This window comes from Ranitomeya imitator, chromosome 4 (assembly GCF_032444005.1).
Source record: "Ranitomeya imitator isolate aRanImi1 chromosome 4, aRanImi1.pri, whole genome shotgun sequence".
NCBI lineage: Eukaryota > Metazoa > Chordata > Amphibia > Anura > Dendrobatidae > Ranitomeya > Ranitomeya imitator.
In genome coordinates, this window is record NC_091285.1 from 354,741,643 (window position 1) to 354,812,412 (window position 70,770).

The following is a 70,770-nucleotide window of genomic DNA, read 5'->3' on the forward strand; positions in this document are numbered from 1 at the left end:
ATGTGAATCCTGCAGAGATGGAAGCAACCTGAGTAAGGCCTTCTTCACTGCCGTGAGCTCTTTCCAATTTGAGGACTCTTGAGCCTCTAAGAGAGACCACTGCCCTTGAGTCCAAACATCTCCTATATGAGCTCCCCAACCTATTGGACTGGCATCGGTTGTGACCGTGTTGTCTGGTACTACACTCCAGCGTACTCCTTTCCCTAAATGTCTTCTGTTTAACCACCATCTGAGACTGTGTAGAGTGGCGGTGGACAACCTGAGTCTTCCCCCTAATTGCCCTTGAAGACTTCTCTCTGTATCCAAGACTTGGGCCTGTAACACTCGAGTGTGGAATTGAGCCCACTGGACGGCTGGTATGCAGGACGTTAGAGATCCCAGAAGGGACATAGCGTCTCTTAAAGTCAGATCTGGCTTCCTTGTTACCGTACTGACTTTCTGCACAATCCTCTGCTTTTTCTCTTCCGGAAGGAAACATTGTTGCACTTCCGAATCCAGCAGGATACCTAGGAAAGTCTGAGTTGTTGATGGGTCGAGTCTTGACTTCTCCATATTGACTATCCAACCCAAGTCCTGTAAGGAAGATATTACATGATTTAGGCGAGTACTGCACTGGCAAAAGGAATTCCCCACTACCAGGAAGTCATCCAAGTAGGGTATAATTAACGTATCCTGTTCTCTGACATAGGCCATTACTTCTGCCATGACTTTAGTAAACACCCTCGGTGCCATAGATAGACCAAAGGGCATTGCAGCAAACTGAAAGTGTCTGACCTGGTCGTTTAAGCGCACCGCCATTCTGAGGAATTGTTGATGATCCTGGTGAATGGGCAGATGGTAATACGCATCTTTTAAATCCAGGACTGTCATATAACATCTGGGAAAGAGAAGTTTAGTTGCCGTTTTAATCGATTCCATCTTAAAGGCATGATACTCTAGATGTTTGATTAATCTCCGTAAGTTTATGATGGTTCTAAAGGATCCATCTGGCTTGGAGATTAAAAATAAAGGGGAATAGAACCCTTTCCCCTGTTGATGTTTTGGAACCTCCACTATGACTTTTTTCCGTCTTAACATTTGGACCTCTTTTTCAAGGGCCTTTTGTTGGTCTAAGGAATCAGGGGCAGTCAAGATATAAAATTCAGAAGGTCTTTCCCTGAACTCTAATTTTAACCCTGAATTGATTATACCCAGAACCCAATTGCTCGAAGTTATTTTGGCCCACTGAGCATAAAAGAATTTTAACCTGCCCCCTACTGGAAGATCTCTATTAACGATAGTTTCTTCTTCTTCTTGAGGAAGATGACGAAGCATTAAAGTCCGAACCTTTCTTTTTTGGGTCGGATGGTTCCCAGTCTCGGTTGTGGTAAGGTCTTCGGTAACTGCTGAAAGCAGTTTTAACCCTGTGGACGCCGGGGGACGTGACAGACATCGAAATGTGAGTATGTACTGTTTGTTTGTTTTTTTAACTTTTACAATGGTAACCAGGGTAAATATCGGGTTACTAAGCGCGGGCCTGCGCTTAGTAACCCGATGTTTACCCTGGTTACCCGGGGACTTCGGCATCGTTGGTTGCTGGAGAGAGCTGTCTGTGTGACCGCTCCCCAGCGACCACACAACGACTTACCAACGATCACGGACAGGTCGTATCGCTGGTCGTGATAGTTGGTAAATTGTTTAGTGTAACGGTACCTTTAGTGTGAATTGTCTTTACAAAGTAAATTACAGCTAGTGTGATAATCTGTATTGGTACCCATTCCCTTGTTAACCTTGGTCATCCTTCTCTGCACCCACTCTAGATTATATCTATTATAAGCACTTTATTCTATTCCGTTAAGTGTTTTTTTTTTTTTATTTAAAGAATAAAAGACACAGACGCTGTGTGAAGTATGAATACATCTCCGTTAGACAGATGAGACAACTAGTTCACAGATCTTTCGCATCAAACAATCATCTTAGACATGGCTTCCAGAATAATGTATTAGGTTCTCAGTATAAACCAACATTTATATTAAGTGCTTTGTACACAGGCCATAGTCATGTACATTTCTAATTCCAAACATTGTTAAATACTTGGATCTGACATGCGCCCATTGGACAGTATGAAACAATGACCGATATCTAATCGCCTTATAAGAAACCTATGTACACACAACCGCTTTCTTCAGCCACTTAAAAATTAATGGCTTTTCCAAACGACGCAGCTAGGTTCGCTTCTCTGAAGGCTTCGGATACCGTCTGCAAGGAAGAAACAACTTATGTATTATTTGGGTAGAGAATGAAAGTTTCAAAGAAAAAACACAGCAGCAAACACTTACTGGATGGGCATGGCATACTCTGGCTACATCTTCACAGGAGGCGCCATATTCCATGGCAAGCGTGGCTTCATTAATCATCTCACCGGCACCCTGTAATCAGCGAGAATTAAGTAGCCTAGCCACATTCACAACACAACTAATTTTTTTTTCCCCATTATAATACTTTTTTTGTTTTTAAAACAATTCCATCATTGAACAACAGTTGCCCTCGTGCTGTCCACATCATGTTGTTTCTCTCATGGACAGCACAAGGGCCAATTTCACACGACCATATTTCCAGCCCATGTTATATGATTCAAAGAAACTTACTGAGCCCAGAATATGTGCTCCCAGCATTCTGTCAGTTGTCTTGTTACTTAGGATTTTGACCAAGCCGTCTGTGTCTGCATTTGTTTTTGCCCGGCTGTTGGCAGCAAATGGAAACTTCCCAACTTTGTACTCCACACCCTGTGGAGAAACTCTTATTAGCCGTCAATGAAACATCCTGCCATTTCCACCAAAGTATGCAGGTTAAAAAAAAAAAAAAAAAAAAAAAAAAACAGACGGAAAAGGGCCACGAATCATAGTTGCATTTGTGCCTTGTCCATTTTAAAGAGCATGCAGACCAATTTTGGAGCAGAAGCTCTCCAAACCCTCCCAAGTCACTAAGCCCGAGTGTCTGTGCCGAAAACTCAGCAAAAGGACCTCATACAAACAAAGTAGCTTCTACACTTTGCAACTGTCTTTTCACTCAAAACTTGACAATTTAACATAAAAAAAAAAAAAAAAAAAAAGGCCATCCACTGAATTCCTTTATGCTAGAAGGCTCACCAGTGAAAAGCTCCTCACAGAAGTTGCACATACAATATGTGATCTGCGGAGGAAACCTTCTGAGGTTACCTCCCCTGCAGCTTTCATGGAGAGGAAATTAAAGACTGGCAGCCTGCTCTGCACTTATGTATGAAGACAGGCTGTAAATGCACCGGGGAGGGATTACAGCACTTGATGACTGGAAGCGAGCGGTGCAGGGAGTGCATAAGTTTGTCGTCTCGCTGTAGCCACTGCTCTAGTAAAGACTGCTAACATGATTTTGATGCCATTTACCTGCCGTTTAACCCTACATCTACAGGAATGTAGCCTTTGTGATTCCCTTTAACCTTTATATGCTTTTGCTGCCTCTGTAATGTGAAGTCTTTTTAAACCAGGCAACAAGTCAAACAACAGTGAAATCTTAAAGACTAGTCTTATACCACAATACCTCTTCTTTTAACTGCTCTTCTGATTTTCCAACCCAAGCCACCTCAGGGTGAGTATAGATCACTGATGGCACACAGTTATAGTCAATATGGACTGCTCCACCGGCCATGCCTTCGACACAGATTATACCTTCATCTTCAGCTTTATGGGCCAACATTGGTCCAGCTACTACATCACCAATTGCATATATACTGTGTAAAGAAGGAAGAACAGTTAGGCAATGAAATGAAAGATAGCTCAAAACAACCTAAGCTTGGAATTCCAATCAGTAGACACTAAGCTCACGACTGTTATTTTTCTTTGAAGAGGGATGGGGTGCGGGAGTATAGACTGGTAAGATTTAAAAAGAGCAGCCAAGACTAGGTCTTAAGAAGCGAGTTTTTGCCACTTTATTCTCACTGCCTCTGATTATTTTTGTAAGTTCATTGCATATTTCTACACTCTTTGATAAAGAGGCGTTGCTCACAGGGCAGTAAAACAAGAGCAAAAACTGGACACTTTTGACCCAGTGACACGTACTCTACAGTTACAGCTGAAACTGAGAAACAAGCAGAGGTGTGCCAATCAAAACTTCTAGTCTTATTCGTTATAATTCTGCACATAGGTGATGGTGTTCAAGTAATGTGCAGGAACCTGGCCGCATTCTCTACTAATGTTCAGTTCCATTATTTACCAGGATCATAAGTTTCAGATGTAAATCATATACAGTAAACTAGCAATTAAGTTTCTATATAGCTCCAAGGTACAGCTGGATAGAGCATAAGTCTAGGGTCTTGCATGCAATTCCTAGCAATATTTTTTATGCATTGTGTCCACTGCATGGAGGTAATTGAATAACAGAACTAAAAATAATGTTCCTTACTTTGGGATTTTTGTCTGGAATCTAGTGTTGATTGGGATCCTCCCCCTGTTATCTAGATCAATTCCAAGCTCTTGTAAGCCAAGGTTTTGCGTGAAGGGACGACGACCAATGCACACAAGCAAAACATCGCAGGTTATTACTTCTGCCTTCCCACCAGCCGCTGCTTCAATGCTGTGAACAGAAATGAGAACGTGGTTTTGTTATAGAGCAGGAATAAAGGACCAGCTTTCCCCCTGCACTTATTACATACGCCAATCACCTTCACGCTGAGCATCGTACCACATCCCTCAATGACATATATTAGACAGGAATGTTCATAAACATTATATAGTGCCAGGGATCACATGTTATAGGAAGCGTGCCACACTTACGAAACATCAATTTTCCCATCTGCTCTTCTAGTCGCACCAGTGACCTTTGTGTTCAGCTTAAACTTGAGACCCTGCTTTTGAAGAATCCTTTGGAAGTTTTTGGAGATTTCCATGTCAATTCCTATTCCACCAACATGTCCCAAAAATTCAACTGCTGTAACATCTGCTCCCAATCGCTGCCACACAGATCCCTGAAAAAGATGAGCAGCCAAACATCAGGTACAGGTAATTCTACATTAGATAGTTACATCATTCTGCAGGATAGGCAGACATGAACCGCTACAGCAGGAGTTTGGATTTTGCAAAGCGTCTTTGTAATCGTTGCAGTCTGTGCTAAACATTTAACCCCTTCCCGACATGCGCCGTACTAGTACTGCACATGTCGTGTCTCCCCTTTGATGTGAGCTCCGGTGGTGAGCCCACATCAAAGTCGCGACATGTCAGCTATTTTGTACAGCTGACATGTGCGCGCAATAGCGGCGGGTGAAATTGTGATTCACCCGCCACTATTAAGCTGTTAAATGCTGCTGTCAAATGCTGACAGCGGCATTTAACTACCGCTTCCGGCCGCGCGGCTGGAAATGAGCGCATCGCAGACCCCTGTCACATGATCGGGGGTCGGCGATGTGTCAGGACAGTAACCGTAGAGGTCCTTGAGACCTCTACGGTTACTGATGCCAGCCTGCTGTGAGCGCCACCCTGTGGCCGACGCTCACAGCACACCTGAATTTCAGCTACATAGCAGCGATCTGATGATCGCTGCTATGTAGCAGAGCCAATCCAGTGGTGCTAGCTTCTAGCCTCCCATGGAGGCTATTGAAGCATGGCAAAAGTAAAAAAAAAAAAAGTTTTAAAAAATATGAAAAAAAAATTATAAAAAAGTTTAAATCACCCCCTTTAGCCCCATCCTAAATAAAATGTAAAAAAAAACCAAAAAACTACACATATTTGGTATCGCCGCATTCAGAATCGCCTGATAAAAAAAAAAGGATTAACCTGATCGATAAACAGCGTAGCGAGAAAAAAAATTAGAAACGTCAGAATTACTTTTTTTGATCGCAGCGACATTGCATTAAAATGTAATAACGGGCGATCAAAAGAACATATCTGCACAAAAGTGGTATAATTAAAAAGGTCAGCTCAGCACGCAAATTAGCCCTCATCCGACCCCAGATCACGAAAAATGGAGACGCTACGGGTATCGGAAAATGGCGTTTTTTGTTTGTTTGTTTTTAGCAAAGTTTTGAATTTTTTTCACCACTTAGATAAAAAATAACCTAGTCATGTTAGGTGTCTATGAACTCGTACTGACCTGGAGAATCATAATGGCAGGTCAGTTTTAGCATTTAGTGAAGCTAGAAAAAAAAAGCCAAACAAAAAACAAGTGTGGGATTGAACTTTTTTTGCAATTTCACCGCACTTGGAATTTTTTTCCCGTTTTCTAGTACACGACATGCTAAAACCAATGATGTCGTTCAAAAGTACAACTCGTGCCGCAAAAGATAAGCCCTCACCTGGCCAAATTGACGGAAAAATAAAAAAAGTTATGGCTCTGGGAAGGAGGGGAGCAAAAAACGAAAATGCAAAAAAAAAAAAGGCAGGGGCGGGAAGGGGTTAAAGAGGTTGTCCGCTATTAGGTCAACCCCTTCTCACTCTGAATGTTTGCCTGTTAAAATACCACCTATACTTCCCCTCCCATGCTGACGCCGTTCCAGGAAGTGACACCACGTGACAAGAACAAGCTCGCGAGAGCCCCAAGAACGAAACCTGCTGATACAGCACAGGAGGAGAGTAGAAGTGTTCTTATTTTCAACAGGGGCAAATATTCACAATGAGAAGGGGGTTCTCTCAAGAGTGGAGCGCCTCTTTATTGATATTTATTACCAATTGTAAGTCAATATTTGTGCCTCATCTTACCAATTCAACACCAATGACTCCACCCCCAATGACCACCATCTTCTCTGGCACTTTCTGCAGGGATAATGCACCAGTGGAGGATACTACGGTCTCTTCATCAATCTGTAACATGACGGAACTAGATTACTAATGCAAAAAGAACTTTAAATACTTGCTTGTCAGAAACTGCATTATAGTGATACAATACCTCAATTCCTGGAAAAGGGGTAACCTCGGATCCCGTCGCAATAAGGATGTTCTTAGTGTTGATAACCTGCGTGCTGCCATCTGCTTTTGTTGCAGTCACTTGGTTTTTCCCTGTGATTTTTCCAAAACCTTGGACATGTGCAACCTGCACAAGACACACTGCAAGTGAGTACAGAAAAGTGCATGTATACATACCGGTAATTGGCATGCAAGCTTTGTTGTAGCAGTATAAAGCCACTGTATCAATAATTAAATGTAAAACAAGTAAATCAATGGCCCTCCTGGACCATCACAGCAGCCACTGCCTATCAAGAATTGTGTGGACTCCTCCAATAACATGGAGAATGCAGATGCTGCAACAAAAACTATGTGGGCTTTATCTCACACTGAAAAATGCAATACATTTCCATTTTTATTATTTTAAAATCTGCAGCATTTCAGAGTAGAAGTGCTGGTTGTCCTATTTTAAGAATTTTCATGCAAATTTTGCAGAAGTGCGACATGGGAACATACCCTTAGGGATATCCATTTTTTTCCCCATGCAAAGTATATATTGGGGTTTTTTGGCTGCTAGGAAACCAGTCAGTTATAAGGGGCTATCCACTACTCAGACAACCCCTTCCCAATGGTTATACTCCCCAGTCTAAAAATAGACTATATTCCCCTCCAGTGCCATTCCTGCAGCATTGGTGCCCGGTTTCCCGTGACATTATTCCACATGAGCCCTGCAGACAACTAGTGACGCTAAGGCTATGTGCACACGTTCCGGATTTTTCACGGTTTTTGCTTCAAAACCGCTTAAAAAATGCTTACATTAAGTATCCCATAATTTTTAATGCATTCCGCAATTTTTGTGCACATGTTGCATTTTTTTCCCCCGCGATAAAAACACATCGTGGAAAAAAAAAAAGCGCATCATGTTTATTAATTTTCCACATTTTTTGCAGATTTGCCGCTATATTATTGCATTGGGAAGCTCCGGAAAAAAAAAAAACGCGAAAAATCAGCAAAAAACCAAAAAAAACAAAACGAAAAACAGGATTTTTGGTTGCTTACCGTAAAATCTGTTTCTTGAAGCCTCCATTGGGGGACACAGGAACCATTGGTGTATGCTGCTGCCACTAGGAGGCTGACACTATGCAAATAAAAAAGTTAGCTCCTCCTCTGCAGTGTACACCCCACCGACTGGCATTATACTCTTCAGTTAGTGAGAAAGCAGTAGGAGAAAGGAAAAAGGTTGAAAAACCATAACCACAAACTTGAGAACTGTAAACGTGAGAACAGTCATAGAACAGATAACAACAGAAACATTGGGAGGGAGCTGTGTCCCCCAATGGAGGCTTCAAGAAACATTTTACGGTAAGCAACCAAAAATCCTGTTTTCTCTATCGCCTCTCATTGGGGGACACAGGAACCATGGGACGTCCCAAAGCAGTCCCTAGGGCGGGAAAAATAGACTTCCATCAGGCCAGAGGACTCACCACTGCCGCCTGCAAGATCCTTCTGCCTAGGCTGGCGTCCGCCAAAGCGTAGGTATGGACCTTGTCAAATTTGGCGAACGTGTGGATGGAAGACCAAGTTGCCGCTTGCAAAGCTGTAGGGCGGAAGCCCTGTGGTGCACCGCCCAGGAGGCGCCGACTGCCCGGGTAGAGTGAGCCTTAATCCCAGGAGGGGGCACTCTGTACTTAACCCAGTAAGCCTCCGGAATTGCAGTTCTGATCCAGCGAGCAATAGTCGCCTTGGAAGCCGGTTGGCCTCTGCGCGGGCCATCAGGAATGACGAAAAGAGAATCAGTCTCTCGGAAAGTGGACGCTCTATCCAGGTAGATCCCCACTGCCCTGACGAGGTCCAGCTTGTTCAACTATCGCTCCAAAGAATGAGTCGGAGCTGGACAAAAGGAAGGTAGAACGATGTCCTCGTTGAGGTGGAAGAGGCGGAGGCCTGAGGACCACCTTGTCCTGGTAGATGACTAAGAACGGAGGACGGCAAGAAAGAGCCGCCAACTCGGAAACGCAGTGGATAGAAGTGATGGCCACAAGAAAGGCCACCTTCCAAGATAGGACTAACAGGGGAATCTCCCTGAGGGGCTCACAGGGGGAAACCCTCAGAAAGTCCAGTACCAGGTTTAAATCCCATGAATCCACAGGGGCCCTGTACGGAGGAACAGCGTGGGCCACTCCTTGAGGAAAGGTCTTAACCTGTGGTCGGGAAGCTAAAGTCTTCTGAAAAACAAAAGGATGGAAAGCGCAGAGACCTGGCCCTTCAGGGAACTAAGGGCCAGGCCCGAATCCAGTCCTGCCTGAAGAAAACCAAAAAGGGAAGGAAGTGAAAAAAGGACATAGATGAAACACGGTTGGACTCGCACCAACGGAAGTAAGCCTTCCAGGTACAATAGTAGATCCTGGAAGACTAAGGCTTCCGAGCCTGAATCATGGTGTGAATCACCCATCCAAAAGGCCGGACGCTCCTAGAACTGCGGTCTCAAAAACCACGCCGTTAAAAGGAGCGACCGAGAGTTCGGGTGTCAGATCGGACCCTGAGACCGCAGATCGTGCCTGTCTGGAAGGCGCCAGGGAGCGTCCGCGAGAAGTTGACGAGCTCCGCGAACCAAGCTCTCCTGGGCCAATCCGGAGCGATCAGAATGACCGGCAACCCTTCCGCTTTGATCTTCTTCAACAGTCTGGGAAGGAATGGAAGGGGTGGGAACAGGTAGGGCAGCACGAACTGTGACCAAGGAATGGCCAGAGCGTCGACGCCCACGGCGAGAATCGCGAGACCTGGAGATGAACTGCGGAACCTTCCTGTTCATTCGAGACGCCGTGAGATCCACGTCCGGAGTCCCCCATCGAAGACAAATCTGATGGAAGACCTCCGGATGCAAGGACCATTCCCCTGCCGCGAGGCCCTCGCGGCTGAGGAAATCGGCGGCCCAATTGTCCACGCCGGGGATATGCACCGCGGATATCACCGGAACTGTTGCCACTGCCCAGAGGAGGATCTTTGATACCTCGGCCAAGGAGCTCCGAGGCCCCCCTTGATGGTTGACATAGCCACCGCCGTGGCATTGTCCGTCTGGATTCGAATTGGAATACCCCTGAGAATCCTTTTCCAGTGACGAAGGGACAGAAAAATGGCCCGGATCTCGAGGACAATGATCAGCAAGGTTGCCCCCTGCACCGACCAGCGGCCCTGTACAGTCAGGTGGCGAAACACCGCACCCCAGCCGAGCAGGCTGCCGTCCGTCATCAACACCTGCCAGGGACTGGAAGGATCTCTTGTCTTCGGGAAGAAAGACCTTCCTCTGATGAGTGTCGAAGAGCACGCCCAGAAAGATGATGTGTTGAGGAATAAGGCAGGGCTACTTCCGGTTGACCGGCCACCCGAAACGGGCTAGGGTGTCGACGATGGACAGGCTTTCCTGAGCCTGAGGAAAGGACAGAGCCTTGATGAGGATGTTGTCGAGGTATGGAAACAGAACCAGGCCTCTGACCCTCAAGATGGCCGTCAGCGCCGCCATGATCTTCATGAAAACTCTTGGGGCGGTTGCAAGACCGAACGGCAGGGCGACAAACTGAAAATGTTCCTGAAGCACTGCAAACCGCAGGTCTCGGTGATGTCCCGGAAATATCGGAACGTGGAGGTAGGCGTCCTGAATATCTATGGAACACAGAAATTCCTGAGCCTCCATGAAAGCAATTACTGAACGAAGGGATTCAATCCTGAAGTGCTTCAGACGAACTCTCCTGTTCAGTAATTTGAAGTCCCGAATGGGACGCACCCTGCCGTCTTTTCAGTACCACAAAAAGGTTGGAATAGAAACCTGTGAACCGCTCTTTTTCTGGGACGGGAACAATTACCCCGGCATTGAGGAGATAAGTGATGGCTGCGGAGAAACCTGGAACTAGAGCGGGATCTCTTGGAGTTCGGGATTCTAAGAATCGATCCCGGGGTCGAGAAACGAACTCTATCTTGTATCCGAGGATACAACTTCTCTGACCCATGCGTCCTCTACTGAGGAGATCCAGACGTCCCTGAAGAAGAGGAGACGGCTGCCCAGCCGGGGAGGTGGGATGTCGACTAGCCGAAAGTCAGGCCGAGGTGGTTCTTCCAGTCCTGGAGGGCCTACCCTGGGAGTAGCGAGGACGCCAGGAAGGAGTGGGCCTAAAGGATGCCGCCTTCTTCTCTTGGCGTGCCTGTGGCCTTTGATGCTGCTGGGAGAAGGAGTTTGATGCCGCGAAGCGACGAAAAGGCCGAAAAGACCGAAATGGACATCTAAAGGAGAGGCGACGAGGCTTGGCCTGGGGAAGAAGGGAGCCTGTGCCCCCAGTAGCGTCCTTAATGATTTGGTCTAGCTTAGAACCAAAAAGGACTAGACCCCTGAAAAGGCAGGCTGGTAAGGGACTTTTTAGAGGACAAATCCGCCTGCCAGGCCTTAAGCCAAATGGTCCGGTGGATGGCAACCGCATTGCTGGACGCCTGAGCCGCACAAGACGCGGCGTCCAGATAGGCTGAGACCAGATATTCACCCGCGTGAGAAATCTGGTTGGCAAGTCCGGCCAGCTGTCCGGAAGGAACACCGTTCAGAATGCCCTGACGGAGCTGTTTGGCCCATTTGGATATGGATTTAGAAACCCAAGTGGAAGCAAAGGCCGGGTAAAGACTGGCTGCGGCAGCTTCAAAGGCTGACTTCGCAAAAGATTCTAAGACTATCGTTAGAATCCTTCAGAGATGTTCCGCCGGACAGTGGGAGGACCGTGTTGGTGGATAGTCTAGAAACCGGAGGATCCACCAAGGGAGAAGCCGTCCAAATAGCAGTGAGCTCCGGAGAAAAGGGATATAAAACGCCAAGTCGCTTTCCTCTCTGAAAGCGTCTGGTCGGGTTCTCTCTTTCTCTGGTCATAATCTCCTCGAATTCCGGGTGAGGAGCGAAAAACTTGGAAGGTGGTTTAGCCCATCTAAACGAAACCGCCTGGTCTGCGGGTTCCGTAGAGGACTCCTTGATGCCACACAGGTTAGATTTATCGCTCCAATGAGATTCTGAACCATCCCTCATGGTAGCGATCTGGTTGGAATCCAACTCCGAAACATGCTCCGAAGGCGCATCAGAGAACGCCTCGCCTGACTCAGGGGAGGAGGATCGGGAGGACGCCGACCGCAGAGGAGGACCGAGTGGCAAGATGGAGCGAGAAGAGGACTCAGACCGGCATTCCTGTCTGGACCTTTTGCGGCTAGCAATGGAGGGCTCGGACGGAGCTTCCTGCGACCCGCTGGCTACTGCAAGGTCTGCAGGGGTAACCGATCCAGCACGGACACCAAAGTTTGAGACGCCAGAGTTAGATCGGCCACCGATTGGGACAGAGAGGTAGCCCAGCCTGGGATGGGGGTATCACTCTCGGGCGGATCGGCCGGGGGATCTTGGGAGCGGTGGGAACAATCGGGTTGCTGCAGAGCCTGACAGAGCGGAGGCAGAAGAGGAAGAAGTAGGAGGACCCCCTTAGAGTTAGACATTTGCAGAGGTCCCTGAAGAAAATGCCAGAGGGTTAGGGGACAGTGGGGCAGAGGGGGGTGTCAGTCTGCAGTGCAGAGCTACTTACGGCAGACGAAAAGCACAGATACCAGGATGCTGTAGGCCTGTAGGAAGATGCTGTGGATCTCCGGTGCAGATGGTGTGCTGTGCCCCCAGAAAGGATCGCTCTGCGGAGTTCTCCGGCGCAGGTGTGTGGCACGATAGAGAAAAACTCGTGCCCTGAGTGTCCGGCAGCCGGCGTGGAGGAAGGGGCGGAGCCAGTCAAGATGGTGCCGGTGGGTGGGGAAAAGCAGGGCACAGATTGTCGGGCGGGAGAAAGCCCGCCCGATGAAAAAGGAAGTGGGCGGAGAGCGGCACCGGAAGTAGGCCCCGGAAAAGCCGGGGCCTATATTAGAAGCCGGTGCCCGCTGAGAAGAACCCCCGCGGCTCAGATACTGCCCGGCAGAGCGGCGCGGAAGCCGCCGCATGAAAGAGAGCGCTGCCGCCGGTTAAGAGTCGCCGGAGTAGGCCCCGGAAAAGCCGGGGCCTAAATTAGGAGCCGGTGACCGGAGAGAAGATCCCTGCGGCGCAGACGCTGCCCGGCAGAGCGGCGTGGCATCCGCCGCATTTAAGAGAGGGAGCGCTGCCGCCGGTGAAGAGTCGCCGGAGTAGGCCCTGGAAAAGCCGGGGCCTAAATTAGGAGCCGGCGACCGCCGGAAGCAACGGTGCTGGCTGTGGAGGTGAGCGACGCCTGAGCGGCCGCCGCATAGAACGCTGAGGGGGGGGGAACGCTGAGGGCAGGTGGTACGCCGCAAGTAGGCCCCGGGAAAGGCCGGGGCCTAAATTAGGAGCCAGCGACCGCTGGGGGAAAAGCTGCAGGCAGGAGTGTGCCGCAAGCAGGCCCCGGGAGGCCGGGGCCTGAAGGAAGAACGGCGACCGCTGGAGGAACGCGGTGGGGCATGGAAAGGTAGCGCGGCTGGCAGAAAAAAACGCCACGTCAGAAAGAGCCACCGCACAGGGAACGGGGAAAGTGCTGCAAATGCAGCGATGACCCCGCGCTGAGTCCTGGGAACCCCTTTAGAAATACTCACCTAGTAAAATCCCACGTCGTCTGCTACTAACCTTGAGAAGGTATCAGACGTCCATAGGAGCTGTGATGGACGTCCTCGTCTCCTCCGACCGACAGGCTCTGGTAGGCGAGTGGGTGGGGGACGGGCCAGGACCGGACTTCTGAGCACGCTTGTGTGCCAGGCTCTTGGTCCTGCTGAGGGATCTATGAGGATACGGGGTGGCAGTACACGCCGTACTCATAGTCCGCTTGTGGGAATACAGGTGTGACTCTTCACCCTGTATCCCTTCCGGAAAACCTGAAAAGAAACGACGCACATTGAGGTAGATAAGGGTCTAATGAAAGACCCGTGTCCACCTCCTACTGACACTAAGCTAAACTGAAGAGTATAATGCCAGTCGGTGGGGTGTACACTGCAGAGGAGGAGCTAACTTTTTTATTTGCATAGTGTCAGCCTCCTAGTGGCAGCAGCATACACCCCATGGTTCCTGTGTCCCCCAATGAGAGGCGATAAAGAAAATACAAGTGCGGATTTCCTGTGAAAGTAGTCCGCATTTGCTCAGGAAAATTCTGCACACTTTCCTGAACGTGTGCACATAGCCTAAAGGGCATCTTTACTTTCACTTTCTTTGGATGAAAATGCCAGCCAAAAGTAGTGAAATCTGCTTCCACCCTCTAAGTCCAAAGAAGTGAGCGCAATGGCTGCTGATGTGCAATGTCAGCCCTACAGCGTCACATGATCCCCTGGAGACCAGACATTGAAGTCACAGGAATGGACTGGCAGACAGTATAGATCGTTTTTATTTTTGATTGAGGAATATAACAAATAAGATGGTGTTGCCCCAGTAGTGGACAACCCCTTTAACACCTTTACCCCCAAGGGTGGTTTGCACGTTAATGACCGGGCCAATTTTTACAATTCTGACCACTGTCCCTTTATGAGGCTATAACTCTGGAACGCTTCAACAGATCCCAGTGATTTTGACACTGTTTTCTCGTGACATATTGTACTTCATGTTCGTGGTAAAATTTATTTGATATTACCTGCGTTTGTGAAAAAACGGAAATTTGGCGAAAATTTTGCAATTTTCCAAATTTGAATTTTTATGCAATTAAATCACAGAGATATGTCACACAAAATACTTAATAAGTAACATTTCCCACATGTCTACTTTACATCACCACAATTGTGGAACCAATTTTTTTTTTGTTAGGGAGTTATAAGGGTTAAAAGTTGACCAGCAATTTCTCACTTTTACAACACCATTTTTTTTTTTTTAGGGACCACATCTCATTTGAAGTCATTTTGAGGGGTCTGTATGATAGAAAATACCCAAGTGTGACACCATTCTAAAAACTGCACCCCTCAAGGTGCTCAAAACCACATTCAAGAAGTTTATTAACCCTTCAGGTGTTTCACAGGAATTTTTGGAATGTTTAAATAAAATTTGGCTTTTATCCTAAGTCATATTGCACGACTCGTTAAAGAGTTGATTGTGACTTGTAGGATCGCTACTTCCAATAGTGGCGCTATAGAGTTTAAGTCCTCTTTTTCTCAGAAGAGGCAATTTGCATATTATATTTCCCAGAGGAGCATTGTACGGCAAATAAGCCTCCTTACCTTGACAAGCCAGAGATGGTATGTCACTCTCCATAAGGAGAAACAATACCCCTTAGACCCCAGTCCAGAGCCTCTCACCTAGCCAAATTAGTTCTCATACTTCGCACTGACGAGGGCCAACAGCCCGAAACACCGTGTCTGCGAATTGAGATACTAATTTGGCTTTTATCCTAAGTCATATTGCACGATTCGTTAAAGAGTTGATTGTGACTTGTAGGATCGCTACTTCCAATAGGTGGCGCTATAGAGTTTAAGTCCTCTTTTTCTCAGAAGAGGCAATTTGCATATTAAATAAAAATGAACATTTAACTTTTTTTTCCACAAAAAATTTACTTCAGCTCCAACTTGTTTTATTTTTACCAAGGGTAACAGGAGAAAATGGACCCCAAAAGTTGTTGCACAATTTGTCCCGAGTACGCAGATACCCAATATGTGGGGGTAAACCACTGTTTGGGCGCATGGCAGAGCTCGGAAGGGAAGGAGCGCCGTTTGACTTTTCAATGCAAAATTGACAGGAATTGAGATGGGACGCCATGTTGCTTTGGGAGAGCCCCTGATGTGCCTAAACATTGAAACCCCCACACGTGACACCATTTTGGAAAGTAGACCCCCTAAGGAACTTATCTAGGAGGTGTGGTGAGCACTTTGACCCACCAAGTGCTTCACAGAAGTTTATAATGTGGAGCCATAAAAATAAAAAAATCATTTTTTCACAAAAATGATCTTTTCACCCCCAATTTTTTATTTTCCCAAGGGTAAGAGAAGAAATTGGACCCCAAAACTTGTTGTACAATTTGTCCTGAGTACGCTGATACCCCATACCGTGTGGCGCATGGCAGAGCTCGGAAGGGAAGGAGCGTCATTTGGAACGCAGACTTAGATGGAATGGTCTGCAGGCGTCACATTGCATTTGCAGAGCCCCTGATGTACCCAAACAGTAGAAACCCCCCACAAGTGACCCCATATTGGAAACTAGACCCCCCCCAAGGAACTTCTCTAGATGCGTTGTGAGAACTTTGAACCCCCAAGTGTTTCACTACAGTTTATAACGCAGAGCCGTGAAAATAAAAAAACTCTTATTTTTTTTTTCCCACAAATTATTTTTTAGCCTCCAGTTTTGTATTTTCCCAAGGGTAACAGGAGAAATTGGACCCCAAAAGTTGTTGTCCAATGTGTCCCGAGTACGCCGATACCCCATATGTTGGGGTAAACCCCTATTTGGGCACACGGGAGAGCTCGGAAGGGAAGGAGCACTGTTTTACTTTTTCAAGGCAGAATTGGCTGGAATGGAGATCGGACGCCATGTCACGTTTGGAGAGCCCCTGATGTGCCTGAACAGTGGAAACCCCCCAATTATAACTGAAACCCTAATCCAAACACACCCCTAGCCCTAATGGGAAAATGGAAATAAATACATTTTTTAAATTTTTCCCTAACTAAGGGGGTGATGAAGGGGGTTTGATTTACTTTTATAGCGGGTTTTTTAGCGGATTTTTATGATTGGCAGCCGTCACACACTGAAAGACGCTTTTTATTGCAAAAAAATACTTTTTGCGTTACCACATTTTGAGAGCTATAATTTTTCCATATTTTGGTCCACAGTCATGTGAGGTCTTGTTTTTTGCGGGACGAGTTGACGTTTTTATTGGTAACATTTTCGGGCACGTGACATTTTTTGATCGCTTTTTATTCGAGATTTTTGTAAGGCAGAATGACCAAAAACCACCTATTCATGAATTTCTTTTGGGGGAGGCGTTTATACCGTTCCGCGTTTGGTAAAATGGATAAAGCAGTTTTATTCTTCGGGTCAGAACGATTACAGTGATACCTCATTTATATCATTTTTTATGTTTTGGCGCTTTTTATACGATAAACACTATTTTATAGAAAAAATTATTTTTGCATCGCTTTATTCTGAGGACTATAACTTTTTTTTTGCTGATGATGCTGTATGGCGGCTCGTTTTTTGCAGGACAAGATGACGTTTTCAGCGGTACCATGGTTATTTATATCCGTCTTTTTGATCATGTGCTATTCCACTATTTGTTTGGCAGTCTGGAAGCAGGCTATGTGCACACGTTGCGGATTTTGCTGCGTTTCCGCAGCTGCGAACCCGCAGCAGTTTCCCATGATTTTTCAGTACAATGTAAACTTATGGGAAACCAAAAACGCTGTGCCCATGCTGCGGAAAAAGCCGCGCTGAAACTCTGCGGATTATTTTCCGCAGCATGTCAATTCTTTGTGCTGAATCCGCAGCAGTTTTCCATCTGCTCCAATAGAAAACTGCAGATGGAAAACCGCAGCAGAATCTGCAGTAGAATCCGCAATAAATCCGCAGTAAAAACCGCAGCGGTTTTGCACTGCGGATTTTCAAAATTTTTCTACGTGTGCACATAGCCTAACATTGTCCCAGGGGGGCGGGGGGCATCATGTTATAGTGTAAGATCGCTGATCTGACACTTTGCTGTGCACTGTGTCAGATCACCGATCTGACGTGCACTCCTCGAGGCTTCCCGGCGCCTGCTGAGCAGGCGCTGTGAAGCCACCTCCCTGCAGGACCCAGATGCCGCAGCCATTTTGGATCCGGGCCTGCTGCGGGGAGGAAGGAGACCGGAGACCCTTGGAGCAACGCGATCACATCGCGTTGCTCCGGGGGTCTCAGGGAAGCCCACAGGGAGCCCCCTCCCTGCACGATGCTTCGCTACACCACCGGAACACTGCGATCATGTTTGATCGCAGTGTGCTGGGGGATAATGTGCCGGGGGCGGTCCGTGACCGCTCCTGGCACATAGTGCGAGATGTCAGCTGCGATAGTCAGCTGACACCCGGCCGTGCTCCCCCCGTGAGCGCGGCCGATCGCATATGACGTACTATCCCGTCGGTGGTCATACGGGCCCACCCCACCTCGACGGGATAGCACGTCTAATGTCAGAAAGGGGTTAAAGGGGGTCTGGATAATCTATCCTGAGGATGCGTCAGCAACATCAGATCTGTGTGGGTCCAACCCCTGGCCACCCCACTGATCAGCTGTCACTGTTCAGTCGTACAGCCAGCATCTGCTACACAGTGAAAGTAACTATAAGGCTAAGTTCACACATTCAGCATGTGTAAGCCAGGAGATGATCAGAGGAAAAGTATAATAGAAACACATCACCACCTCTGCATTTTTAACTCACTCATGGTTTTGGCTTACAAATATCAATTTAAAATACTGAACGTGTAAGGTAAACTTCGATCAATGCGATTACAGAGCAAATAGCTGAGCAGTGGGGTACCAGGTGTCCACAAATTATCTGATACTAATGATCCATCCTAACAAGAGGTTAAATATAAATTGCCAGGACAACTCCTTTAATGTGTGCTGACAATATTACAGTTATACTCCAAGAATAAATGCATATATATTATGGTGTTCTACAAGTGTAATAACCAGACCTTATTCTGCTTGAAGAGATGTGCAATGCCACCTGTAAGTGACTTCACGGCTCCACTTTTCTGTTCCATCATCTTCTCTAGATTTAAACTGATGCCAGTAACTAAAAGAAAAAAAAAAAAAAAAAAGAAGATTGGGGTCTTACTGGGAAATGACAACAAACAAGTCATAATGCCAATAAAAACACGTGACTGGAGAAAAACATGCAAAAAAAAAAAAAAAAAATTGACAAGTATTATTTAACCTACCTTCAATTCCTCTGCTCGCAAAATCTTTTCCGTGAGCTAAATGATACAGGTAGGAGTTATTCAGCAAGGCCTGGGACAAGACATGGGAGAAGACCAATGTATTGTTTATTATGCTTTGCTTATATAGTGCTATCATATTCCAGTGCTTTACATGCATCATCATCCCGGTCCATAATGTATATTTTAAATGCAATATTAAAACATTGCACAAGACTGTAAACAAGTAATGAATGCATATCACTTTCCCATTGTAACCGAGTGGTGAGCGACTATATAACCTCTTTCTCATTCCTCTACGATGTGGAATGGAGTGGCATTGGACAGATAATACTTTTAAAGCTGCAGCCAGATACAGGTAATTCTATACTGCAGAATCCGCGTATGTCATTTGTTAGTAGGAGCAACCAGCAGAGTCACTCAGATATACCTTAGAGGGAATGCACCCAACGTTCAGACAGGTTCCTCCAAGAGTTTCATTCTTCTCCACACAGACCGTCTAAAAGAAGTTGAATAAATGTTAGACATGCCAGGCTTATCAGCCAGCAAAGCCACCAGTGATCTCTATTAACTACAGCCACTGTACATCCCAAGCAGAGAACGGGCTCACTGGCTGAGCCTGCCCCATACCCAGCTGATCACTCACATAACCACATACATTGGATGAGTGCAATCGGATATACATTAAAAAAAAAAAAAATTGCACTTTGACTAATGTTATTCAATAAGGCAGTGCAGATCTGCACAATTTTTTGTAACTTAACCCAATTAGTAAATAATTATTCAAAGCTTTTATTTTTGGTCACCGCAACAAAATTCAGTAGGAAAAGATCAAAATCTATCTATCTAGCCATCGGAAGAAGGTGGGGAATAAAAAAAAAAAACTTGCATAAACTGAAATTGATGATGTTTGGCAGTGGTTAAGACTGAAGCTTACAAAAATTGGAGAAGCGGAGGGCTTCCGACAAGTGAGGAGCAAACACGCTCGGACAAGGTGTTATTCGAGCATGCTAGGGTGCTAAACGAGTGATTTTGGAATGTCTGAAAAATATGTTCAAGTTCCAGTGGCTGCATGTCTCGTGGCTGTTCGACAGCCTCAACACATGCAGGGATTGTCTGTCTGTTAGGCAATGCACGCGCTTCGGCTATCACGCAAGTGCGAGGACTCGAACATATTATTCAAGAACACCAAAGTCACTCAGTTAGCACACGAGTATGCTCAGATATCACCTTATCCGAGCACGCTTGCTCATCACTAGTTGCCACCGCTTTCCAAGAGTTGCCATAGGAAAGCAATGACTGATGAAGTAAGGTTTGTGCTGGCCATAAAGTCTATTGACCACTAAGGCCACCGAGCAGCACCCAGTAGGCCATCATCACTCCTGGCAGACACAAGAGCAATAATTGGTTTACTCTTCCCTTTGTCCAGTTAAAAAGGACAAAATACCCCATATAATAAATGCTCTGTGAAATAACCCTTATTCCATATAGTAAAGCCAGACCTGTAAAATACATTACATATACTGTATTTCTCAGGAAATATATGACAAGCAGTTTAACACCCCAAACTTTTTATTTTCTGCATTGATGCCTTTTGCTTTGCTGCAACCCCCACCGATCCGGAAAATGCCATAATAGAATACAGCAATGTCCGTGAATCAGCGCTATCGCTTCAGTCATTGCCTATGGAACTGCTGGAGACAGACGAGTGCAGTTATAATAAGTTATAATCAGTAGGTGTACACTGCTGAGGAGGAGACAATTCTTTTTGCCTAGTGGCAGCAGCATACACCCATGGTTCCTGTGTCCCCCAATGAAGCGATAAAGAAATGTGTGTCGGTGCACAACACTCACCTGGAAGCCCAGCTGGGCGGCTTTGATTGCAGCAACATAACCTCCGGGACCAGAGCCGATGACTGTGACATCAGCGTCCACTTCAAGACAAATTTAAACCAATTAATTTAAAAGCAAATGAGTCAATCCAAATGGTTTGACATGCTTTCAAGAAATTAATACGACTTACACTGAGCGTTCCCATTCTCCTTGATATAGGGGTGTGTCCCTACATAGTCACCGATTGGACAATATCGTGACACACCCAACTGTCCGCTTATTCAAAATGGTCTAACAAACAATACAGACAGCACTAAGAAAGAAATGTTCCAAACTTACGGAGCGGTCATTCTTAGGCGGGCTGTGCTGTGGAAATAAAGAGCCTTGGGATTCCAGAGTGGTTTTACAAGTTGGCATCAATAAAAGCAGATTTAGAATCCCAAGGCTCCTCATTCCTGCAGCACAGCCCCCCTAAACATGACAGTTTACATTATTGCCATCATATCTCAGTGCTTCTCAACTCCAGTCCTCAAGACCCACCAACAGGTTAAGATTTCAGGATTTCCTTAGTATTGCACAGGTGATAATGTCATCAACTGCTCAACCATTAATCCCATCACCTGTGCAATACTAAGGAAATCCTGAGAACATGACCTGTTGGTGGCTCTTGAGGACTTGAGTTGAGAAACACAGGTCAAGAAGAACCTTTCTTCCAGCCATGGGGCAGCAACTTTCCACACAACACCATCAGGTGAGAACCACCATCACTTATACTCATCCTCTGCCAGACAGTATTGTCCCATACTGTGTCTGTCCCCTCTCCAGAGCTGCTCAAAGTTAGGCCGGTGTCACACTCAGCGTATAAAAATATGGTCCGTAATTTACGGCCGTAATACGCTGAAAAGTCCCAAAAATAGTGGTCCGTATCTCCTCCGTAGGCAGGGTGTGTCAGCGTATTTTGCGCATGGCATCATCCTATGCTCCTGGCTGCAAAACCCCAGCGAATGAATGGAAACTAGGTCAATGACCTGTAGTTACCTTCATTCGCGGTGATGCGTCCTCTGCTGGTTGTCCTCATATGAACTCGAGCCTGGGAACTTTTCTGATTTTTTCCCACGCTCGAAGAACATCCAGCAGAGGGCGCCTCACCACGAATGAAGGTAACTACAGGTCATTGACCTAGTTTCCATTCATTCGCTGGGGTTTCACAGCCAGGAGCACAGCTGCATTATAGCAGAGCTCCTGGCTGTAAAAAAAATTAACCCCTTCAGATGGATTTACATCGTGGGACGTGACAGATCCTCGGAAGGTATGGATATTGTTGGTTTATTATTTTTTCTTTGTCACAGAGCGAAAGTCTTCAGGTGGATTACCAGAATAATAAAATATTCAAACAACCTGTGTTTTTATTTCATTAAAAGACTTTTTAATAATGTGTTTGTGTTTTTTTAACCATTTCAGACAATTGGATTACTAATGGATAGGTGTCATAATTGACGCCTCTCCATTATTAATCTGGCTTAATGTCACCTTACAATAGCAAGGTGACATTAAAGGGAACCTGTCACCCCGTTTTTTGAGATTGAGATATAAATACTGTTAAATAGGGCCTGCGCTGTGTGTTACTATAGTGTACCCCGATTCCCCACCTATGCTGAGAAATAACTTACCAAAGTCGCCGTTTTCGCCTGTCAATCAGGCTGGTCAGGTCGGGAGGGCGTGTTCACAGCGCTGGTTCTTCCTCAGCTTTACGTTGGTGGCGTAGTGGTGTCCGCATGTTGAGGTGACTAATCCACTGTGGGCACATGAACAAGCAGCGCGCGATCTGCGCTGTCATCCCTTTCGTCGGTGGGGGCGGCCATCTTCCTGGGGCCGCGCGTGCGCAGATCGAGTGCTCTGCTGCACGGGGCTTCAGGAAAATGGCCGCGGGATGCCGCGCGTGCGCATTAGAGATCGCGGCGGCCATTTTCCCAAAGCCGAGATGCGTGTAATATATATATTACACACACTAGACTGTGGCCCGATTCTAACGCATCGGGTATTCTAGAATATGCATGTCCCCGTAGTATATGGACAATGATGATTCCAGAATTCGCAGCAGACTGTGCCCGTCGCTGATTGGTTGATGCAACCTTTATGCCATCATCGTCGCCATGGCAACCATTATGACATCTACGTCAATACTGTGCCCTTCGCTGAATCAGAAACGTGAGATGTCTACGTCCTTTATGACTTCATCGTCGCTGTGCCCGTTGCTGATTGGTCGAGGCCGCCAGGCCTCGACCAATCAGAGAGCCGGGATTTCCAGGACAGACAGACAGACAGACAGACGGAAAAACCCTTAGACAATTATATATATATATATATATATATATATATATATATATATATATATATATATATATATATATATATATATATATATATATATATATATATATATATATATATATATATATATATATATATATATATATATATAGATATATACACACCCCTATACTATGTGTACACCTTTATTCTACCTATTCTACTGTAAGCTGTCAGTGTGATTTTACTGTACACCGCACTGAATTGCCGGCTTTTTTCTCTAACACCGCTGCATATTTCTCGCAAGTCACACTGCTGGTCCGTATGTAATCCGTATTTTTCTGGCTTCCATAGACTTTCATTGGCGATCTTTTTGCGCAATACGGGAACAAACGCAGCATGCTGCGATTTTCTACGGCCGTAGAAAGCCGTATAATACGGATCAGTAAAATACGGCAGATAGGAGCAGGGGCATAGAGAATAATTGGGCCGTGTGGAATGCGTGTTTTACGGACGTATTTTATGCGCTCATACGTCCGTAAAACTCGCTAGTGTGACGCCGGCCTTATATTGAGGGAATAAAATATATTTCAATATTTAGGCAAGACCACGAGAGTTGCCAATGGAAAGCACCAGCATATCACACTACATATGTGAATCACAACACCAGATGGAAAGAAGTCACAATGCTGTGCCGACCTGCAGAACGGATCAGGCAGCACCAGATACCACATTTTTTGGCAGATCAATTCAATTCGGGTTCTGTTATTTAGTTAGCAAGGCCATCACTCGCTACGCCTGCTGTCAAACATTATGGAACGGCAGAAGACCCCCATTAAAAGCCTCCACAGAAGATGGATTGAAATGGTCAAATATAACCTCTAACAGAAACCAGGTGACATTAAAGCGCTGTGTGAACCCAACCAGTGGTCTTGCTTTATGTATAACATGCTGACAAAGTAAAGTATTACTATATATTGAACATTTATTGAATTCTAGTTCTAAATATCACAACATTAAGTCAGATAAAACATTAAGAGAATCTGTCAGCAGGTTTTCTTTGCCCATCTGAGAGGAGCATCATGCATGGGGCAAAGACCCGGATTCCAGTGTTTTCTCTGCTGCAGATCTCGGAATGCTGAGCTCCGTATAACCCCGCCCCCAGCACTGATGGCGGTACACAGAAGGCTGCTGCCAATCACAGGTGGGGCGGGGTTATACGGAGCGTACTACTCCTAATATCTGCCTGACTGATAAGAAAAGTTAGTGAGGCGACAGCCATTATTGATGCTACTGCCCAATTATTCCCCACAGGCAGGTTCAGGAACATTAGTTATCTACTAGATTACTGATCAGGATGCCAGAACTCACATGGTTGGTCTGCGTAGGTTCGGAGCGGAGCAGCACATATTCTTTTCAACCCAGGGGTGATGTGACTTAGGTGGGTCTTCTAAATACAAAGATACAAGAACATCAATGTGCCATCTAACATCCATATTACATCGTGTGACTAATTAAACATGAGAATTTGGTGAAAGGTCCTCTCTAACACGTAACACATTAATTTAGACTGAAAGCCATTTACAGCTGACACATTCCCTGGTAAGAAAACCTGTCAGCCTGATATTGTAATGTAACGCCATGGCTGTAATACGGATTACATTGGTACCTTTAGTGAAGAAATCCGCTTTGTGTTTCTTTACAAGGGGTTGTCTGGACCAAACAGACAAGTCTGCAGTCCCTTTGTGCGCACTGTGGGAATTTGCCAGTATCTGACCCAGGACCGTTGTACAGACTCCCGGCCAGTGGGTGCAGCCTCGGTCCATACATTTGTAGGGAGACAGGTTGCACCCTCTCTAGTGATGCGGCCATCCAGTGAGTGTGGACACTAAAAGGCATGGCCTCGCTCCATACGAGGATGCGCCCGCTGGCCGGGAGTATGTATAGCGCATATCCCACAGTGCATGCGCTGGGAGGGTTTAGAAGTCTGAAGTCACACAGAGTGACCGCAGACTTATTGATTTGGACGAGACAATTCATTTAAAGAGAACCTGTCACCCCCAAAATCGAAGATGAGCTAAGCCCACCGGCATCAGGGGCTTATCTACAGCGTTCTGGAATGCTATAGATAAGCCCCCGATGTATCCTGAAAGATGAGACAAAGAGGTTAGATTATACTCACCCAGGGGCGGTCCTGCTGCGGTCCGGCGCCTCCTATCTTGCCTGCGCACTGCAGTTCTTTGCTCTGCCCTCAACAGGCCAGAGCCGCAAAAAGACAAAAAGAGGACGTCATCGTAAGAAGATGGGAGGCCCCGGACTGCGACACCCATCAAACCAGTATCGGACCGGGACTGCCCCTGGGCGAGTATTATTATTATTTATATAGCACCATTAATTCCATGGTGCTGTACATGAGAAAGGGTTACATACAGGGTTATAGATTTCATAATCTAATGTCTTTTTCTCATCTTTCAGGTTACAACGGGGGCTTATCTACAACATTACAGAATGCTGTAGATAAGCCCCTGATGCTGGTGGGCTTAGCTCACCTTACCTTCGATTTTGGGGGTGACAGGTTCCATTTAATCTATTACAGTTTTCTGCTGATTTGGGTGCACAGGGGCCGGAATGTACTCAGGGTCTTCTCCCCCCTGTCTGATTCCCGGCCCCTCCGCCTGTCCCCGATGTGTGAATGACAGGTCACTGCTGAGATTTCAATCATAGGAGTCAGGTCACCCACAGCCTGGAGGCAGGCGGAGGGGCTGGGAAGCTTCCTTAGGTATGACACAAAACACACAAGTGATGGAGATGTATCGGTGGATGTACGACATGTATTATTGCGCCTCCAGCAGTCATCTCCGAGAGCCGCAAAGTTAAAGGGGCAGTTGTGAGAACGCCTTTAAGCAGTTTCACTCCACAAATGGTAGTGTGATGGAAGGATGGAAAATCTAATGACTCTGCGGCACATTGGACTGCGTAGACAGAAGCTCAGCCACAGAAATGCTGTGACAGGATGCCAGATTACTCATAAGCTTTAGTGGGCACGTGGGGGGTACAGGGGTCTCCTCGCCAGCCTCCCCTGTATCCTGCACCAGTATCCAGCTATATACACCCAGATGTAGAGGCTGAAGAGCACATGAAGACCCCGTATTACATGAGGGTGGGCACCTGTTGCCAGTCTGTGCCCCACACTGCAGTAACTAATGGAGCAGATGGCCAATTATTCCCTTTAGGGCCCCAGTAATGAAGTAGTGCAGGGTTCCCCTTACTATAGGGGGTGCACGTCCAGCTCCTTACTGCTGGGTACCCCACTACACCAAACTGCTGTCACCCTGAGGGTCCCACACCAACAGCACCAGGACCATGTCACTGACTAGAACTGCACCAATGGCGGCCACTATAGGGGAACCCTGCACTGAAGGTCAGCGGAGAGCAAGGCTCCGGGGCAGGCAGTGCCAGTACTGTGGGCCCAGCTGTCACACGCCGGCCGGAGGAAGCACTGGCACCGCCCTAGGTCCCGACAAGGTGCCCGGCAGCGGCTCCCCCCGTTATGGCGTTACCTTGCTGACGGTGCAATAAACGCGGCTCCAACTGTGCATGTTGCTTTGGTAAATGTGACCCACTCCGCTCCCTGTCTGAGCTTCCTGCGATGATCAAGGACTCCACGAACCGCGCAGACGCAAGGGGGAGTGTCAGCCGCAGTGCAGCCTGGGAAATGTAGTCTTATGGTGTTCACATGTTTCGTCACGTGATAATTGGTTACTGTACGGAGACTGTACGGAGACATGCTGAACGCTGGGAGTTTACTGTGTGCACACCAGAGCAGAAGCTGCCATGGCAACAGGGGAGATACCTAACAGCAATGGCAGTGAGCTCCCAAGAGCAAACACAAGTTGTGTAAAGAAGCCCTCCCGTTAACTTTAGTTTTTTTTCCAAAACCTGTATATGTTTATTGTTTGTAGTGTGAGAGTGTAATTATATTCTCACCTTGGGCCACTCCGGGCTCCAGCACTGCTCTGCTCCTCTTCTCAGTGACGCCGCCGCTCTGCAGCCTCGCTGGGTCACACTACGCTCTGCATGACGGGAAGGCGCGTTTATAATATAACGCTATGGGCTTACATTGTAAAAGCAGCCACCAGCGGACGCATGGCGTGAGCTGGAGAGTGTGACATACGGTGAGGTCACTGAGAAGAGGAGCAGAATGGCGCTAGGGGAGTATGATTACTACACTCACACTACATTGTATCCATATATACACAGTTAGTACAAAATGATGGGAGGGCTGTAAAGTGCACTATGTCCCAAGTGCCCACGTCCTGATGTACTAGGTCACCCAGCACAGCATGGTTGGAGTATGGCCGGGGATCTCAACCACCCATACCTAAAATGGGGTGGGTCATCGGACAGTCCCTTCAAGCAGGGTTACAAGGACCCCAGGGGATACCTGCCACATCTCTAGGCAGTACAGTATATGGGGACTCTCCTTGGGGATTTTAATGTCACATCAGAACAGGATATACTTGGCTTAAAGGGAACCTGTCACCCCCAAAATCGAAGATGAGGTAAGCCCACCGGCATTCTGGAATGCTGTAGAGAAGCCCCCGACGTATCCTGAAAGATGAGAACAAGAGGTTAGATTATGCTCACCTGGGTGGGCGGTCCGATCAGATGGGCATCGCGGTCTGGGTACGGCGCCTCCTATCTCCATTCCATGCAGGGCTGGCCCGAACGTATAGGCGAACTAGGCGGCCGCCTAGGGCGCCGACCCAAAGGGGGCGCCAGAGAAAAAAATAGAAAAAATTATAAAAAAATCTTTTCAAAAGGCAAAAAGTTTTAGGGATGGAAAGAAAAGTGTTCATACATTTTTTTACCATAAATTTAAAAGAAAAACCGTTGAGCTTCAATTTACGCACGGAAAGGAGGCGCTAAACTACGGACGTGAGTCGTTTGCATCGTCTGCTGACAGGTGTTTGATCCCGCGCGTTTATTTTGCTCCTAAGTTTTTAAATGTTGGCAAAGCAAAGCAAACAACCAAAAATGCACACTTAGCACACACTACACTAAGGGGGCGCCCGAGAGAAAAAAATACGTATATTTAACCCTCCGTCAGGAACAATGGATCTGACAGGCGCAGCTCTTCTACTTTAATTTCTCCCTTCTCACCAGATTTTCAGGAAAGCCCCTCCCTCTAGATCGTCTCCTGGCTCTAGCTGCTGTGTGAAACCTGATACCACAGTTGGTCTGCAGAGCTTCAGGAAGGAAGATATAGCTGTGCTGGCTTCTTAGGCTCATTGGTCCCAAACACATCACACTTTATAAGGTTGGTATGTAATGTTTTTAGTCATTACTATTGTTTCTTTAGCTTGTTTTATGAATGGATAGAGGAAGGTTTGTGGATATATTTCATATAAATAAGGCAGATTTTCTTACAAATGAAATGACTCTGCCTGTGTCCGTGGCCTCAGGAGAGAGAAGCGTCTCAAAACTAAAGCTAATTAAAACATATTTAAGGGCAAATATGACGCAAGAGAGATTGGTTGGGTTGGCAACAATTTCGATAGAATCTGAAGTTGCTAAACAAATTAATCTCGGTGACTTAGTGTCATCCTTTAAAAAAAAAAAGGCTGGTGAGGAACGGACCTTGGACGCGCCTCAGACGCTGCAAGCAGCGTCCGAGGTCCGTCACAAAAGAACGGCACATCGCTAGCGCGTGCCGAAAATGGCACACGCTAGCGATGTGCTACAGGCAGAAATAACATTGCTGTCAATGGGTGTGCTAACGGACCCGTTGCACGGCGTTAATTGCGACATTTTCGCCGTGCAACGCTGTCCGTTAGCGTTAACCCATTAACGCAATGTGAACCTAGCCTTATTGATTACTTTGTATATATTTGTCCTATCAAACTTCTCAGAAGATTAAAGAGTTAGGAGAGAGTTAATTAATCATTGTTGTTGTGGTTTATTTTGCTCCTAAATTTATATCCCAAGTTTTCATCTACTGCCAAGAATAGTAGGGGAGCAACAAAATAGTTTCGCCTAGGGCGCCGTAATCTCTCGGGCCGGCCCTGATTCCATGGCGTCCTCTTCTTGTCTTCACGCTGCAGCTCGGGCGCAGGCGTACTTTGTCTGCCCTAAGGGCGTTAAGTGTTATGATCTGGTGGTTAGAACAAATAGTGGACCTGATAGAGCACAAGAAAAGACCTGATAGCACATTAATACAGGACAAGCTCTGGGAAGTGGAACCTCTGCTGACCGCAATCCCTAATCCTATCACGTACACTAGAAATAGCCGTGGAGCGCTCCTATCATGACCTAGGCGCCTCGTCACAGCCTCAGAACTAGCTAGCCCTAGAGATAGGAAAAATAAGCCTATCTTGCCTCAGAGAAAATTCCCCAAAGGAAAAGGCAGCCCCCCACATATATTGACTGTGAGTAAGATGAAATCACAAACACAGAGATGAAATAGATTTAGCAAAGAGAGGCCCGACTTACTAAACAGACAGAAGATAGGAAAGGTCACTTTGCAGTCAGCACAAAACCCTAAAAAGCCACACAGAGAGTGCAGGATAAAATACCTTCCGCACCGACTAACGGAGCGGAGGCGCCCCTCTGCGCTCCAGAGCTTCCAGCAAGCAAGGCAAAATTCACATAAGCATGCTGGACAGAAAAAATAGCAAACAAGAAAAAAGCAAAGCAAAACTTAGCTTAAGCTGGAGAAAACAGGTAACCAGGAAGATCCAGGAGCGAACTAGACCAATGCTACAACATTGACAGCTGGCATCGGACAAGGATCCAAGTGGAGTTAAATAGAGCATCCCACTAACGAATTAGCCTCGTCACCTGTGGAAGGAAACTCAGAAACACCCACAGGCATCAGAGAAAGTCCATGGACAGAACCAGCCGAAGTACCATTCATGACCACAGGAGGGAGCCCGAAAACAGAATTCACAACAGTTAAGGGCAGAGCAAAGTACTGCAGTGCGCAGGCGCTGGGCCTCTCTCACCTTTCCCGGCACCTTCACACTGCACTACTTTGTGCTGCCGTCAACAGGGCAGACAAAGTACGCCTGCGAAGGAGCCGCGGCCAGAAGACAAGAAGAGGACGTCATCCTATGAAGAATGAGGCGCTGGACCGCGACGCCCATCGGATTGGACCGCCCTCCCGCCCAGGTGAGTATAATCTAACCTCTTTTTCTCATCTTTCAGGTTACATCGGGGGCTTCTCTACAGCATTCCAGAATGCTGTAGATAAGCCCCTGATGTTGATGGGCTTAGCTCATCTTCAATTTTGGGGGTGACAGGTTCCCTTTAAAGGAATCCCGTCGTGCAAAAAATGCTATTAACCTGCACATAAATAGGGTTAATGCAAACGTAAGTAGCTTTCATACGATTCCTGGCCACCTTAATGAAGGAGGATCAAGAGCCAGATACAGATATCCTGCTTCAAGTTCACTCTCCATACACTTTTATGAGCAGCAGCTATTTTCACCAATGAGTTAAAAGGGTCTGTGGCGTACTGCCAACAGCAGCAGGCCACATGTCCATTATGAGGCATGCCACACTGCCTCCTCTTCCATCAGTCGTCTCAAAATCAATGTGCCAAATTTCAGCCTGTGCATCAGACTTTTAGAGCAGCAGGTTTGATGACGTCACAAAATCACTCCTGCTGCACAGATCCCGAGTCTGTGTATGGACTGGAAGCAAAATTTTTGGGCCCCATTGAGACTCCACCCAGGCTCCACCCCAGCTCCCCCACCATGCTTTGAACCTTCCACAGTCCCAGCACCCACTCTTTAAAAATCTCAACTTCTGCACCACGTCCTCACCAATCACACATTAATAGCTCCCCTCGAACACCATATCACATAACCATAAGCTTTTGTTTTGGCCAAAAGATTTTTTACGCTGCCACCATGACAAGGTAGACTCTTTTCGCAGGGCCCTACTCTACACTGAGCTATTAACATTAGTTAAAATGTCAAATACTCTTTTTTTAGGTATATTTTTATTTATAGGGAAAATGTCACATACATTTTTTAAAATGACCAATAATCCTATATTCAAGGGACAAATACCGTCACACATGGCCGGACCATATATTACCACCCCATAGTGACTGAATAATACCACATACAAGGGAAAAATACCATCACACCATGACCAGACCACATATTACCACCACATAGTGACCGAATAGTATCACATACAGGGAAAATAACACCACATTATGACCAGATCACATATTACCACCACATTATGACCGAATAATACCACATACAGGGGACAAATAAGTGCTACTCCATGACCGGAGCACATATTACCACCTCATAGTCACCAAATGCTACAATACTGATCATTGATAAGAAAATCACAATTCTAATATTACCATAAGTGCCATTATACACAAGAGCTCTGTACACAGTATAGTGTATATTGTAAGTCTATAGGTAATACAGGGATCACTAGTAACATTATACACAGGAGCTCTGTATATAGTATATAGCATACAGGTAATACAGGGATCACTGGTAGCATTATACACAGGAGCTCTGTATATGGTATACAATGTACAGGTGATACAGTGATCTGAACTGACATGATACACAGGAGCTCTGTATGTGGTATTTAGTGTACAGGTAATACAGTGATCCCATATGTTTACCAACATAAAAAGAAAGGTACAAATCAAGCTACGCGAGATGCAGGATATCTGGCTTAGCAACAAGGCCGACGAAATTCAGGGCTATGCAGATACCCAAGACCAGAAACGCTTCTACGATGCGCTCAAAGCTGTGTATGGACCCCAGTCATCAAGCTCTTCATCTCTGCTTAACGCAGATGGAACTAAGCTGCTGACAGTTAGGAAACAAATTCTGGAACGGTGGGCTGAGCACTTTAATAATATTCTTAATCGCCCTGCCAATATCAGTGATAAGGCTATTGCTCGCCTGCCCCAGGTAGAAATCAACAAGGAGCTTGATGTTCTTCCAAGTGGAGATGAAGTCAGGAAAGCAGTAAAACAACTTTCTTGTGGAAAAGCACCCGGAAATGATGCTATACCTGCTGAGGTATATAAAGCTGGCGGCCCTGTTCTGATGCAAACGGTGACCAAACTATTCCAATATATGTGGACAAAGGAACAGGTTCCACAACAGATGAAAGATGCCAGCATAATCCACATATACAAGAGGAAAGGTAATCGCCAATCTTGTGACAACCATCGAGGCATCTCCCTTCTGTTCCCTGCAGGCAAGATATTGGCTTGTGTCTTGCTCAACCGCCTTTTACATCACCTTGAGCAAGGACTATTACCCGAAAGCCAGTGTGGTTTCCGTGCTAAACGTGGAACAGTAGATATGGTCTTTTCAGCACGTCAACTTCAGGAAAAGTGCCAGGAGCAACACTGTGACCTTTATGTAACTTTTGTTGATTTGACCAAGGCTTTTGACACAGTCAGTAGAGACGGCCTGTGGAAGATCATGGCAAAATTCGGCTGCCCGAGCAAGTTCATCTCAGTCATCCGGCAGTTCCATGATGGCATGATGGTGAAGGTTCTGAACGATGGAGACGTATCTGAGGCTTTCCCAGTAACAAATGGCGTAAAACAAGGCTGTGTGCTTGCTCCAACCCTGTTCAGTATGCTGTTCTCTGCAATGCTAAGTGATGCCTTTAACAACTGTGAAGATGGAATCCAGGTTAGGTACAGGACTGATGGCAAGCTATTCAACCCAAAACGCCTGAAGGCGGTTACGAAAGTGCATGAGACTGTTATCTGTGAATTACTATTTGCTGATGACTGTGCACTTAACGCTAGCACGGAACAGCAGATGCAGCATGAAATGGACTGTTTTTTGCAAGCCTGCGACAGTTTTGGTCTCGAGATCAACATTAGAAAAACCGAAGTCATGTATCAACCAGTTCCAGGAAAACTACAAGGAGCCACGTATCACGGTGAAGGAGCAAAACCTCAAAGCAGTCGATAACTTCACCTACTTAAGCAGCACACTTTCTCGTGAAGTTACCATAGACGCTGAGGTTAATAACAGAATCGCCAAAGCCAGTTCTGCCTTCGGGAGACTGCGTAAGAACGTCTGGGAACGTAGGGGACTCAGCCTTAGCATCAAGCTGAAGGTCTACTGCGCGGTGGTCCTCACCACACTTCTCTATGCTAGCGAGACCTAGACAGTGTACAGCCGGCATGCTAAACAGCTTAATCATTTCCACATGAGTTGCCTCCGCAGACTCCTCCACATCAGGTGGCAAGACAATATCCCAAACACGGCAATTCTGGAACAAACTCGGCTCTGCAGCGTTTACACTCTCCTGCTGAAAGTCCAAGCCAGGTGGGCTGGACATGTGGTCCGAATGCCTGACAGCCGACTACTGAAACAACTGCTGTACGGAGAACTGTGCCAAGGAAAGCGAGCAGTTGGGGGGCAGAAGAAGCGCTATAAAGACTGCCTTAAGGTGTCTCTCAAAAACCTGAAAGTCAACACCAATGAATGGGAAGAGCTTGCCCTGGATCGTCCAGGTTGGCGGGGCAGGATCACCTCAGGAGCACGTGCAGCTGAAGATAGGAAAATCTGTCACGCAAAAAGAAAGCGTGCTGTACGCAAGGCACAAGTAGAATCTGGTGTACTGACCACATCTGCTTTCGTATGTCAAGTATGTGGGCGAACCTTCAGGGCCCGGATTGGACTCATCAGCCACCTCCGGACCCATAACTATTAATTCTCTTCTAACCCTGAAGTCATGGTCATCTTCGAAAACAAAGGACGAACATCAATACAGTGATCATCAGTGACATTTTACATAGGAGCTCTGTATCATTCCTGGCCCCCCTTGTGTCTCATTCATGGCTCTTGTGTCTCATTCCTTGTCCCTTGTGTCTGATTCCTGGCCCCATATCTCCTCCCATCCCGGCCCCATATATGTCCTCCAATCCTGGCCCCATATATGTCCTCCCATCCTTGCCCCATGTGTCTCCATCCTGCCCCCATATGTTCTACCATCATTGCCCCATGTGTCTCCATCTTGCCCCCATGCCCCATATTTTCTCCCATTCTGGTCCTGGCCCCATATGATCTCCCATCCTGCCCCCAATTGTCTCCAACCTGCCCCAAGGCTACATATGTCTTCCCATTCTACCAGCAAGTCCCATATGATCTCCCATCCTGTCCCCATACAAAAAAGGAAAAAAGTTTCTCCTTGCCTGAACGCAGTCCAGCGGTGTCCTCTTCCTCATCCATTTGAGGTGCGGATGTGCTGGTGCATGGCAGTGACGCCATACGCTCACAATGTGTGCTCCAACATCCGCTGCTGGCCTCTGATTGGCGGCTGTTAACTATTGCCGTACAGGGAGCCACCGGCAATAGATTTTAACTAAATATGCGTCCGAGGAAGCACCTTCAGTTCACTGACTTGGCCGAATCCTGCCCCTGTGGCCCAGTGAACAGAAGCAAAAGGACCGGGGTCCATTTACCATTTCTTTCTCCCCTGGCAGGTGACAGGAAAAGATGTCAGAGGGGCAGTGGCAGTGAGTGAAATTCAACATCCCCGGAGTGGCTTTTCATTAGCCAGGGATTGAGCGACACCATCTGTGTTCTTTAGTTGGTACCTGTGGATTATATTTTGTTCCTTCATTCACAGTCGGAGCAACCAAAACTTTCTCATCTTTGTGTAGCTTCACTATATGACATCTGTTTTTTCTGTGTCAGCAAGGCCATTTTCACACATTGCATAAATACTGTGGGTGGAGACACGAGGGTCAGTGGTTGCTCTTGTCTCCTGGCCTGGCTGTCTTTACAAAGACTGCAAGGACCAGGGCTCATCCCACTGAATGATCTTACTTATTTCCCATGGGTAGAATGCTACTCAGACAACACAGGGTGCGGGAAACACAATGTGGCAATATTTTATTAAGCCACCAATAGATAATAACATATACTACGGAACCAACAAGTGCGTAAGATGGTGCAAATTACAGAGTCTCACTCTTCTGCTGGCTCGCCGGGATTAGAGCAGCTACAACTTCGGGGCTTCCAGGGCCAACTGCCCCAACCATTGGCACCCCGCTTTTGGCATGCACCCACAGAGAGGAAGTAGCGGCAAGCTTAGGAAGCTGACAGTTCATTGATATATGTGGTCAGGTGACCTGATTGTCCCACCGTGGGTGCTTCAAACGTCTCCATGGGCTCAGTGATGGACGGTGGATCAAATCTATCTTCCTCCAGTTGGATCCATGGTGCCTGGTTGCTGTTTTGTAAAGTCTTTCTGCAGAAGGATAGAGGTCCCTTTTTATCCCCACAGATGTCCTCCATGCAATCATCCACAGGTAATGGGGAAGATGAAAGATTGAATATCATTGTTCAATCAATCTGCATAGTTTGTCTTTCACTGTTTGCAGGTCAACAAGCTGCATGGACTAATACAATGGGAATTACCATATTAGCAATCATTGATTGTTTAAGTACCCTGTTTCCCTGTTTTCCAAGGATAGCAGCACAATAAGTTTCAGCAAATATCAATTCAAGAGACAACATTCAGGCTCATATGAACAATGGCCTATGTATCTCGACCCACCTAAAAAAAAACATGTCTGGCCCAGTCAAGAACAAATGCTGTTTTATCACAATGTGCTTTTTGTTTTCTGCATGACTCGCACCAATTACTGCATGATCCGCACCAAATATGGGGGAACATGCATAAAAAAATGCGTTGTGCGGCCACCTGCAGAGAAAAAGGAGTAGAAAAAATAATTTACGCTACATGTAAACACAGCCTCAGCGTTACATTTTTATTACATTTTTTGAGCGTTTAATAGAGAAAAAAAATATCAGTCACACCAATTTTTACGTCATTTACTGATCCCCGTAAATAATCTGATTGCTGTGTTCTGCAGGTCATTACCATTACAGGGACACCAAATATGTCTATGTTATTTGCTGAGTTGTGATGATTAAAAAATTACAACATTTTAAGTGTTTCACATTATCTTTTAGTAATTTTACAGTAACAAATTAAAATCTCCTTTAATTGGTCCTCTAGAATTCAGGGACATGAAAATACACTATATAATGTATCAGGAGGAAATATATATATATATATATATATATATATATATATATATATATGTATATATATATATATATATATATATATGTATATATATATGTATATATATATATGTATGTGTGTGTGTGTGTAAATGAACCAAAATACGAATACAATAATTGAAAAATGTATATCTTTATTACATTATAAATAAGATACCAAATAGAAAAAATAGAAAGACATAGATGTCAAATACGAAAGTTAGCCATAAGATGGCGCCACAGGATATAGTAACAATAAGTAGGTAGGATAACACAATAAGTATTAGTTATAATAACCCACAAGCAAAGTTACAACAGTGATTAATGATAAAAAAAAAAGGTGTATTATTCAATGAACAACATTAAAATAAGGTGTAACCAAAAAATAGTGTGAAAACACAAGGCTTGTATGGGAATAAAATATTTACCGATAGTGTGTTGTGGCGCCAGGAGTCCCTACGTACGTTTCAGCAGTGTGAGCTTTCTTCTGGGGGAACCTTCCTACACTGTGATATAGAACCTTCCTTTTATCCTCCACTTTTCAGTGATTTTTTCCATATTTTACATTAAGCTTTATTTTGTCCTTATATAATGTATCAGTACAGTCTGTGGAGTCAGAGTCTGCAATACCGATCAAATACACAAAATTCTCATTATATCACCAGTGCTGTGGCTCAGTGTGTTTAGCTCCTGCCTGTGATGTTGACGGTTGTAAGTGGAGCGCCCGCTAGGACCATGGGGTACTCGGTACTGGGTCGGCACAGTTCTTAAAGGGGAAGTCATGGCTACAGTGACCCGGTCCGTGGCCCTGGGGGTCCAGTTAAAGGGGGTGTGAATGAAAGTGGAAAATAAAGTCTATAGAGTAATGTTCGTGATGCCACCTGTGGTAATTGGCAATAGAGCTGTTTGCCGACGCTGCTGTGCAGTCCTCTGGGGCAGATGATAGTGCAGCTGAGTTGTTGTAGCTCTCTACAGGTAGAGCTTAGTCCCCAGGGCAGTTAGTGGTGTGGGTGGCAGTGTTGCTGGTGACAGGTAGAGGTGCAGAGTCATTGATGCAGGAAAGAAAAGGAAGAACACAGCATGTTGCAGTTTTCACAGTTTTACTTACCGTTCGGGCCCCCAGCTGGGGTGCTGTATCCTCCAGGTATGAAGTCCAGGAAACTCTCTGGCAAGTTGGGTACCTGTCCAGAACTCTTTTGTATGCGTCTCCTGGCCGTCTTTCTACCCTGGCTACCTCCTCTCCTGCCCTACGCTTGCCACCCAATGACCCAAGCCAGTGAACCCGGGTCTTGACGGGCGATGTACTCTCTGTCCCCTGGGCCCTCTGTGTTCACCTTTTCGGCAAATAGATGCATGTTTGGCTGCTGCACCTACAGTCACAGCAGCCTCCAAATTGCTATCTGGAGCCTGAAGCTGTCCCACTAGTTCAGAGGCCTGTCCCCTACTGCGGCCTGGTTCCTCCACTTCTGGATATGGGCCCCACGGGTGGCCTCCGCACTTCCCGTGTTCCTGGAACCCCTTCTAGCTTCCTGGGAGCTTCTTGCTTTCCTTCTCCCTTCGGCCTGTGAGGAGCTGCAGACCCTCATGTATGCTCAGCTTCACTTCCTTTCTCCAACTCTCTCTGTCTAAGGCCTGTCCCACACGTCCAGATAATTCCGGTACCAGAAAAATCGGTACCGGAGTTATCCGTGTCCGTGTGCTCATGTGGCACATCAGTGTGGCACACGCGTGGCAGCCGTGTACCGTCCATGTGCCAACTGGATACCACACGCACCATGCAGGAGACAGCGCTAGAGTTAAGCGCTGTCCCCTGCTTTGGGTGCTGAATCAAGAATTCATTCCTTCTTCCCGGCAGCCTTTGCTGGAGAGAAGGAATGAAAAATCATTTTTTTTTTTAATTTTTGTTGTTAAAATAAAGTTACCGGTAATCTCCCCCCTCCCTCCCCCTGTGCGCCCGCCCGCTGGCATTAAAATACTTACCCAGCTCCCTCGATGCTTCCATCCTCTCAGCGTCGCAGCTCTTCCTGTATGAGCGGTCCTATGGGAGGTGGAGCCGCATATTCATCATTGTAATGTGCGGCACCACGTGACCGCTCATACAGGAAGAGAGCTGCGACGCTGAGAGGATGGAAGCATCGAGGGAGCTGGGTAAGTATTTTAATGCCAGCGGGCGGGCGCACAGGGGAAGGGAGGGGGGAGATTACCGGGAACTTTATTTTAACAACAAAAATTTTAAAAAATAAAGATTTTTCATTCCTTCGCTCCAGCGAACGCTGCTGGAGAGAAGAAATGAATGGGGCTTCAGCACCACAAGCTGGGGGGGGACAGCTGTCTCCTGCACAGCACACGGACTGCACACGGACAGCATCTGTTTTACACGGACCCATTGACTTTAACCCCTTAATCCCATATGACGTACTATCCCGTCAAGGTGACCTGGGACTTAATTCCCAGTGACGGGATAGTACGTCATATGCGATCGGCCGCGCTCACGGGGGGAGCGCGGCCGATCGCGGCCGGGTGTCAGCTGCCTATCGCAGCTGACATCCGGCACTATGTGCCAGGAGCGGTCACGGACCGCTCCCGACACATTAACCCCCGGCACACCGCGATCAAAGATGATCGCGATGTGCCGGCGGTGCAGGGAAGTATCGCGCAGGGAGGGGGCTCCCTGCGGGCTTCCCTGAGACGATCGGTACACGGTGATGTACTCACCGTGTACCGAGTGTCTTCTCCCTGCAGGCCCCGGATCCAAAATGGCCGCGGGGCTGCATCCGGGTCCTGCAGGGAGCACTTCCGGGTCAGGATCAGGCTGCAGCTGCAGCTCTAATCCTGCCCGGCTGTATGTCAGATCACCGATCTGACAGAGTGCTGTGCACACTGTCAGATCGGTGATCTGTGATGTCCCCCCCTGGGACAAAGTGAAAAAGTAAAAAAAAAAAATTCCACACGTGTAAAAAAAAAAAAAAAAAAAAAAATCCCTAAATAAAGAAGAAAAAAAATATATTAATCCCATAAATACATTTCTTTATCTAAAAAAATAAATAAATAAATAAAAGTACACATATTTAGTATCGCCGCGTCCGTAACGACCCAACCTATAAAACTGGCCCACTAGTTAACCCCTTCAGTGAACACCGTAAGAAAAAAAAAAAACGAGCCAAAAAACAACGCTTTATTATCATAACGCTGAACAAAAAGTGGAATAACACGCGATCAAAAAGACGAATATAAATAACCATGGTACCTCTGAAAACGTCATCTTGTCCCGCAAAAAACGAGCCACCATATAGCATCATAACCAAAAAAGTAAAAAAGTTATAGTCCTCAGAATAAAGCGATGCCAAAATAATTATTTTTTCTATAAAATAGCTTTTATCGTATAAAAGCGCCAAAACATAAAAAAATGATATAAATCAGGTATCGCTGTAATCGTACTGACCTGACGAATAAAACTGCTTTATCAATTTTACCAAACGCGGAACGGTATAAACGCCTCCCCCAAAAGAAATTCATGAATAGCTGGTTTTTGGTCATTCTGCCTCACAAAAAATCGGAATAAAAAGCGATCAAAAACTGTCACGTGTCCGAAAATGTTACCAATAAAAACGTCAACTCGTCCCGCAAAAAACAAGACCTCAGATGACTCTGTGGACCAAAATATGGAAAAATTATAGGTCTCAAAATGGGGAGACGCAAAAACTTTTTTGCTATAAAAAGCGTCTTTTAGTGTGTGACGGCTGCCAATCATAAAAATCTGATATAAAAAACGCTATAAAAGTAAATCAAACCCCCCTTCATCACCCCCTTAGTTAGGCTAGGTTCACATTGTGTTAATGCGTTAACGCTAACGGACAGCGTTGCACGGCGAAAATGTCACAATTAACGCCGTGCAACGGGTCCGTTAGCACACCCATTGACAGCAATGTGATTTTCGGGTGTAGCGCATCGCTTGAGCGTGCCATTTTCGGCTCGCGCTAGCAAGGTGCCATTCTTTTGTGGCGCGCCTCGGACGCTGCTTGCAGCGTCCGCGGCGCGCCCGAGGTCCGATCCCCGATCTTCCAGACTGGGGACGTTAACGCGACCACTAAACGTGACACCTAAAAAGACATTGCGTTAGCGCAATACGCTAGCGCTAGCGCTAAACGGATTTCCCTAACGCAATGTGAACCTAGCCTTAGGGAAAAATGATAAAATAAAAAAAAATGTATTTCCATTTTCCCATTAGGCATAGGGCTAGGGTTAGGGCTAGGGTTAGGGCTAGGGTTAGGGTTTGGATTACATTTACGGTTGGGATTAGAATTAGGGGTGTGTCAGGGTTAGGTGTGTGGTTAGGGTTACAGTTGGGATTAGGGTTAGGGGTGCGTTTGGATTAGGGTTTCAGTTATAATTGGGGGGTTTCCACTGTTTAGGCACATCAGGGGCTCTCCAAACGCGACATGGCGTCCGATCTCAATTCCAGCCAATTCTGCATTGAAAAAGTAAAACAGTGCTCCTTCACTTCCGAGCTCTCCCGTGCGCCCAAACAGGGGTTTACCCCAACATATGGGGTATCAGCGTACTCGAGACAAATTGGACAACAACTTTTTGGGTCCAAGTTCTCTTGTTATCCTTGGGAAAATAAAAATTTGGGGGACTAAAAATCATTTTTGTGGGAAAAAAAAGGATTTTTTATTTTCACGGCTCTGCGTTGTAAACTGTAGTGAAACACTTGGGGGTTCAAAGTTTTGACAACACATCTAGATAACTTCCTTGGGAAGTCTAGTTTCCAATATGACGTCACTTGTGGGGGGTTTGTACTGTTTGGGTACATCAGGGGCTCTGCAAATGCAACGTGACGCCTGCAGACCAATCCATCTAAGTCTGCATTCCAAATGGCGCTCCTTCCCTTCCGAGCTCTGCCATGCGCCCAAACAGTGGTTCCCCCCCACATATGGGGTATCAGCGTACTCAGGACAAATTGGACAACAACTTTTGGGGTCCAATTTATTCTGTTACCCTTGTAAAAATACAAAGCTGGGGGCTAAAAAATCATTTTTGTGAAAAAAAAAAGAATTTTTATTTTCACGGCTCTGCGTTATAAACTGTAGTGAAACACTTAGGGGTTCAAAGTTCTCACAACACATCTAGATAAGTTCCTTGGGAGGTCTAGTTTCTAATATGGGGTCACTTGTGGGGGGTTTGTACTGTTTGGGTACATTAGGGGCTCTGCAAATGCAACGTGACTCCTGCAGACCAATCCATCTAAGTCTGCATTCCAAATGGCGCTCCTTCCCTTCCGAGCTCTGCCATGTGCCCAAACAGTGGTTCCCCCCCACATATTTGGTATCAGCGTACTCAGGACAAATTGGACAACAACTTTTGGGGTCCAATTTATTCTGTTACCCTTGTGAAAATACAAAACTGGGGGCTAAAAAATAATTTTTGCGAAAAAAAAAATTATTTTCACGGCTCTGCGTTATAAACTGTAGTGAAACACTTGGGGGTTCAAAGCTCTCAAAACACATCTAGATAAGTTCCTTAGGGGGTCTAGTTTCCAAAATGGTGTCACTTGTGGGGGGTTTTAATGTTTAGGCACATCAGGGGCTCTCCAAACCAACATGGTGTCCCATCTTAATTCCAGTCAATTTTGCATTGAAAAGTCAAATGGCGCGCCTTCCCTTCCGAGCTCTGCTATGCGCCCAAAAAAGTGGTTTACCCCCACATATGGGGTATCGTCGCACTCAGGACAAATTGCACAACAACTTTTGTGGTCTAATTTCTTCTCTTACCCTTGGGAAAATAAAAAATTGGGGGCGAAAAGATCATTTTTGTGAAAAAATATGATTTTTTATTTTTACGGCTCTGCATTATAAACTTCTGTGAAGCACTTGTTGGGTCAAAGTGCTCACCACACATCTAGATAAGTTCCTTAAGGGGTCTACTTTCCAAAATGGTGTCACTTGTGAGGGGTTCCAATGTTTAGGCACATCAGGGGCTCTCCAAACGCAACATGGCGTCCCATCTCAATTCCAGTCAATTTTGCATTGAAAAGTCAAATGGCGCTCCTTTCCTTCCGAGCTCTGCCATGCGCCCAAACAGTGGTTTACCCTCACATATGGGATATCGTCGCACTCAGGACAAATTGCACAACAACTTTTGTGGTCTAATTTCTTCTCTTACCCTTGGGAAAATAAAAAATTGGGGGCGAAAAGATCATTTTTGTGAAAAAATATGATTTTTTATTTTTACGGCTCTGCATTATAAACTTCTGTGAAGCACTTGTTGGGTCAAAGTGCTCACAACACATCTAGATGAGTTACTTAGGGGGTCTACTTTCCAAAATGGTGTCACTTGTGGGGGGTTTCAATGTTTAGGCACATGAGGGGCTCTCCAAACGCAACATGGCATCCCATCTCAATTCCTGTAAATTTTGCATTGAAAAGTCAAATGGCGCTCCTTTCCTTCCGAGCTCTGCCATGCGCCCAAACAGTGGTTTACCCCCACATATGGGGTATCAGCGTACTCAGGACAGATTGTACAACAATGTTTGGCATCCATTTTATCCTGTTACCCTTGGTAAAATAAAACAAATTGGAGCTGAAATAAATTTTGTGTGAAAAAAGTTAAATATTCATTTTTATTTAAACATTCCAAAAATTCCTGTGAAATCCCTGAAGGGTTAATAAACTTCTTGAATGTAGTTTTGAGCACCTTGAGGGGTACAGTTTTTAGAATGGTGTCACACTTGGGTATTTTCTATCATATAGACCCCTCAAAATGACTTCAAATGAGATGTGTCCCTAAAAAAAAATGGTGTTGTAAAAATGAGAAATTGCTGGTCAGCTTTTAACCCTTATAACTCCCTAACAAAAAAAAATTTTGGTTCCAAAATTGTGCTGATGTAAAGTAGACATGTGGGAAATGTTACGTATTAAGTATTTTGCGTGACATATCTCTGTGATTTAAGGGCATAAAAATTTAAAGTCGGAAAATTGCGAAAGTTTCTAAATTTTTGCCAAATTTCCGTTTTTTTCACAAATAAACGCAAGTTATATCGAATAAATTTTACCACTACCATGAAGTACAATATGTCACGAGAAAACAATGTCAGAATCACCGGGATCCGTTAAAGTGTTCCAGAGTTATAACCTCATGAAGGGACAGTGGTCAGAATTGTAAAAATTGGCCCGGTCATTAACGTGCAAACCACCCTCGGGGCTTAAGGGGTTAATGGGTCCGTGTGATCTGTGCGTTCCCACAAATAGGGTTGAGCGACTTTTAGTTTTTTAGGGTTGAGTCGGGTTTCACGAAACCTGACTATCTCAAAAGTCAAGTCGAGTGAAATCGGCCGATTATCGCAAAAAGTCAGGGATCGACCGAAACACGAAACCCAATGCAAGTCAATGGGGAAGCATAGTCGGCAGTGAGTGGAGGCCAGGAAAACATGTACAGTGCCCATTTTAATGGCAAAAACATCCATTCTTGTTACTGAAGCTTGTTAATCTTAATTTACCTTATAATAATAGTAAGGCATTGGAAATTGGGGGTCATTTGGCTAAAGTTGTGGGGGGTAGGGCTGGTTCAAGTATTTAGTGGGCCCAGGAAATCTGGACCATGTCACGGCAGTGGAGCAGGGCGAGGTAAGTATTTCAACTTTGCAAGTGCTGTGATCCTGAGCAAGCAGGGGGGCCCACTCGTTGGCACTGGCACTGGCACAGGGCCCCTCAAAGTACGGCGGTGTGTTTGCACGGCAGGGGCGCCTCCCACCGGCAGCGACACTTTTGCGTACTATGAGGGGCCCTGTGCCAGTGACGTCGCCAACGAGTGTCCCTCCCCCCACCTGATGAAGGAACCTGCACTTTCATCTGCACCTTCCTCTTTGTCCCCGAGTAAGGTGGTATGGTATGCGGGAAGGGAAACCTGACTTTCAGCAGGGTCACAATCTTGCTGTGTAGCGTGCACGGGGAATGTTGCGTTATGGGTCAATGTACCAGCAGACTCATCTATCACTGGCTGGGCAATGGGCAGGATGAGGAGGAAACACAGATATAGGCCCAAATAATAAAGTGGGCTAAATGCAGTTCAAAATTGGTAACATGACTAACCAGGGGGCATTGCTTTGTTCAGTGGAGTACAACTGTAATGAGAGGCTGACACAGTGAGTAGGCCCAAATCAGTAAGTAGGCTAAATGCAGTTCAAAATTGGTAACAGAAGTAAACAGGCGTCACTGGTTTGTTCAGTGTAGGAGAACATCAAGGAGCAGCAGACACCGTTAGTAGGGCCAACAAAACAAGTAGGCCAAATGCAGTGTTATATTAAAAACAATTTAACGAGAGCCTGAAGATAGAAGCTAGGGAAAGGCAACCTGGAGAACACCTTGGAGCGGGAAGACACCGTTTGTAGAACCCAGACCCAACTTGTAGGCCTAATGCAGTGTTGTTTCAACAACTACTTAACGAGAGCTTCAAGATAGAAGCTAGGGAGAGGCAACCTGGAGAAGACCTTGGAGCGGCAGACAACGTCTCTACAACCCAGACCCAACTTGTAGGCCTAATGCAGTGTTGTTTCAACAACTACTTAACGAGAGCTTCAAGGTAGAAGCTAGGGAGAGGCAACCTGGAGAACACCTTGGAGCGGCAGACCCCGTCTCTACAACCCAGACCGAACTTGTAGGCCTAATGCAATGTTGTTTCAAAAACTACTTAACGAGAGCTTCAAGATAGAAGCTAGGGAGAGGCAACCTGGAGAACACCTTGGAGCGGCAGACACCGTCTCTACAACCCAGACCCAACTTGTAGGCCTAATGCAGTGTTGTTTCAACAACTACTTAACGAGAGCTTCAAGATAGAAGCTAGGGAGAGGCAACCTGGAGAACACCTTGGAGCGGCAGACACCGTCTCTACAACCCAGACCCAACTTGTAGGCCTAATGCAGTGTTCTTTCAACAACTACTTAACGAGAGCTTCAAGATAGAAGCTAGGGAGAGGCAACCTGGAGAACATCTTGGAGCGGCAGACACCGTCTCTACAACCCAGACCCAACTTGTAGACCTAATGCAGTGTTGTTTCAACAACTACTTAACGAGAGCTTCAAGATAGAAGCTAGGGAGAGGCAACCTGGAGAACACCTTGGAGCTGCAGACACCATCTCTACAACCCAGACCCAACTTGTAGGCCTAATGCAGTGTTGTTTCAACAACTACTTAACGAGAGCTTCCAGATAGAAGCTAGGGAGAGGCAACCTGGAGAACACCTTGGAGCGGCAGACACTGTTAGTAGGCCCCAACCAAACTAGTAGCCCCACTGCAGTTGTTCGATTAAAAAACTATTTAACAAGAGCCTGAAGATTGAAGCTCAGGAAAGGCAACCAGGAGAACACCTTGGAGCGGCAGACACTGTTAGTAGGCACCAACCAAACTAGTAGCCCCACTGCAGTTGTTCGATTAAAATACTATTTAACAAGAGCCTGAAGATTGAAGCTCAGGAAAGGCAATCAGGAGAACACCTTGGAGCGGCAGACACTGTTAGTAGGCCCCAACCAAACTAGTAGCCCCACTGCAGTTGTTCGATTAAAATACTATTTAACAAGAGCCTGAAGATTGAAGCTCAGGAAAGGCAACCAGGAGAACACCTTGGAGCGGCAGACACTGTTAGTAGGCCCCAACCAAACTAGTAGCCCCACTGCAGTTGTTCGATTAAAATACTATTTAACAAGAGCCTGAAGATAGAAGCTCAGTAAAGGCAATCAGGAGAACACCTTGGAGTGGAAGACTCAGTTTGTAGACACCACAACGAAACTTGTGGCCCCAATGCAGTTTTATAATTCTGACAGGCTGAAAACCAGCCTTTTTTTTTTTTTTTTAGAGGAGGACAGCTGTATTAAGTGGCACAGACAGACACTGCTAGTAGGCCTTACACCACAAAGTAGGCTCATTGCAGGTTGAAAAAAAGTTACATGGGTACACGGTCGGCATTGGTGTACTCAGCGGAGGACAAATGGAAGGAGGGACCGCAGACACACTTAGTAGGCCTAAAATTAAAAAAAATAGGCTCAAAGCACCTTCGATTATGTGGCAGGGGTACACAGGCAGCATTGGTGTGGTCAGCGGAGGAAGATTGGAAGGAGTGTCTGACACAGTTAGTACTCCCAAAAAATAAATAGATGTTAATGTCTCGCAAAACAACAAAACCAAAAAAAAAAGGGTGGCATACTTAGGTACAGGGGTGGGTTCCTCTGCTGAGTTTCAGACATAGTAATTTGGCGCTAAGTATTTACTGGTGTCAATATAGGACACTGACCCTGACTATTTTAACTAGCATCATACATGTCAACAAATTGGTATTGTCAGTGCCAGGCATTGAAGGATGTCAGCGCATAGAGTAAACATTGTTGGAGGTGTGAGAGATAATTTTGCAAGTGGTAGAGCACTGTTTGAGCTGGGGGGGGGGGGAACTCTCTTGTGGCCGGCGGTACAGGCCCAGGGCCCCTCATGTTACAACGGTGTGTCTGACGTTGGGTGCACGCCACCACCGCCAGAGACACTTTATTGTACTATGAGGGACCCAGTGGCAGTGCCGTCGACCAAAAGGGGGCACACCCACCTCTTCAGACAAACGGCACTCTCACGGCTGGCGAGACCACGGCCCCGTGGGGGGAGTTAGCCCATTTAGGGAGGTGTAAACATGTCGTATGCTGGACAAACAGCTGCTGCAAATTAAGAGATTGGAACAGTCAGCAAGACCAGTCCACAAGCAAGACCTTTTTATAGGAAAGCTAGGTGTCAGCCGGGAAAGGTGGGGCAAAATAATTAGAAATCCATGAGTGGTTCATTTTAATGAAGGTTAGATCATCAACATTTTGGGTAGCCAGACGAGTCCTTTTTTCGGTCAATATTGAACCAGCAGCACTGAATACTCTTTCTGATAGCACACTAGCTGCTGGGCAAGCAAGCTCCTGCAATGCATATTCTGCCAATTCAGGCCAGGTGTCTATTTTGGATTCCCAGTAATCAAATGGGAATGACGGTTGAGGGAGAACATCGATAAGGGATGAAAAATAGTTAGTAACCATACTGGACAAATGTTGTCTCCTGTCACTTTGAATTGATGCTGCAGTACCTCTCCTGTCTGCGGTCATTGCAAAATCACTCCACAACCTGGTCAGAAAACCCCTCTGTCCAACGCCACTTCTGATTTGTGCACCTCTAACACCTCTGCCCTGTTGCCCCCTGCAGCTCATGTGAGAACCATCACCGGCGCTGTATGCTGGGAATGCCTGAATCAAACGGTCTACCAGAGTTGCTTGTTTGGTTGCTAATATTTGTTCGAGGTTCTCATGTGGCATGATATTTTGCAATTTGCCTTTATAGCGAGGATCAAGGAGGCAGGCCAACCAGTAATCGTCATCGGTCATCATTTTAATAATGCGTGGGTCCCTTTTGAGGATACGTAAGGCATAATCCGCCATGTGGGCCAAAGTTCCAGTTGTCAAATCTGCGGTTGTGCTGGGTTGAGGGGCAGTTTCAGGCAAATCTACGTCACTTTTTTTTTTTTTTGCAAAAAACGTATCAACCAAATACCCTGTTTTTTACATCTTTTACTAGCACTTGCGGATTACTGCAACATTTTTTCAAACTGAGTGTTTTTGGTTTTACTATTCTCTTTTGTGTCTTCAGGTTTCTTGGTGGTGTGTGAACATGATCATACAGACTTGTTCACTGTGCAAGTAGCCCATGTGTTCCTAAATCTACGTCACTTGTCTCCCTCAAAAAACCTGAACCCGGCCTTGCAACGCCACCAGTTGCTATTGGCCCCGGAGAAGCTTCCTCATTCAAAAAATACTCATCCCCATCATCCTCCTCGTCCTCCTCCTCTTCGCCCGCTACCTCGTCCTGTAAACTGCCCTGACCAGACAATGGCTGACTGTCATCAAGGCTTCCCTCTTCCTCGGCTGCAGACGCCTACTCCTTTATGTGCGTCAAACTTTGCATCAGCAGACGCATTAGGGGGATGCTCATGCTTATTATGGCGTTGTCTGCACTAACCAGCCGTGTGCATTCCTCAAAACACTGAAGGACTTGACACAGGTCTTGTACCTTCGACCACTGCACACCTGACCATTCCATGTCTGCCATCCAACTGCCTGCCCGTGTATGTATATCCTCCCACAAATACATAACAGCACGCCTCTGTTCGCACAGTCTCTGAAGCATGTGCAGTATGGAGTTCCACCTTGTTGCAACGTTGATGATTAGGCAATGCTGGGGAAGGTTCAAAGACCGCTGATGGTTCTGCATACGGCTGGAGTGTACGGGCGAACGACGGATATGCGAGCAAAGTCTGCGCACTTTGAGGAGCAGGTCGGGTAACCCCAGATAACTTTTCAGGAAGCACTGCACCACCAGGTTTAAGGTGTGAGCCAGGCAAGTAATGTGTTTCAGTTGTGAAAGGGCTATGGCAGCCATAAAATTCCTTCCGTTATCATTCACTACCTTGCCTGCCTCAAGTTGTACAGTGCCCAGCCATGACTGAGTTTCTTGCTGTAAGAACTCGGACAGAACTTCCGCGGTGTGTCTGTTGTCGCCCAAACACTTCATTGCCAATACAGCCTGCTGACGCTTGCCACTAGCTGTCCCATAATGGGACACCTCGTGTGCAACAGTGGCAGCTGCGGATGGAGTGGTCATGCGACTGCGGTCTGTGGACGAGCTCTCGCTTCTGCAGGAGGAGGAGGAGGAGGGGGGCAAACGCCTACAGCCAACTGTTTCCTAGACCGTGGGCTAGGCAGAACTGTCCCAATATTGCTGTCCCCTGTGGACCCTGCATCCACCACATTAACCCAGTGTGCCGTGATGGACACGTAACATCCCTGGCCATGCCTACTGGCCCATGCATCTGTTGTCAGGTGCACCTTTGTACTCACAAATTGCCTGAGTGCATGGACAATGCAGTCTTTTACATGCTGGTGAAGGGCTGGGATGGCTTTTCTCGAAAAGAAGTGTCGACTGGGTAGCTCGTAGCGTGGTACAGCGTAGTCCATCAGGGCTTTGAAAGCTTCGCTTTCAACTAACTGGTAGGGCATCATCTCTAACGAGATTAGTCTAGCAATGTGGGCATTCAAACCCTGTGTACACGGATGCGAGGATCAGTACTTCCTTTTCCTAACGAGAGTCTCATGTAGGGTGAGCTGGACTCGAGAGCTGCAGATGGTGGAACTAGCGGGGGTGCCGGTGGACATGGCAGACTGAGAGAGGGTTGGAGATGGTATTCTTGCTGGTGCCCTACATGCAGTGTTTCCTACCACGAACCTGGTGATTCCCTGACTGCTTTGGCCTGGCGACGAAACCTGCACATTTACTGCAGGTGGTGCGGGAAATGGTGGGCTTACAGTGAGGGAAGGGATGTAGCGTTGCTGACTAGCTTCATTGGCCGAGGGTGCTACAACCTTAAGGGACGTTTGGTAGTTAGTCCAGGCTTGCAAATGCATGGTGGTTAAATGTCTATGCATGCAACTTGTATTTAGACTTTTAAGATTCTGACCTCTTCTTCAGGTAGTTGAACATTTTTGACAGATGACTTTGCGCTGATCATTTGGATGTTGTTTAAAAAAAATGCCAGACTGCACTCTTTCTACTATCGGATACCTTTTCAGGCATTGCAGACTGAGCTTCTTTAACCGGATGGCCACGCTGTCCTACAACTGGTTTTGCCACGCGTTTTTGGCCAGATACGGGCCTGGCAGATGGAACCTGTTGCGAGGTTGATGCCTGCTGCGGCTCCTCTTCCGCTTCAGAGCTACTGCCGCCTGCACCCTGTTCCCCCAATGGCTGCCAATCGGGGTCAACAACTGGGTCATCTATGACCTCCTCTTCTATCTCGTGTGCAACTTCGTCTGTGTCACCCTGTAAGCCGGTGGTATAGCATTCGTGACGGGGCATCATAGTCTCATCAGGGTCTGATTCTGGATCAGTACACTGCGAGGGCAATGTTCTGGTCTGAGTCAAAGGAACAGCATAGTAATCTGGCTGTGGCTGTGCATCTGTGCACTCCATGTCCGATTCAACTTCTAATGGGCATGGCCTGTTAACTGTTTCACTTTCTAACCCAGGAACGGTATGTGTAAAGAGCTCCATGGAGTAACCCGTTGTGTTGCCTGACACATCCTTCTCTGTTGTTCTTGGTGAAGAAGACAAGGACAAGGAAGCGACTTGTCCCTGACCGTGAACATCTACTAACGACGCGCTGCTTTTACATTTAGCAGTTTCAGAAGAGGAGGCGAAAGAGCTAGAGGCTGAGTCAGCAAGGAAAGCCAAAACTTGTTCTTGCTGCTCCGGCTTTAAAAGCGGTTTTCCTACTCCCAGAAAAGGGAGCGTTCGGGGCCTTGTGTAGCCAGACGACGAACCTGGCTCAACAACTCGAGACTTAGGTGCTATATTGCTTTTCCTACGACCACCTGATACTCCACCACTACTACCATCATTACCAGCTGGCAATGACCGCCCACGGCCACGACCTCTTCCACCAGACTTCCTCATTGTTTGAAAAACGTAACCAAACTAACGGTATTTGTTACTGTAAAACCAGTTACAAGGTGAAATCAAACTTCTGTTAGATTTATATATCCCTTTATAGGTGGGTGAGACTGCAGGGAAAATCAGGCCCAATGTATAACAGTACACAGCTTCTGTGGCAGACAGATATGCCACTAACAGGACTGACGCAGATGCAGACACTACCAAAAATCTGGCACCGTGTTACACACTAGGTTTTATGTGGCACAAAATGAGAGACAGATGGCACACACTGGACTGGCACTGAGGCAGAATTGCCAATCTTAATCTCCCACTTTTTTTTTTTACTGGGAGAATTGTCCAAAAATCTGGCACCGTGTTACACACTAGGTTTTATGTGGCACAAAATGAGAGACAGATGGCACACACTGGACTGGCACTGAGGCAGAAATGTCAATCTTAATCTCCCACTATTTTTTTTTTCCTGGGAGAATTGTCCAAAAATCTGGCACCGTGTTACACACTAGGTTTTATGTGGCACAAAATGAGAGACAGATGGCACACACTGGACTGGCACTGAGGCAGAATTGCCAATCTTAATCTCCCACTATTTTTTTTTTCTGGGAGAATTTTTAAAAAATCAGGCCCAGTATTACACAGTAGGTTTTCTGTGGCACAAAATTAAAGAGTGATGCCACACACACGACTGGCACTGAGGCAGAATTGCCAATCTTAATCTCCCACTATTTTTTTTTTATTTATGGGAGAATTGGCAAGAAATCAGGCCCATTGTTAGACTGTATGTTTTCTGTGCCAGAAAATGAGACACAGATGCCACACACAGGACTGCCACTTATGCAGATTTGCCAATTTTAATCTGCACCTTTTTTTTTCTTCAAGGAGACTAGTGAATAAATCTGGGCCACTGTATTAGAGTATATTTTCTGTGGCAGAAAGTGGCTTGAAGAGATATAACGGAAAAAAAGGGACTGTCCTACAATTACTATCTCCCTGCAGTAATCTCAGTATGGCAGGCAGCAATAACAAGGAGTGGACTGCTGCACAAAAAAGTCAAAAGTGTGGACAAACAAACAAGATAGCTGTGCAGAAAGGAAGGAGCAACAGGATTTGTGCTTTGAAAAAAGCAGTTGGTTTGCACAGCGGCGTACAAACAGCAATTCAGCTATCAGGGAGCCTTCTAGGGCAGCCCAATGAGCTACAGCGCTGAGGAAAAAAAAATGTAGCCTCCACTGTCCCTGCAAACAAAAGGTGGTGTTGGACAGTGGAAATCGCTACGGGGGTTAATGTACCCTGCCTAACGCTATCCCTGCTTCTGACGAAGCGGCAGCAACCTCTCCCTATGCTCAGATCAGCAGCAGTAAGATGGCGGTCGGCGGGAACGCCCTTTTATAGCCCCTGTGACGCCGCAGAAAGCAAGCCAATCACTGCAATGCCCTTCTCTAAGATGGTGGGGACTGAGACCTATGTCATCACGCTGCCCACACTCTGCGTCCACCTTCATTGGCTGAGAAATGGCGCTTTTTGCGTCATTGAAACGTGACTTTGGCGCGAAAGTCGCGTACCGCGTGGCCGACCCTACACAGGGATCGGATCGGGTTCCATGAAACCCGACTTTGCCAAAAGTCGGCGACTTATGAAAATGACCGATCCGTTTCGCTCAACCCTACCCACAAACACTGACATGTCTCCGTGTTTTTCAAATGGACACACGGTCCGTGAAAACACGCTGACATGTGCAGAGACACATTGATTTTAATGTGTCTACGTGAGTCAGTGTCTCCGGTACGTGAGGAAACCGGCCTTACTCTGTGTGTGTCTAGCTCCACCCTTCTTTCCTACCTTCCTCTGCCCACACCCTCTACCTATTAACCCTCTCCAGCCTGGGATGAGGCCATCCTCCCTTAGGGTGCACCCAGGTGCCCTGACTGGAGAAGTGTGGTGTTGGATGCAGGAGTTAGAATTCTAGTTCTGTACCATGTTCCCTCCTTACCAGAGAGTTGGGGTATCACATCTCTGGCTGAGAAGCAGTACTTCTGTGGCATGTGGACCTTCAAGGGCGCCACATAAGTTCAAGATTTACTGAAAAAGAATGACATTTTTGTAATTGTTTCTTGTTATTTTTAATTAGTTTTATAGGAACAAAAATATGTATTTTCTTCACCTAAGTATACAAACATAAAGAAATACAATGTACATGTAAAGCTGCATCTGGGTTCACTGCATGCAGTACAGGTCAAGATTACCAAAACTCCTATATTTATCGTTATGAGCTGTAGCTCATAGATAAAGCTGCCACCTGTGAAAATAGAAATGCGAGTTTGAAACCTAATGGCAGAAGTGAATTAATTTAATTTATGCAGAGAGAATCGGCCCTGCCCTCAAGGAGGTTCTACGGGAGTGATGTAGACCTTGGAGAGGTGAGTATAGAAGCTGGGACAAAAGCAATGTGTCGGGATGCAGGACAGTCCAGCTGAATCTAGTACTGAGCCATGGTAATGCCCTGATGGTGTTATCACCCTCTTTGATATTCCTTTCCTAGCTGCATACATTATTATGCCCCCAAAATACCCCCATACACTGTATGATAATACACTGCATGATAACTCACAGTGAATTCCCCCACATGCACATTTTGATACCTCAATAGTGCCGCAAACACAGTATGATGCCTGCACAGTGCCCAACACAGAATGATGACTGCAGAGTAACCCTCCCACAATATGATGCACCAAATAAAATCCACAGATCATACATCTAAAATCACTATTTATTGGTATTCATTAAAAGTACCCAAAAATACAAAAATCCCCTAAAAAATGTGACCATATTCAAAGTGATGATAAAAGATCAGGTAGTTCAAAATAAAAGGACCATCATCCTATGCTGTGCACTAATCTCGTCCCTATCTGTCAGCGGAGGTTGGCACTCCCTGGAGGTCCCTACGAGACCCTATTTGGAAACCATACCAGGGAAAGTGAAAAAAACGTAAAAACAAAATAATGAAAATCTCCGCACCGCCTGCAGCTAGTGTTGCATTGTTACATGGAGATGCTAAATAGCCATATTGCCTGACACATGTCACTCTTCCTGCCTTTTAACATTCTATCAGATCAGCGGGGGTGTCATTGTCAGACCACCAATGATCTGATACTGATGACCTATCCTAAACTGTATTCAATTGTAGCCAGATGTAAACGGTCAGCAGAGCTAGAATAGCAAATCTCTGTACACTGTGTGCTGCATGTCAGGCCTAAACCCATGTGATATTGTCACCTTCTCTGATGGGAACAACCCCCTTATAGGGTTATGAATAGTTCAAAAGGAGAGAGAGAAATATTACTGCGGAAAGAAATATGGCAAAGTCTCATATTTTCACTTGTACTATTCATTACTGACAATAAAATAATATAATGGATACTGGTTACTCTGAAGAGTCATTGATTAGAAAATACTTTTACTCATTAAACCTGTTTTTCTTAAAAGAGGTGTAGTCGCTGTTTATGTTTTCCTCATGATTTCCGTCGATAGCAGCTGATACCAACAGACCCTATTCAGTTGTAAAGAGGGCAGCCATATTATGCAGAGCCATCCATCGTTTTGCTGGAATCTTCAATGCAAATATTTAGAAAGCCTTATCTGGTAATCACCACCACGGTGACTCAGTTTATGTTAAGGCCCCTTCACATTTAGCGACGCTGCAGCGATACCGACAACGATCCGGATCGCTGCAGCGTCGCTGTTTGGTCGCTGGAGAGCTGTCACACAGACCGCTCTCCAGCGACCAACGATGCCGGTAACCAGGGTAAACATCGGGTAACTAAGCGCAGGGCCGCGCTTAGTAACCCGATGTTTACCCTGGTTACCATGCTAAAAGTAAAAAAAAACACTAGATACTAACCTACAGCCGTCTGTCCTCCAGCGCTGCGCTCTGCTTCTCTGCTCTCCTCTTGTACTGTCTGGGAGCCGGAAAGCAGAGCGGTGACGTCACTGCTCTGCTTTCCGGCTCACAGCCAGTACAGGAGGAGTGCAGAGCGCAGCGCTGGAGGACAGACAGCGGTAGGTAAGTATCTAGTGTTTGTTTTTTTTTACTTTTAGGATGGTAACCAGGGTAAACATCGGGTTACTAAGCGCGGCCCTGCGCTTAGTTACCCGATGTTTACCCTGGTTACCAGTGAAGACATCGCTGGATCGGTGTCACACACGCCGATCCAGCGATGTCTCCAGGGAGTCCAGCGACGAAATAAAGTTCTGGACTTTCCTCAGCGACCAACGATCTCCCAGCAGGGGCCTGATCGTTGGTCGCTGTCACACATAACGATTTCATTAACGATATCGTTGCTACGTCACAAATAGCAACGATATCGTTAACAATATCGTTATGTGTGAAGGTACCTTTAGTGGTTTGGGGCTGGAGAAAGTGTACATTAATCAATAGATCTTGGAGCTTCCACAATTGGATGTGATTAAACAAAATGTTCCTGTGCTGAGATAATCTTATAAATGTGGCCCTGCTGTGTACTGTGTAATGGCTGTGTCTGACCGTGCAGTCGCAGTGATTGCATTAAAGTTCCGGTGATATCTTACCTCAGGGTACATGGCAGCGGCATTCCGTTGGGTGGCAACACCCCCACAACTGTGATCGCTGTGATTGGAAAGATTTTGAGCCATTTTTTTTCCTTAGCCTGTTTGGTCTGTTCCTCCCTCTTAATCTCTGGATGGCTGCGGAACCTAGTAATAACATGAGTGTTCAGGAGTTAGTTTCTCGTGTGGATCAGCTTGCTGCTAGGGTACAGGGTATTTCAGATTATATTGTTCAGACTCCTGCCTTAGAACCTAGGATTCCCACTCCTGATTTATTCTTTGGTGACAGATCCAAATTTTTGAGTTTCAAAAATAACTGTAAACTGTTTTTTGCATTGAGACCCCGGTCTTCTGGTGATCCCATTCAGCAGGTTAAAATCATCATATCCCTGCTGCGTGGTGACCCACAGGATTGGGCATTTTCCCTGGAAACTGGCAATCCTGCTTTGCTTAATGTTGATTCTTTCTTTCAAGCATTGGGGTTATTGTATGATGAGCCTAATTCTGTGGATCAAGCTGAGAAAATCTTGCTGGACCTGTGTCAAGGTCAAGAAGCGGCAGAATCGTATTGCCAGAAATTTAGAAAATGGTCTGTACTGACTAAATGGAATGAGGATGCCTTGGCGGCAATTTTCAGAAAGGGTCTTTCTGAATCCATTAAAGATGTTATGGTGGGGTTCCCCACGCCTGCTGGTCTGAGTGATTCTATGTCTCTGGCCATTCAGATTGATCGGCGCTTGCGCGAGCGCAGAGATGTGCACACTGTGGCGTTGTCCTCTGGGCGGAGACCTGAGCCTATGCAGTGTGATAGGATTTTGTCTAAAGCTGAACGTCAAAGATTCAGGCGTCAGAATAGGTTGTGTTTTTACTGCGGCGATTCTGCTCATATTATTTCTGATTGCCCTAAGCGTACAAAGAGAATCGCTAGTTCTGCTACCATCAGTACTGTACTACCTAAATTTCTGTTATCTGTGACCTTGATCTGCTCATTATCATCATTTTCTGTTATGGCATTTGTGGATTCAGGCGCCGCTCTGAACTTAATGGACTTAGAATTTGCCAGACGTTGTGGTTTCCCCTTGCAGCCTTTGCAGAACCCTATTCCTTTAAGGGGCATTGATGCTACACCGTTGGCTAAAAATAAACCTCAGTTTTGGACACAGCTGACCATGCGCATGGCGCCAGCCCATCAGGAAGATTGTCGTTTTCTGGTGTTGCATAATTTTCATGATGATATTGTGCTGGGTTTTCCATGGTTACAGCTACATAATCTGGTGTTAGATTGGAAATCTATGTCTGTGACTAGTTGGGGTTGTCAGGGGGTTCATGGTCACGTTCCTTTGATGTCAATTTCCTCTTCCCCCTCTTCTGAAATTCCTGAGTTTTTGTCTGATTTCCAGGATGTATTTGATGAGCCCAAATCCAGTTCCCTTCCACCACATAGGGACTGTGTTTGTGCTATTGACTTGATTCCAGGTTGTAAGTTCCCTAAGGGCCGACTTTTGAACCTGTCTGTGCCAGAACATACCGCCATGCGGAGCTATATTAAGGAGTCTTTGGAGAAGGGGCATATTCGGCCATCTTCTTCACCATTGGGAGCAGGTTTTTTTTTTGTTGCCAAGAAGGATGGCTCCTTGAGACCCTGTATTGATTATCGCCTCTTGAATAAGATCACGGTCAAATTTCAATACCCGTTGCCTTTGCTTACTGATTTGTTTGCTAGGATTAAGGGGGCTAGCTGGTTTACTAAGATTGACCTTCGAGGGGCATATAATCTTATTCGTATTAAGCAGGGTGACGAATGGAAAACTGCATTTAATACGCCCGAAGGCCATTTTGAATACCTTGTGATGCCATTCGGACTCTCTAATGCTCCATCTGTGTTCCAATCCTTCATGCATGATATCTTTCGGAGTTATCTTGATAAATTCATGGTTGTATATTTGGATGATATTTTGATTTTTTCCGATGATTGGGAGTCTCATGTGAAACAGGTCAGGATGGTATTTCAGATCCTCTGTAATAATGCTTTATTTGTGAAGGGGTCAAAGTGCCTCTTTGGAGTGCAGAAGGTTTCTTCTTTGGGCTTCATTTTTTCTCCCTCATCTATAGAAATGGATCCGGTTAAGGTTCAGGCCATTCATGATTGGATTCAGCCCACATCTGTGAAGAGCCTTCAGAAATTCTTGGGCTTTGCTAATTTTTATCGTCGTTTCATTGCCAACTTCTCCAGTGTGGTTAAACCTCTGACCGATTTGACGAAGAAAGGCGCTGATGTGATGAATTGGTCCTCTGCGGCTGTTTCTGCCTTTCAGGAGCTTAAACGCCGATTTACTTCTGCCCCTGTGTTGCGTCAGCCGGATGTTTCTCATCCATTTCAGGTTGAGGTTGACGCGTCTGAGATTGGGGCAGGGGCCGTTTTGTCTCAGAGGAATTCTGATGGTTCCTTGATGAAACCGTGTGCCTTCTTTTCTCGGAAGTTTTCGCCTGCGGAACGCAATTATGATGTCGGCAATCGGGAGTTGTTGGCTATGAAGTGGGCATTTGAGGAGTGGCGACATTGGCTTGAGGGGGCCAAGCACCGTATTGTGGTACTGACCGATCATAAGAATCTGATTTACCTCGAGTCTGCCAAACGGCTGAATCCTAGACAGGCTCGATGGTCCCTGTTTTTCTCCCGTTTTGATTTTGTGGTCTCGTACATTCCTGGTACTAAGAATGTTAAGGCGGATGCCCTCTCTAAGAGTTTTTCTCCTGATTTCCCTGGGGTTCTTGAGCCGGTTGGCATTCTGAAGGAAGGGGTGATTCTTTCTGCCATCTCCCCTGATTTACGACGGGTTCTTCAGGAGTTTCAGGCTGATAAACCTGACCGCTGTCCAGTGGGGAAACTGTTTGTTCCTGATAGATGGACTAGTAAAGTGATTTCTGAGGTTCATTGTTCTGTGTTGGCTGGCCATCGTGGGATTTTTGGTACCAGAGATTTGGTTGGTAGGTCCTTTTGGTGGCCTTCATTGTCGCGGGATGTGCGTTCTTTTGTGCAGTCCTGTGGGATTTGTGCGCGGGCTAAGCCTTGCTGTTCCCACACTAGTGGGTTGCTTTTGCCTTTGCCCATCCCTGAGAGACCTTGGACGCATATTTCTATGGATTTTATTTCAGATCTTCCGGTTTCCCAGAGGATGTCGGTTATCTGGGTGGTTTGTGACCGGTTTTCTAAGATGGTTCATTTGGTACCTTTGCCTAAATTGCCTTCCTCTTCTGATTTGGTTCAGTTGTTTTTTCAGCATGTGGTTAGTTTGCATGGCATTCCGGAGAATATTGTGTCCGATAGAGGTTCCCAGTTTGTTTCTAGGTTTTGGCGGGCCTTTTGTGCTAGGCTGGGCATTGATTTGTCTTTTTCTTCCGCATTTCATCCTCAGACAAATGGCCAGACCGAGCGAACTAATCAGACTTTGGAAACTTATTTGAGATGCTTTGTGTCTGCTGATCAGGATGATTGGGTGGCTTTCTTGCCATTGGCCGAGTTTGCCCTTAATAATCGGGCTAGTTCTGCTACCTTGGTTTCGCCTTTTTTTTTGTAATTTTGGTTTTCATCCTCGTTTTTCTTCAGGGCAGGTTGAGCCTTCTGATTGTCCTGGTGTGGATTCTGTGGTTGACAGGCTGCCGCAGATTTGGGCTCATGTGGTGGACAATTTGGTGTTGTCTCAGGAGGAGGCTCAACGTTTTGCTAACCGTCGTCGGTGTGTTGGTTCCCGGCTTCGGGTTGGGGATTTGGTCTGGTTGTCTTCCCGTCATGTTCCTATGAAGGTTTCTTCCCCTAAGTTCAAGCCTCGGTTTATTGGTCCTTATAGGATTTCTGAGATTATCAATCCAGTGTCTTTTCGTTTGGCCCTTCCAGCCTCTTTTTCCATCCATAATGTGTTCCATAGATCTTTGTTGCGGAAGTATGTAGTGCCCGTTGTTCCCTCTGTTGATCCTCCGGCCCCGGTGTTGATTGATGGGGAGTTGGAGTATGTGGTTGAGAAGATTTTGGGTTCTCGTTTTTCGAGGCGGAGGCTTCAGTATCTGGTCAAATGGAAGGGTTATGGCCAGGAGGATAATTCTTGGGTGGTTGCCTCCGATGTTCATGCTGACGATTTGGTTCGTGCCTTTCATTTGGCTCGTCCTGATCGGCCTGGGGGCTCTGGTGAGGGTTCGGTGACCCCTCCTCAAGGGGGGGGTACTGTTGTGAATTCTGCTCTTGGGCTCCCTCCGGTGGTTATGAGTGGTAGTGCTGCGGTAGTTGGATCGCAGCATTTATCAGGTGTATTTATTTTTTGCAATTTGGGCTGGGCTATATTGCCTTGCTTGATCCTTTAGTCAGTGCCAGTTGTCCATTGTTTTTGGAGGATTCACATCCCTTCTGGTCTCTCCTGTTTGCTGTGCTTTTCTTCAAAGATAAGTCCTGGCTTTGTTTTTGCTGTCCACCTGCTGTGGACCTTATAGTTCTGTGCATTTTCATGTTTTTGTCTTGTCCAGCTTAGTCTGTGAAGGATTTTGTGCAGCCTAGCTATTTCTCTGGAGATGCAGATATACCCTCCATGTCTTTAGTCAGATGTGGTGTTTTGTATTTTCTGTGGTGGATATTTTCTAGTGTTTTAATACTGACCGCATAGTACTCTGTTCTATTCTTTCTTTTTAGCTAGTATGGCCTCCTATGCTAAATCCTGATTTCATTTCTGCGTATGTTATTTCCCTCTCCTCTCACAGTCAATATTTGTGGGGGGCTGTCTTTCCTTTGGGGATTTTCTCTGAGACAAGATAGGTTTCCTGTTTCTGTCTTTAGGGGTAGTTATTTCTTAGGCTGTGTCGAGGGGTCTAGGGAGTGTAAGGTACCCCCCACGGCTACTTCTAGTTGCGCTGTTAAGTTCAGGGTTTGCGGTCAGTACAGGTTCCACCTTCTCCAGAGTACGTCTCATGCTGCTCCAAGGCCACCAGATCATAACAGGTCCCATAGATGTGCCATAGAAAGCTCTGCCATATAGTGCTCTGCACCATTCATTATTGCCCCATAGATGTGCCATAGAAAGCTCTGCCATATAGTGCTCTGCACCGTTCATTATTGCTCCATAGATGTGCCATAGAAAGCTCTGCCATATAGTGCTCTGCACCGTTCATTATGGTCCCTGTTGTGAATTCTGTTTTGGAGCTCCCTCCTGTGGTCATGAATGGTACTTCGGCGAGTTCTGTCCATGGGCTCCCTCTGGTGGCTGTGAGTGGAGCTGCTGGTTCTGAGATTCCTTCCACAGGTGACCTGGTTTGTTCTTCGGCTCTGCCCTATTTAACTCTACCCTGATCGTTACTCCTGGCCACCTGTCAATGTTCCAGCACTGGTTCAGTTCGCGTTTGGATCTTTCTGGTGACCTGTCTATGCCATCAGAAGCTAAGTCCCTGCTTGTTTATTTTTGCTGTTCTTGCGTTTTAGTCCAGCTTGCTAATATGATTTTGTCTGGCTAGCTGGAAGCTCTGGGATGCCGAGTGGCACCTCCGCATCGTGAGTCGGTGCGGGGGTCTTTTTGCACACTCGGCGTGGTCTTTTGTAGTTTTTTGTGCTGACCGCAAAGTGACCTTTTCTATCCTCTGTCTGTTTAATTAGTCGGGCCTCCCTTTGCCGAAATCTCTTTTCATTCCTATGTGTGTGTATTTCATCTTACTCACAGTCAATATTTGTGGGGGGCTACCTTTTCCTTTGGGGAATTTCTCTGAGGCAAGGTAGGCTTTACTTTCTCCTCTAGGGGTAGCTAGCTCTTAGGCTGTGCCGAGGCGACTAGGCCTGTTAGGTTCGCTCCACGGCTATTTCTAGTGTGTGTGATAGGATTAGGGATTGCGGTCAGCAGAGTTCCCACTTCCCAGAGCTTGTCCTGTGTAGTTTAACCATCAGGTCTTTCCAGGTGCTCCTAACCACCAGGTCATAACAGTACAGGTGGCCCAAAGTACTAATGCATCTCAATAGAGGGATAAGAGAAGTTCTGAGACCATTTTTTTCCTCTGCAGTGTGTTTTGTCTCTCTTTTCCCCTTTACCTCTGGGTGGTTCTGGACACAGGTGTAGAGATGGACATTCAAGGTCTGTCCTCTTGTGTGGATCATCTCACTAGAAGGGTACAAAGCATTCAAGATTTTGTGGTTCGGAATCCAATGTTAGAGCCTAGAATTCCCATTCCTGATTTGTTTTCTGGGGATAGATCTAAGTTCTTGAATTTCAAAAATAATTGTAAATTGTTTCTAGCTTTGAAACCCCGCTCCTCTGGTGACCCAATTCAACAGGTAAAAATCATTATTTCTTTGTTACGTGGTGATCCTCAAGACTGGGCATTCTCCCTTGCGCCAGGAGATCCTGCATTGCGTGATGTTGATGCGTTTTTTCTGGCGCTTGGATTGCTTTATGATGAACCAAATTTAGTGGATCAGGCAGAGAAAAACTTGCTGGCTTTGTGTCAGGGTCAGGATGAAGCGGAGGTATATTGTCAGAAGTTTAGAAAGTAGTCTGTGCTTACTCAGTGGAATGAGTGTGCCCTGGCGGCAATTTTCAGAAAGGGTCTTTCAGAAGCCCTTAAGGATGCTATGGTGGGATTTCCCACGCCCGCTGGTCTGAATGAGTGTATGTCTTTGGTCATTCAGATTGATCGGCGCTTACGTGAGCGCAAAGCTGTGCACCATTTGGCGGTATTCTCTGAGCATAGGTCTGAGCCTATGCAATGTGATAGGACTTTGACCAGAGCTGAACGGCAAGAACACAGACATCAGAATGGGCTGTGTTTTTATTGTGGTGACTCCACTCATGCTATCTCTGATTGTCCTAAGCGCACTAAGCGGTTCGCTAGGTCTGCCACCATTGGTACGGTACAGCCTAAATTTCTTTTGTCCATTACTCTGATTTGTTCTTTGTCGTCCTATTCAGTTATGGCGTTTGTGGATTCGGGCGCTGCCCTGAATTTGATGGACTTGAAGTTTGCCAGGCGCTGTGGTTTTTTCTTGGAGCCCTTGCAGTGTCCTATTCCATTGAGAGGAATTGATGCTACGCCTTTGGCCAAGAATAAGCCTCAGTACTGGACTCAATTGACCATGTGCATGGCTCCTGCTCATCAGGAGGATATTCGCTTTTTGGTATTGCATAATCTGCATGATGTGGTTGTTTTGGGGTTGCCATGGCTACAGGTCCATAATCCAGTATTAGATTGGAAATTGTCTGTGTCCAGCTGGGGTTGTCAAGGGATACATGGTGATGTTCCAATGCTGTCAATTTCGTCTTCCACTCCTTCTGAAGTTCCTGAGTTTTTGTCGGACTACCGGGATGTATGTGATGAGCCCAAGTCCGGTGCCCTACCTCCTCATAGGGACTGTGATTGTGCTATTAATTTGATTCCTGGTAGTAAGTTTCCTAAGGGCTGACTGTTCAATTTATCTGTGCCAGAACACGCCGCTATGTGGAGTTATATAAAGGAATCCTTGGAGAAAGGACATATTCGCCCGTCTTCGTCACCGTTGGGAGCAGGCTTCTTTTTTGTGGCCAAGAAGGATGGTTCTTTGAGACCTTGTATTGATTACCGCCTTCTTAATAATATCACGGTTAAATTTCAGTACCCTTTGCCGCTACTGTCTGATTTGTTTGCTCGGATTAAGGGGGCTAGTTGGTTCACCAAGATAGATCTTCGAGGGGCCTATAATCTTGTGCGTATTAAACAGGGCGATGAATGGAAAACAGCATTTAATATGCCCGAGGGCCATTTTGAGTACCTGGTGATGCCATTCGGGCTTTCTAATGCTCCATCTGTGTTTCAGTCCTTTATGCATGACATCTTCCGAGAGTATCTGGATAAATTCATGATTGTATATTTGGATGATATTTTGGTCTTTTCGGATGATTGGGAGTCTCATGTGAAGCAGGTCAGAATGGTGTTCCAGGTCCTTCGTGCTAATTCCTTGTTTGTGAAGGGGTCTAAGTGTCTCTTTGGAGTTCAGAAGGTTTCATTTTTGGGTTTCATTTTTTCCCCTTCTACTATCGAGATGGATCCTGTTAAAGTTCAGGCCATTTATGATTGGACTCAGCCTACATCTGTCAAGAGTCTGCAGAAGTTCCTGGGCTTTGCGAATTTTACCGTCGCTTCATCGCTAATTTTTCTAGTGTTGTTAAACCGTTGACTGATTTGACCAAGAAAGGTGCTGATGTGGTCAATTGGTCTTCTACGGCCGTTGAGGCTTTTCAGGAGTTGAAGCGTCATTTTTCTTCTGCCCCTGTGTTTTGCCAGCCAGATGTTTCGCTCCCGTTTCAGGTCGAGGTTGATGCTTCTGAAATTGGTGCAGGGGCTGTTCTGTCTCAGAGAAGTTCTGATGGCTCGGTGATGAAACCATGTGCTTTCTCTTCTAGAAAGTTTTCGCCTGCTGAGCGTAATTATGATGTTGGCAACCGAGAGTTGTTGGCTATGAAGTGGGCATTCGAGGAGTGGCGACATTGGCTTGAAGGAGCCAAGCATTGCGTGGTGGTCCTGACAGATCACAAGAATTTGACTTATCTCGAGTCTGCCAAACGGTTGAATCCTAGACAGGCTCGATGGTCGCCGTTTTTCTCCCGTTTCGATTTTGTGGTTTCTTACCTTCCGGGCTCTAAGAATGTGAAGGCTGATGCCCTTTCAAGGAGTTTTGTGCCTGACTCTCCGGACGTTCCTGAGCCGGCTGGTATTCTCACGGAGGGGGTAATCTTGTCTGCTATCTCCCCTGATTTGCGGTGGGTGCTGCAGAAATTTCAAGCTGATAGACCTGACCGTTGTCCAGCGGAGAAGCTGTTTGTCCCTGATAGATGGACTAGTAGAGTTATCTCTGAGGTTCATTGTTCGGTGTTAGCTGGTCATCCCGGAATCTTTGGTACTAGGGATTTGGTGGCTAGATCTTTTTGGTGGCCTTCCTTGTCACGGGATGTGCGTTCTTTTTTGCAGTCCTGTGGGACTTGTGCTCGGGCTAAGCCCTGCTGTTCTCGTGCCAGTGGGTTGCTTTTGCCCTTGCCGGTCCCGAAGAGACCCTGGACGCATATTTCCATGGATTTTATTTCAGACCTCCCTATCTCTCAAAGGATGTCGGTTATCTGGGTGGTTTGTGATCGCTTCTCTAAGATGGTCCATTTGGTACCCTTGTCTAAATTGCCTTCCTCCTCTGATTTGGTGCCCTTGTTTTTCCAGCATGTGGTTCGTTTGCATGGCATTCCGGAGAACATTGTCTTGGACAGAGGTTCCCAGTTTGTCTCGAGGTTTTGGCGGTCCTTTTGTGCTAAGATGGGCATTGATTTGTCTTTTTCTTCGGCTTTCCATCCTCAGACAAATGGCCAAACCGAACGAACCAATCAGACCTTGGAAACATATCTGAGATGCTTTGTTTCTGCTGATCAGGATGATTGGGTGTCTTTCTTGCCTTTGGCTGAGTTCGCCCTTAATAATCGGGCCAGCTCGGCTACTTTGGTTTCGCCGTTTTTCTGTAATTCTGGTTTCCATCCTCGTTTCTCTTCAGGGCAGGTTGAGTCTTCGGACTGTTCTGGTGTGGATTCGGTGGTGGACAGGTTGCAGCAAATTTGGACTCACGTAGTGGACAATTTGACATTGTCCCAGGAGAAGGCTCAACGTTTTGCTAACCGCCGTCGCTGTGTTGGTCCTCGACTTCGTGTTGGGGATTTGGTTTGGTTGTCGTCTCGTTATGTTCCTATGAAGGTTCCCTCTCCTAAGTTTAAGCCTCGTTTCATTGGTCTTTATAGGATTTCTGAAGTTCTTGATCCTGTGTCATTTCGGTTGGCCCTTCCAGCTTCTTTTGCCATCCATAATGTGTTCCATAGGTCGTTGCTGTGGAGATACGTGGCGCCTATGGTTCCCTCTGTTGATCCTCCTGCCCCGGTGTTGGTCGAGGGGGAGTTGGAGTATGTGGTGGAGAAGATTTTGGATTCTCGTATTTCGAGACGGAAACTCCAGTACCTGGTCAAGTGGAAGGGTTATGGTCAGGAAGATAATTCCTGGGTTGTTGCCTCTGATGTTCATGCTGCCGATCTGGTTCGTGCCTTCCATTTGGCTCGTCCTGATCGGCCTGGGGGTTCTGGTGAGGGTTCGGTGACCCCTCCTCAAGGGGGGGTACTGTTGTGAATTCTGTTTTGGAGCTCCCTCCTGTGGTCATGAATAGTACTTCGGCGAGTTCTGTCCATGGGCTCCCACTGGTGGCTGTGAGTTGAGCTGCTGGTTCTGAGATTCCTTCCACAGGTGACCTGGTTTGTTCTTCAGCTCTGCCCTATTTAACTCCACCCTGATTGTTACTCCTGGCCACCTGTCAATGTTCCAGCACTGGTTCAGTTCGCGTTTGGATCTTTCTGGTGACCTGTCTATGCCCTCAGAAGCTAAGTCCCTGCTTGTTTATTTTTGTTGTTCTTGCGTTTTAGTCCAGCTTGCTAATATGATTTTGTCTGGCTAGCTGGAAGCTCTGGGATGCCGAGTGGCACCTCCGCATCGTGAGTCGGTGCGGGGGTCTTTTTGCACACTCGGCGTGGTCTTTTGTAGTTTTTTGTGCTGACCGCAAAGTGACCTTTTCTATCCTCTGTCTGTTTAATTAGTCGGGCCTCCCTTTGCCGAAATCTCTTTTCATTCCTATGTGTGTGTATTTCATCTTACTCACAGTCAATATTTGTGGGGGGCTACCTTTTCCTTTGGGGAATTTCTCTGAGGCAAGGTAGGCTTTACTTTCTCCTCTAGGGGTAGCTAGCTCTTAGGCTGTGCCGAGGCGACTAGGCCTGTTAGGTTCGCTCCACGGCTATTTCTAGTGTGTGTGATAGGATTAGGGATTGCGGTCAGCAGAGTTCCCACTTCCCAGAGCTTGTCCTGTGTAGTTTAACCATCAGGTCTTTCCAGGTGCTCCTAACCACCAGGTCATAACAGGTCCCATAGATATGCCATAGAAAGCTCTGCCATATAGTGCTCTGCACCGTTCATTATGGTCCCATAGATACGCCATAGAAAGCTCTGCCATATAGTGCTCTGCACCGTTTATTATTGCCCCATAGATGTGCCATAGAAAGCTCTGCCATATAGTGCTCTGCACCGTTCATTATTGCCCCAGAGATGTGCCATAGAAAGCTCTGCCATATAGTGCTCTGCACCGTTCATTATTGCCCCATAGATGTGCCATATAAAACTGTGCTACCAGTATATATAATGCTGCGGCTGCTGCAATAAAAAAAAAAAATGCCATACTCACCTCTCTTGCTTGCCGCTCCTCAGCGTCCCGTCTCGGCGTCTCTCAGCGCTGACTGATCAGGCAGAGGGCGGCGCGCGCACTAGTACGTCATCGCGCCCTCTGACCTGCACAGTCAGAGCCAGAGGACGGGAAGATGGAGCGGCGCCCGGCGTGTGGAACCTGGACAGGTGTATATGTAATACTTATCTGCTCCCGGCGTCCCTGGCTCCTTCCCCCGGACAGCTGGTCTCCGGGTGCCGCAGCTTCTTCCTCTGTCAGCGGTCACTGGCACCGCTCATTAGAGGAATGAATATGCGGCTCCACCCCTATGGGAGTGGAGTCCATATTCATAAGTTTAATGATCGGTCCCACGTGACCGCTGAACAGGGGAAGAGCTGCAGCACCGAAGACCGTGGGACGGGCAGGGGGAGCGCCAGGAGCACCGGGAGCAGGTGAGTATGTCTCAGAGCTCTCTCCCCCTCACCCACCGACCCCACCGCTGACTGTGACTCGAGTATAAGCCAAGAGGGGCATTTTCAGCCCAAAAATTTGGGCTGAAAATCTCGGCTTATACTCGAGTATATACGGTATGTTGTACCTTCAGTTCCAGGAGTAGTGATCAAGGCCCTAATCTTTGGCGATCAGGAAGGAGAGGGTACTTCAAGAATTAAAGGTGCTCATATCGTACCAAGCCAACATTTCCTGGAGGAGGAAACCACAAAAAAAGGAAGATCGCAAAATGGTGTCATGTGTGTTACAGAAGGGGGATTTGCAAGGACACCACTTTTCAATGAGACACCTTCCTTGACAAACTTGGCTTGTGTATAAAAGAATGCTTCAGACAGTACCACACATCCATGGACTACTAAATTCATTTATGACTTACACAATTCACTTATATCAAACTGACGAACACTACACAACTCATGTTTGAGGTCGCTTGTGAAAATAAAAATAAATTGAGGCTAAAAGATCATTTTTGTGGAAACGTGTGTGTTCAAAGTGTTCACCACACATCCAGATAAGTTCCTTGAATGCTAAATACACACCACCACTTCAATCAAGTGTAGAAAAGACGATAAATGCAAAAAATAAAACATAATAGATTTTATTGAATATATTTAAAAATAATTTAAAAATACCAAATCAAGCTGCTGGAGTCACAAAAAAGTAGAACACATAGGAGACAGGGCCTATAAATAATGTCACAAATAATATTATTACAGGTATGACCAAAAAATAAATTGATGTCAAAAAGATCTCGTTCCCTTCTAAGCCCTGCTGTGCGGCCAAAAAGTGGTTTTCCCCTATGTATGGGGTATTGGCATATTCAGGAGAAATTGCCCTACATATTTTTGGGTCCATTTTTTCCTTTTACCCTTGTTAAAATAAAAAAGTTGGGCCTAAATTAAAATTTTAGTGAAAAAAGTTAAATGTTCATTTTTTCATTTCACATTCTGTTAATTCCTGTGAAGGGTTAATAAACTTCTTGAATGTGGTTTGGAGCACCTTAAGGGGTGCAGTTTTTAGAATTGTGTCACAAAAAAAAATGGTTTTGTAAATTTTGTTGGAAAAATGAGAAATTGCTGATCAACCCTTTTTACTTCTAAACAAAACAAACTATAAAAAATTGTCCTGATGTAAAGTACTGTGGGAAATGCTATTTATTAACTATTTTGTGTGACATCACTCTCTGATTTGAAAGTTTGAAAATTGTAAAATTTTCGCCAGATTTCCGTTTTTTTCACAAATAAGCGCAAATCATATCAAAGTAATTTTACCACTATCATAAAGTACAATATGTCATGAAAAAAACAGTCTCAGAATCACCTGGATCTGTTGAAGCAAAGTGACAGTGGTAAAAATTGTAAAAATTGGCCTGGTCATTAATTTGGGGGCTAAAGGGTTTAATGTTACACATCCATCATATGAGTACAATGCTTACAAGTCATTGATAACGTATGGCACGGTAATAGGGTGAGCTCATTATTGATGGGAAATTAACAGCTTATATCCTTTTTTAATCAATACAGTTTGTGGGAACTGCTCTGCCTGCTGCTCCATCCAGTCTGTCCTTCGGGTCCAGCTGCTGCGCAAACATTGGTTTGTCCTGGAGTGACACCTGGCGGTCATCGGGAGCCAAGTCTAACTTCACCATCAGAGGCTCTACTGAATAGTCAGGTGATCACTTAGTCACACCCCTCCAGGCTCTCCGCGGTCCGTGGCACAGTGATTCCACAAACCACGATCGTGACGCACATGTGCTTTGAGCGTCTATGCCACAAATCTTCTGGCTTCCAGGTATTTGGGAGCGTCCTCTGTTTTTTTTTCACTCCATTTTACTCTGCAGGATCTCCCCATGGCGAATATTTCCACGGTATACCAGGTTTGCTGCACCCAATGGAATCCACTTAAGTGCATTTGGAGTTATGCCTATAGCACAACTTTGCCAGGTGAGAATGTTTTCTACTGTTGGTTTGATATTTTTAACTTACTACACTCAGAAAGTGCTCCTCTCTCTCCATTTCCACTATCCATATTTTGATGGATTGGACTTTTGCGGACACGACAATACTGAATATGTTAATGTTTTTTAATATTTAGGCTTGTTTTGGCTTGTTTTAATATATATTTTTTTAAATTCAAACTTTATATTAGTCCCCTTGTCTTAAACCTGCAGTCGAGTGAATGCTTGTTCTATAAATGCACTGCAATACAACTGTCAAAGTAAGCTAGGAAGCCCAGTATAGGGTGTGAGATAGTGCTTACTGAGTGTGTTGGGGGAAAGTCGCTTGGCTCGGGATTAAAGCACACAGGAGCAGTTTTCTCACATAAATCTGTCTATCCGGTTTATTAAACATCATAAACCGGATAATGTAAAGTTAAGTTCATCAAATCTCCGAACATGACATGACCACCAGTCAGTTCATGTAGCAGATAAACGTCTCTGCCGTATATTACAACCCCCATTGTCTGGGGTTACCTTCCAGGAGCTCCGCTCTTCACACTGTCTCCTTATCAGTCCTGGAGCTGCCAACTCAGATGCTGTCACCAGGTGCTATTCAGCAAGTCTCCACTCACAGGAGCTTGCAACACAGACTATCCAAGTCCACGGTCTCTCCACGTGCTCTTCAGGAAGTCTCCACTCACCAGAACTTCCAACACAGACCTGACCTCTTTCAGGACCTACAACACAGACCATTCAGGTCCAAACACTCTGAACCATGTGACCAAACCCTGGTCACATTATGTAGCTGTAACCACCCCCATAGGTGGGAGGTGTGTGTGGTTAGGCAGACCCGCCCAGCTCTCCGACCAACTCTGCAATCCTCCCTTTACAACTATACAGATACTTGTGGGACTACAGGTCCCAGAACAACAACATTACTTCAGGCTTACAGCGCAGACTCCCTCTGCAACACATACCGGCCATTTACAATCATGCCGGACACAGTTTCATTATCACCATTACAGATACGCCTTCATGCGTATCCTGAGGAGCACATACAGTGCCTCCTGGTTATAACATAGTTCACTGCACCACAAGGGCTAGGCTTCAAAGAAGTACCACATGTCATGCACAGGGACCTTTACACCTTTGACTGCACATCTTAAATTCAGCTGTCAGAAATTGCTTCGGAGTACGGTTCCAATTGCTGATGTCACAGGCGGATTATTTTCTTACTTTTTATTAGTTTTCTTGACTAAAACCTGCAATCCGATCTATTCAGTAATATGCAATAGAGTATGTGCCAAGTAGTGTACTTGAATCAATCATGAAAAACCTATCCAAAAGAAGGTATAAACACATGAAATACATATATTTTTATTCAATTAATCTGTATAGATGAATGATTATAAAATCTGATATGAAAAGGAGAACATATGATCACAAAAAAATAACAGCACATAATATGGAATGTGTAAAAAATATCAGAAATAAAAAGAACAGAGATCAGTATCACAATTTTGTATATGGATCGAGTCTACATAGTGACATATAAAGTTCAGTGTGCATATATGAGTCGCCCACCAGGGCTGTGGGGTACTCGGTACCGGGTCCGGTCTTAAAGGGGATTTCACGGTGACTGCAACCCGGTCTGTGGCCCTGGGTGCCCAATTAAAGGGGAAGGTCTTTAAGGGGATTTGTGAATAAAGTCTATTGTTCATGACGCCACCTGTGATGTTCGGTCAGTGGGGACCGACACTGCTTAAAGGGTTCCTCTGGGGTGATGGTATGCAGCAAGATGGTGACGCTTCCCACAGGTGAAGCAGGGTCCCCAGGGCTTCCCAAGTGTAGGGCACCGATGCTGTAGTGGACAGTATAGCAAAGAATGGGGACACAGGTTTGCAGTCTGTAACTGGTTTACTGATGGTAGTAGTAGTCCTCAGTCCAGGGTACCAAGTGCAGGGTAGCTGTGGTCCGGCCAGCTTGGAGGCAA

The 70,770-nt window shown here is 46.1% G+C and overlaps 1 protein-coding gene across 1 annotated transcript; it reads right to left on the minus strand.

Moving 5' to 3' along the window:
• Positions 1-1,883: 1,883 nt before the first annotated feature.
• Positions 1,884-26,599, minus strand: DLD (dihydrolipoamide dehydrogenase). Its single transcript, XM_069765039.1, has 14 exons — positions 26,468-26,599; positions 24,279-24,357; positions 20,619-20,698; positions 19,195-19,263; positions 18,768-18,837; positions 18,522-18,622; positions 6,892-7,035; positions 6,705-6,806; positions 4,788-4,978; positions 4,417-4,587; positions 3,556-3,745; positions 2,628-2,765; positions 2,319-2,408; positions 1,884-2,238 (listed from the first exon to the last, which is right to left on the minus strand). Exons 1-14 carry the CDS (start codon positions 26,504-26,506, stop codon positions 2,173-2,175), a joined length of 1,530 nt encoding a protein of 509 aa, XP_069621140.1. The 5' UTR covers positions 26,507-26,599; the 3' UTR covers positions 1,884-2,172.
• Positions 26,600-70,770: the final 44,171 nt, after the last annotated feature.

What these genes read in the sequence shown, in the direction of transcription:
- DLD (XM_069765039.1), bottom strand. Translation starts at nt 26,506, where the DNA reads ATGCACAGTTGGAGCCGCGTTTATTGCACCGTCAGCAAG. An exon ending in TTTATTGCACCGTCAGCAAG is followed by an intron (nt 24,358 to 26,467) that starts GTAACGCCATAA and finishes CTTTGTATTTAG; the next exon opens with AAGACCCACCTAAGTCACAT. An exon ending in AAGAGCAGTTAAAAGAAGAG is followed by an intron (nt 2,766 to 3,555) that starts GTATTGTGGTAT and finishes GTTTCTCCACAG; the next exon opens with GGTGTGGAGTACAAAGTTGG.